We start from the raw sequence: 60,948 nt of genomic DNA, 5'->3' as shown, positions 1-60,948 counted from the left end.
GAGCAGTTACTGCCAGCCAGTGACTATCTATTTCATCAAATTAGTACATTTTATTTCAATCTTCTTGAATCCTGTTGATTTTTTCCTCTCTTTTTTAAAATCAATAACACAAAATCCCCCCCAGTAAAATATTGACCTTTCATATTGAAGATATACATTTTTTCCCAAAAAGACCTAATTTTTTGTGTTTTGGGGGAAAAAATCCATATCTTCAATACAAATTTACGAACGGTCATATCATTAGATTTCGAAAGTTTACTTCGAGGACTGTTGTATATCAATTTTTAATCATTTGCCATAAAATGTGTATAATATTGCAAATTTTAAAAGCACCTAATTTAGGCAAATTTTGGTGCTTTTTTAATGTCAGCATCCGTGTGGCAGTGGCGCATCCTTGTACAAAATGTTTTGAAGAACCCCGTCGGTCAAATTCAGCAGGTGATGTCTACTAGTGATGTCTACTAGGTAGGCCTACATGTAGGCCCTACCTGCCATGATGTTGACAAGTTGTCTTTTTCTGTCAATTGTTTTTCCCTCAAATTTAAATGTGATTTACACCACAGATCCTGGAAGTTTACACATATCATCACTATCATCATCTCGATCTTTCTCTTGCTTTAGCTTGCTGCAGATGGTTCCTTCCAATTCCAGTACAAATATTATCTGTAAAATAAACCAAAATATCAATTGAAAATGTTTAAATTTAATACATTTTTCTCACCAATATTAAATTGAACAACCTACTGAGCCCACAAAGTGCCATGGAAAGAAAAAAATATCTTGGGCCCGATTCAGTAGTTTTGGCCTCAAATTAGTAGTTTGTGCCCAGACTTAGTAACTAGGAGCCCTGAGTTACTAAGTTGGGGCCCTGTGTTACTAAGTTTGGGCCTTGAGTTACAAAGTCAGTGACCCAAATTACTAAGTCGGGCCCAAGTTTAATACTAAGTTACTATCACAGGGCCCTAACTTTCTATCTCCGGGCCCCAAATTGCTAAGTTAGAAAAAGAATGATTTTATGAAATTTTAATGCCTTATGATACTCAATTTATTATCCAGTAAAGTTGAAATAATATGACTATGTTGAAATTCGCACATTTGATTTTTGCATATAATATATACAGAGCTAAGTACAATTCAGCTGCAAGTAGGTAGCTGCAAGTGCAACTTGTGAAAACCTAGACAGGGATCAATGACTATGTATTCTGGACCTTCAATAGACCATTTAAAGTGAGGTATACATTAATTTACATTAGACCTTTGTGGCCTAATCATTTTTATTAACCAATAAAAAAGCCCGGGGGGTCACTCTCACACAAAAGTGCCTCCCACCCGCGTCCGAACACCTCTGAAATGCACCCTTAATGGCGAATTTTCACATAACCAAATTGCACCCCTTAATGGCGAAACACATGCAAAATCCTACCCTAAATGGCGTAGCACATGCAAAAACCATACCCTAAATGGCGTCAACTGAGAAATATCTAAACTGAGCTCAAAAAGAAACTGATAATTTTTTACAACGCGTGAATCACAAGGTCATATCTTAAAATACTGTCAATCAAAATGAACCAAAATTACACACAGGATTACTTTAATACTCTACTCAAAACACATGTCAGTAACCAAGCAGTTGTCCAACTGACACAACAGCAAAATGCACTGTCATGGGACAGCTTCCTGGACTTCCTCCATTTTCACAGCCCAACATTTGGCACCCAGCACAAAGCGGTGCTGCTTTCTGCTTTTCATACACTTTTTTCATGAAACAGGGCTGGGCTGTGAATGTGTTCCATGAAGCTGTTCCATGTCAGTGCATTTTGCTGTTGTGTCAGTTGGATAACTGCGTGGTTACTGACATGTATATTATATAGAGTATTGAAGTAAACCTGTGTGTAATTTTGGTAGAATTTGATAGACAGGATTTCAAGATATGACCTTGTGAAAAATGATAAGTTTCTTTTTGAGCTCAGTTTATATTGATACCCTAAGTGGCATAAACGGGGATATGAGCTAATTTGATATGTCTTTTTGATGTCCTAGATACTGAAGAAAACATGCACAAAAGTAACAAGAATCAATTAAAAAGTGGTGATTTTTATCAAATTAGGCCAAGTAAAATAAAATACAAGTTTCTCGTCCCCGCCCGCCTCCTTTTTGGCCGCCGCCTCCTTTTTTTACTATTTACTATTCAATAAAAAAATAAAAAAAATAAAAAATAAAAAAAATCGATTTTTTTTTTTTTTTTTTTTTTTAAATTTTTTAAAATAATTTGTTTAAAAAGTTTTTAACTGTTTTTCCTACCCTTCCCCAACTCTAACCCACCCCAAACCTTACTACATGTATACAAACCCACCCAAGCCCAACTAGCCAAACACCCTTGCCCCAACCCCCAAAAGGGAATTAGGGGTAAAATTGATTTCACCCCAAAATCGGACCTATATTTAGCTTTTAAACTTAGTAAATGCATGAATATATTAATAAAGTTTTAATTACTTTATTTAGCCTCATCTCATCAAAATGGCAATTTTTATGGCTAATTATAGGAAGGAGAAACCTTTCACATAATTTTGGAAATTAAAAAAAAAATTCTAAAATTCTAAAAATACCCAAAAAATACATTCAAGTGCAAAAGCTTTTTTCTTCTGGGTAAGAATTTTTTTCTTACGTGCAACAGCTTTTTTCTTGCAGGTTAGAAATTTGATTAATAGGCCCATGCATGCATTTTGCAGGGACTGCCTTTTGAGGAGAGCGAGAGCAATCACTCTCTACTGCTCTCCTTAAATCTGATATAGGAGAGTGATTTTTAGCTCTCCTTATTTGACCATTCTCTCCTTATAATTATATTGTAAATGCTCTAAACAGCTCTCCTTGAAGGCTCCAGAAGAGCTATTTCATGCTCTCCTGCAAATTCCAAAAGACAGTCCCTGATTTTGTATATGATGACCTATTTATCAAATTTCTAACGTGCAATAAAAAAGCTGTTGCATGTAAGAAAAAAATTCTTACCCAGAAGAAAAAAGCTTTTGCACTCGAATGTATTTTTTTGGTATTTTTAGTATTTAGGAAAAAATGTTACAAATCATTTGTTTTGTCATACATTGCATCAGTATACTCAAATAGCACAATATCGGTGATTAAATATACATTGAACAGCCATATTTGGCATGGCGGCCATCTTGGAAAAAATAGCAAAAAATTGAAAAATAGTAAATAGTAAAGCCCTGCCTCCTCCTTTTTTGAAAAAGTCCGGACGAGAAACTTGTTTCTTTTTTTACTTGGCCTTAGTGCAAAATCACTCAAACAATAATATTACTAACCCTAAACGTCTAAGGATTTGGCTGAAAAAGGACCCCTAAATGGCGATGCCTTTTGAAAAAGTACCCCTTTTTCAAAAAGACGTTGATGACGCTGTGTGGTGAAAAACATACCCTTTTAGACGTTTTTCTTGGACACGGGTGCGTAGCAAGTCAAGTAGCAAGTGACCACCCCGGGTAAAAAAAATTACTAAACTCATTGTACATACCAGATTTTTGATGTTTCAGTCAGGTTCACAGTTAAGTTGACTTCTCTATACACCATGATTTGAAGTCACAATGAACATCTCCTGAAAGTAGTTGCTGTAACTGTACAGTTCACTTCAAGTTGACATCACTGAAACCTAGTTGTGAAAATTCAAAAAATAAGATCTTAAAATGTGGCAACATTTTACAAGAACAAACATGTTTTTTAGGTTTCTGAAATTAGGCTGAACTCCCTGCTGCACTTACCATAATCATGATAATATGTAAAAGAATCCTACCCCAAAATTACATGGTCAGTTGGTCTCCACTCATGGATATACCAAAATCGCTGAAAAGGTACCCCAAAACCGTGGCACATCCCTGTATACCTTCAACCAGGAAGAATCTCCCTGCACTCATCAGCATAATGTAAAATACCATATATATGCTGATGATACCCAGATTTATTTGGTGGTAGATCCTACAATTCCTGGTGATGTAGTGTGTGCATTATGGAAGCTAGCCAGATGTGTTGCAGACATACAAACTTGGATGATTGAAAACAAGCTCAAACTAAATCAAGAAAAGACTGAATTTTTTCTGGCAGCATCTTCCCATCACTTTAAAAATATTGCCAATGTTAGCCTTATTCTTGATGGTGTGGAAATTTTTCCATCCACTTCTGTTCGTAACCTTGTGGTTGTCTTTGACCGTCAAATGTGTATGTCTGCTCACATCACCCAACTATGTAAATCAGTCAATGGGCTCATTAGAAACATCACCAAAAAGGGGAGGGGGGATAAAAAAATGTATTAGCTGTTCAGGCTTGTACAAGTGCTTGCTGCAAAATATCTGTTACCACCACATACACGCGTGACAACAACCATGTGTATAGGACCTTGTGGAAAATAATATGCGCTGGATCGACGGCTGGCAGTATATACGCTTAATTTATAAAAGGAAATTTGAAAGAAATAATAATCATTAGCATATAAATTTCTACCCATCTACATGCATATTATCTGTAACTAAGAATCAAATTTGCCAATTCATACAGTTATTGACTTATTGTAGTCATCTGTATTAATGTGCAATTTTCTTTAAAATATCTGAATTATATTTAATAAAATAGTGCCCAAAACATCCAAAATATTCTTACACTTAGGCCTACTGCTTGTAACTGCCTCAGCAAATTTGAAATGGCAGTTGGTGATCATGGGATCATGTGACGTACCCGGTATGCAAATTATAGCTCTTGACTGCCTATTTTGTCTTCCATACATGCCATATGACTGCCTATTTTGAATCTATTTAAGTTTGAGGGTCATTAAGGGGTAATAAAGGGGTCAAAGGTCAAGATTTTCAAAATGCTCCAATTAAGCTGAAATTTAAATGCAATCCTTATGACATTCTAAACATTTTAGAAATATTTTAAAATTCATTTAAGGTCATAAAGGGGTCAAAGGTCAAGTTTTTCAAAATGTTCCAATTGAGCTGAAATTTAAATGCAATGATCCTATGACATTTAAACATGTTAAAAATGTTTTTAAATTCATTTAAGGTCATTAAGGGGTCATAAAGGGGTCAAAGGTCAAGTTTTCAAAATGCTTCAATTTAGATGAAATTTAAATACAATGATCCTTATGACATTCTTAACATGTTTTAAATATTTTTAAATTCATTTAAAGTCATTAAGGGGCCATACAGAGGTCAAAGGTCAAGTTTTCAAAATGGCAGCTTTCCATGATCAATGTATTAAAATGGCAATTAATGAAACAGTCTTATTAAAATTAATCTTATCCAGCACAGTATTGCTGCTTGATCAGATCGTCACAATCATCCACCTAACTTACCTTGTGCCCTTGCAAAGGGCACAGTTGCTCTAGTTTAATACTTGTTTTCCCAGGCTCAACTACATGACTGCATAATTTACTGCAAGTGCAACTGCATTTTGTAAATGTCTTCGACTGCTTTCTATGGCAGTCGAATCATTTTAACTCTATGGTACGACTGCCTATTTAAGTAGTCATTTGTCTTCAACTGCATTTAAAGACGGCCTATGCAGTTTTGCATGGTAAAAAGGGTTGTTACAATATTTTGTGTTCTGAATGATTGTTGACATAACAGCTATGTAAAATTGTAAATGCATGTAACAGTAGAGATTTTTAGGGTAATTTTCTTTTTGTTCAACTTCTGGATTCAGGGACTTATTCGGGCGATATCAAATGTCCAATCCCGTTACACAAAATAAAATACACACAGATGGAAACTTGAAGATATATACGCTGTTAATACTCCGGCTTTAATATATGATGCTTCGTAGAAACAATGAAGATGGATGCAATATAAATATATTTATGATGACGATTGAATTGATGTTGACCAGTTGGAAGCTAAGATGGAAGATTTGATGTTTATCAGTCGAATGCTCGGATGGAAGTGAAAAATAAATTAACTAAGGGCAAGCTCACCAGAAAAACACTTGAAAACCAACTTAAGTACCATCTCTACAACAGCATAAATAATATCCCTAACAAAGCATTTACTTAATACAAATCTTAACAATACATAACCAGTTAAAGAGATAAAACTTTCTCATGAATAATTCATAAGTAGATCACCTACAATCTTAAGCTAGTTTTATAAGAAACATGTTAATTGGATAAGTGGCAATAAATTCCACCGCACTTAACTTATTGAGATAACAATACACACTCATATGAAAAGAATCACTTGAAATAACTTAAGTGTACTTAACTTAAAACTTCTAACAAAGGAAAGCAATAAACAATGAAGACATAAACATTTGAAGTCCTCATAAACTTGAGAAGCAAAGGATGCAGCGTGTTCATGAGGTAAATGACCTTTTCAAATTAAAGATAAACTATGATCTATTAAAATGATTTCAAAGACAATAATGATTACGATGGAAAATAACTTAACTTGATGATGATCATGATCGATTAATTACACAACAGATAGAAATATAATTTGATATGAAACCAAAAACCTTCATTAATTAAGAATGACACAATCAAAATAAACAAAATAATAAACATGGTAAATAATCATATTACCTTAAGTCCTAGTATTACAAAACACACCCTTATTATTAAAACCAACCATTCTGATGCCGGTTACATTCACCCCTGCTGCAGAGAAAATGACGTCCGCGGCATTTTAAATGAAATTTGGAAGATGATAATTTGAATGTTGCAAATTTCAACAAAAACATAATAATCAAATACATGTACATACTTAAGTGATGTAACTATCTCTTTACAATAAAGTGCATTATGACCTGCTAATTTGGTATGAAATCCAAAAGGTACACTTTGCTGTAATACAAAACAATGCAAAAGAATCAATAACCACACTTCAACTTTTATGACTTTCATGACCTCATCCAAATCTGACTTACAAATCAAAAGAAACTTTTCATGATAAACCAATCAACACTTTGGAAGATACAAAACTTCACAATGTATGAATGCAGTGACTCATTTTGAATTAAACATGATAAACAACACTAAAATTTGGAGTAAATAAAGGCCTACATCAATGACATGTAGAATATATTTTGATATTCTACTTTTAATTTAGTCATGTGAAAATGACACAGATCAAAAATAAACAAGTGAATAACTTTGCATGAATATACGATGGAAATCAAACAAGTTATAAGATGACAAAATAATTATGAACTTAATGAACTTAAGTTAAGATGGAGGATACATAATTAACTAATCATTAATATTCCTGATAATGAAATCAAGAACAAAATAGAACAACATGATTGATGGTTCTACACATACATGTAATTCTTTCATGTAGATGACAAATCAATAAAATCAATATCATGATGATGAATGAGACATGATATCATAAAATAATAAAAACATTTGGTGAGTAGCTATTTGGAAAAATGTGATGACATGTTGCGCAAATTAAGATCATCTTTTTCTGTGATCCTCATGCCAAAAACATAATTAATAAAATATAGGTTTAATTTATAAAACCAACACTACTCAAACAAAATATTGAACAAACTATGTCCCTAAATGTAAAACTTTTCAAAACAATCCTAGCAAACCATAATCTTTATGATATGATTAGGCCAAGTAAAAATAAAAACATGTTTCTCGTCCGGGTTTTTAAAAATTACGAGAATGAGGGGCTTTTATTTTCTATTTTTATTGGAAAACGACGCTAAATACCTGTATTTGGCACCATATTTCAGGTATTCGACATACAGATTGATCTCTGAGAAAAAGGAGTAGCCCTTTTTATTTTATTGTTTTGAGAGGTAGACCCTCTAGTGATCACAAAACTCTTCTTAAATGATGTATTATGCATTTACAAAGCCGTAAAATAAGTTTCAACTTCTGAAACATCTTTTTCAACAAGTTATAACTGAAAGTTTACAAAATAAAAAGAAATGTGAAAAATCTTCAAAAAAATGAGGAGGCGCGGACGAGAAACATGTTTTTTTTTACTCGGCCTTATTGAACACAATGTTTAAGTTTCATAACTTAGGTCATATCAAATGACATGTTTAAAGAAAAATAAATTATGAGATAAATTGGTTGGCAAATTACTCAAGATGGTATCATGATGGAAATGAAAAATACCTTTGTTTAAATAACTGATGCCAAACACAAATATTCAGATGATTTGATGATAATTTTGTATTGACAATTGCATGCAAATTGGATCACTTTTGGTAATGATCTAAAATATGCCAAAACACAAAATACCACAACAATAGGTTTAATTTGGAAACCTGTTCAAATCAATTAATAAAACATCACTTCATAATGAAAATCAATAAACATGTAAAACAACAGGAGAATATCAAAAACTCTGTTTTTAAGAGAAATTGGATATGAGCAGTTATTATGCTAAACTCAACTTAACTCCTTTGGCCTGCATAAAACATGGAGTGAAATAAAATAGTGAAGTAAACAATGGCTTCAAACTCAAAGCAATAACATGATTAATAAAATGCCACGACATACTCAGATTTTTTTTTTGGAGCAAAATAATAGAATCGCAAAAGAGGACCGCAACTCTTAATTCGAAAGAGGAACTAAGTTTGAATAAGTGCACGTCTTCAAACTTACTCTTTGCAAAACTATATAAACATGATTAACACTTCTAAAATAATGATTTAAGAATTTAAGTCATATACAAAGAAGACAACAAACTTAATGATGATCATAAAATAAAGCATTTAGAAAAAAAACATTATCTGAAAAACATAATATAAAGTTACTCAGATGGGGTGACATGACAGCTACTTTCAACTCTGCTGCGAGGAAATGGCGTCCTCGACATTTATATAATTATGACACTTTAAAACATGATGACAATAATGTTTGATGTAGATTTTAGCAACGTACACTTCATTATGATATTTTGCTAGAGTCACTCTTTGAAAGATATTATTCAGATGACAAAAATATGTAGATCGCACAATAATTTGAAATTTAAATGTTGTATGATAATGTCATTTGAAGTGTTTTTCAAAAGTCAGTTTACTTTTGTTGTTCTGCTGCTCGCTGATAATATACCTTCCATCTTCGATAACAGTTGTATAATGTAGTGGTGATGAGTTCTTGCTCTTTGCTGATATAGAAGAGATGACATAATTTATCAAGCAAATGTCCGTATTGTTCCATGTTAGTATGTTGATGATTGCAAAAGATCTTACTTGCGCTGGTACTTGTTGCCTGAGCGATTTCAGAGTTTGTGAGAGTTGGTTCAGATGGGTTATACAAACTGCGGTGCGAGGGGTGAGTGTTTATAACATTATATCCAGATGGCCGAAAAGAATGATACTTCCTAAGTACAGTCACAAATGATGGTATAATATCAGTAAGATGTCCATGGTGGTCAATTTCTAGAAGGTGTTGGCATAAACATAACAGTACTTCCAAAATATCTTGGGATGGAACACGACGGGAAATATCTTCCAGTTGACACAATATAAGAAAATTAAACTTGCTGTCTAGCAACTGGTCGCAACAATCATCAGTCTGTAAATTACTCAATTTCTCCCAAGCTTGAGACATAGCAAGTTTGTCATGTTCACTAACCAGGTGACTATCAAAACTTGCTGCATGGTTGATAGCTGTTGGATGGATCAGTTCAGAGTCAGAGTCACAACATGTATCAGATTCAGATGGTTCAGATGATGGATCTTCAGGAGGAATGTCATCATGGATAGAGTGTTCAGATGTTTGATCACTAGTGTCACACGGGAAGTCATCCGAGTTATACTCAAACATATCATCATCACTATCATTATCAGCATGCTCAGGTTCAAAGTCAGAGTCACTATGTTCACATTCAGGCTCAATTGCATGACTTTCATCAGTTGGATCAGTTTGCGTATGAGATTGATGCTGGACTCTATGGTTGAAGTATGGTCTGTCCATGGCATAGCTACTTCCAAGAACACATACGCCTCCAGGGCCGGTGACATGAATGGCTTCAGGAGTGCGTCCTGGAATAAGCACGATGTCAAATACAACCGCTTCACCGTCGCCCACACTTGCTTGCACTTTTGCTGGATTGTTCCTGGTGATTCCACGCCAATGCACGAACACATCTTCTCTGGTGTCATCGCGGGTGATGAATCCATATCCATTCTTGACGTTGAACCACTTAACGTGTCCTGATATCTGATGAGCAACATATGATGGAGATGAACGCTGTCTAAGGTGATGGAGATGACGAAGATGATTCACTTCTGTTTCCAAGGCTTCAAGCCGCGAGATAATATCAGTTATCATGATGCAGTCCAAGGGTCGTGGGTGCCCTGATCCAATTTGTTGAAGAAAAGTTATCGCCAATTTTTAGCCCCACGTTGGGCGCCAATGTAACAGTAGAGATTTTTAGGGTAATTTTCTTTTTGTTCAACTTCTGGATTCAGGGACTTATTCGGGCGATATCAAATGTCCAATCCCGTTACACAAAATAAAATACACACAGATGGAAACTTGAAGATATATACGCTGTTAATACTCCGGCTTTAATATATGATGCTTCGTAGAAACAATGAATGAAGATGGATGCAATATAAATATATTTATGATGACGATTGAATTGATGTTGACCAGTTGGAAGCTAAGATGGAAGATTTGATGTTTATCAGTCGAATGCTCGGATGGAAGTGAAAAATAAATTAACTAAGGGCAAGCTCACCAGAAAAACACTTGAAAACCAACTTAAGTACCATCTCTACAACAGCATAAATAATATCCCTAACAAAGCATTTACAAATACAAATCTTAACAATACATAACCAGTTAAAGAGATAAAACTTTCTCATGAATAATTCATAAGTAGATCACCTACAATCTTAAGCTAGTTTTATAAGAAACATGTTAATTGGATAAGTGGCAATAAATTCCACCGCACTTAACTTATTGAGATAACAATACACACTCATATGAAAAGAATCACTTGAAATAACTTAAGTGTACTTAACTTAAAACTTCTAACAAAGGAAAGCAATAAACAATGAAGACATAAACATTTGAAGTCCTCATAAACTTGAGAAGCAAAGGATGCAGCGTGTTCATGAGGTAAATGACCTTTTCAAATTAAAGATAAACTATGATCTATTAAAATGATTTCAAAGACAATAATGATTACGATGGAAAATAACTTAACTTGATGATGATCATGATCGATTAATTACACAACAGATAGAAATATAATTTGATATGAAACCAAAAACCTTCATTAATTAAGAATGACACAATCAAAATAAACAAAATAATAAACATGGTAAATAATCATATTACCTTAAGTCCTAGTATTACAAAACACACCCTTATTATTAAAACCAACCATTCTGATGCCGGTTACATGCATATACCACAAACCTCCCAAATCATTATTTCCCTTTCATTTGACAGGTAATCGTTTAAATTATCATGATTATGTTGCAATTCTAGGGCTATTGGCTACGTAAACATGTACCACTTGCTACCGGTACTGATAATTCTTTTAAAATCACCTGACCATGGGCATGGCATGGCCTGGTCCATGACTACTGAGTCTGAATTTGATGCAACTTTGAAATCTAAAGCTGCTTGCCTAGCCCGTTGCCTAGCATAATAATTATAACATCTGCATCTCGCATGCATCTATACATGTAATAATCAGACTTGTAGCCATGGGTACGGGTCCGGGTCCCAGACCATGAGTACGGGTACGGGTCCCAGCCCATGTGTACGGGTACGGGTACAGGTCCCAAGCCATGAGTACAGGTACGGGTACGGGTCCGAACCCAAAATAGGGTGCGAGTACGGAGCCATGAGTACGAGTATGGGTATGGAAATTGGGACTCACGTACGGGTACGGGTCCCAGTAGGCCTATGGGTACGGGTACGGGCCATGGGTACGGGTACTTGTATGGGTCCTATTATGGGTACTGGTATAAACAAAGCTATTGTTATTGGTGTAAACATTAATTTATTAGCAATACCTTGCTGTAAATACACTCTTTGATGTCATTTATGCCACAACAAATGAATAAAACTACATTCCGCACCAAATAAATTAGAGAAATTTATTACGTCATAATCATACAACATACATTTTAAGTTGCTATGTGTGCCTTGAGTTGCTGAGACATTTTTATTTGCTAAGAAGTACTAGTACTCTCATTTATAGAAAGTTGCAGTGGTTTTTAGGAATTAATCAAGTACAAAAAGAGATGTAATATTGATGGTCTTAGTGAATCTAACTTACCATGCTTACAGGTGGCATATTATGGGATGCAAAATTCATGCAAATGAAAAAAACTATGTCTTTGTAATTGTATGGACACACATACTGCACAATAGGCCTACTAATTTCAAGTTCAACATACATTTAGCAGTGATATAGCATTCAAGTTATTACATTGTATTTATCTCAAACATCAATTGGATCTCAAATTTGATACAAAATTAGTGGACTTTTAATTGTCAATTTTCCAAAGCTTTTCATGCACATCCACACATCCCTGGCACCAGATTATCCAATTATAGCTTAATATAATTATCATTAATTATATATACATCAGGATAATAATATCCAATATTTATTAATACTTTGCCTAAGCTCCTAGAAATCATAAATTTCTCAGTGTTTACAGGTAAAGGAACTCTCTATTCATGTGACCATGGATGCGACTCAGATGCACTATTCCAACACAGAATCTGTGATCCCAACTACATGGCGGAAAGTGTTCACTGCTCACACCAGTCACATTATCATGTAGTTTTTCATGTGTGCACTTGTGCGTGCATGTAGGGGAGTGTATTCCGATGGGGAATATTAAAATGATGAATAAAAGCTATGAACACGATAACTTGAAATTCACCATAAAAAACAATTTCTTGAAATGTTTTTCCATTTTGATGCTCAGAGTGTGAATGCAACATGTAACTTTTATGTATAGGTGGCATAAAGTGTGCACATCAGGCTGCTGGAGGCTGTCACAATGTAGATATCTACACTGTATGTAGCATAGTACACATTCTGTGTAGCCATGGGCCATATTTACCTTTTTCATGGCCCTGGGCCAGGCTAAAATTTAGGGCACTGGCTATCTGGCTTAATGTGTTACTCCCCACCCAACCCCATCCCATGTAACCTAGATTTGGTCATGTGTCATATGGTGGGACCTCTTCCAGATTTAACTTGTTGCATTTGCATAAAGTTTGGGCTCATTATACAGCTTGATTATTCTACTTTTCAAATATGTTTCACAATTTGAAATTTTAACGAGGATACATGTAAACCTGGAGGATAAGCGGTAGAGGATAAGTGGTAGAGGAGTATTTGCAATCTCTATGAGAAATGTTGTAGAAACATGATATCTTTTTGAATTTTAAATTTTATCATTGCCAAATTCTGTGCTATACATGCAAATCATATCTCAAATCGAAGCTTATTCATTCATTATTCATATTCAACTATTGATCTATTTCATGTTTACAAGTACTCACTGAGAACCACATGTCACAAGACTCACAATTTTTCCCTATACACTACACACAAATGCCAAGATTTTCAGTCACAACATGCGTTTTGGCTTTAAATTGTATCTTGAGAATTATACACCCTAACATAGGAAAAGTATACATTTTTGGAAAGCATTTTATCGAGGGAATCCAAATATGCAGTTAAAATTTTCAAAATGTAATCAATATTTGGTGCGTAAAGTTACGTACATTTTCACACCCTGTATCACCACTTTGGTCAATCATAGCATAGCAAAAGTATACATTTTATTAAAGCTCATAGTGTTGCCTACCACAAAATTAGATTTCATTGGAGGTATTCCATATCAGTAGCAAATGCAATAAATTATCAATTTTCTGGTAATTTTTTTTCTCTTCATGATATCACCCTATATATTTTCTTACACAGGTATAGGCCTACCAACATCAATTTTGCATTGTTGGATTCCTTGGAACATAAGCTTTCCAAAAATGTATAGTTTTGTTGATGTGAGATGTATAGTTTTAGACATGTATCAGTTTACATGTAAAGCCATATTATAACATTTGCTGAGGAAGACGCCCTCACGGAATTTTTAAAATTCCTTTTTTTACCGATTAAATTGTACTTTATTAAACCAATATACCCTGCAAAAATCAAGACTCTAGGTGCTGTAGTTTTGTCAAAATCCGAGATTTTGAATAAAACGCCGGAACGGCGCTTTATTATTACGATGGAATTATTAGTCTAACGCATACACAATGTTCATAACACACAGTACGTACACGGCGTGCGGGACGGTGATATACACAACAAAGGGTCGTACCACAACATGACCAAAGGAATGGTACGTATTGGCGACATGTGCGCTGGTAGTAAATTCCAATTTTCTTTGCTTTGCCGTACGTAGTTGTTCGGCTCAAAAATAAAAGGGATATATCTGACAGTAAAAGCTAACATTTTATGGCAAAAAGAAATGCTAATCTATTTTGTTTGAAAATGTTATAATATGGCTTTAAGTGAAAATGAGGACAAATGATCAAAATCAGTGCTTGTAACGCAAATGTGCCCCACCATATGACACATGACCATTTGTTTTGATTATGATCATATGTAGGACTCACAGTGCAGTGGGATTCATGAGTGGGAAGTGAGAGTAGATCTAGCTCTGACTCTCACTTTCCTGCATGCATTTAGCCATGTACTGTACTGTACTGTATCCATGGGTACGGCTACGGGTCCCGGGCCATGAGTACGGGTACCGTGGGTACGGGTCCCAGTCCATGAGTACGGGTCCGGGTCTGAAGCCACAGGTTAGTACCGTACTATTTCATATGGAAACAGTTCAGACACAGAACAGGATCATGTCAGAAATTAATATTTTGTTCTGGGTCTGATTATTCGGACTAGCCACGGGTATGGGTACGGGTCCGACCCGAAGCCAAAAGAAGGTGTGAGTACGGGTATGGAGCAGGATACCGGTACTGATAATTCTTTTAAGATGTATCGTGCGAGTCCGGACTCGGACTCGAGTCCACTTTTTGTTGGACTCTGACTTGGCTCGGACTCGGACACCAAAAGACTCAGCTCGGCTTGGACTCGGACTCGAAGCCGAGTCCAGTCCGAGTCCAGTCCAATTAAATCCATGTAAAATGTGAAATGATTATCTAAAAATGTCAAAATAGATCTCAAATTTGTTGACTTTACTTATTTGGTCATTTTACAAATTAATTGGGGCTGTCAAATCTGTGATCTGTCATATATCCTGCATATCCACCAAATTATTTAGATTTATCTGTCACTTAGTAGAATCATATTATTGTTATCATTAATGAAATAATTGATAAAATGCAAATTTTATTTTTATTTGGACTACATAAAAATATCTAAAAGTTCTTTCATGGAACTTTCCAATCCAATCTTGAGAGAAACATGCACACTGGACCATAATGTACATCTCAGCTCAGTAAATTGTAATACGGCTGTAGGTTGCACATTTGTGTGGGACAATTTTGAAAAGATGTTTAGAATTACAGGTGAATTTATGTTAGTATTATTATGACGATGATGCTAACGATGATGATAACGAGAATGATAAACGATGATGATGATGATGTTATTTTCTATAATATATATTTGAATACATTGCAATTCATTTACATGTATGCTGCATGCAGCCTACATGTAGTGACACTTCTCTAGTCCCTTGGTGCAAGTTCACTGTGCATTTACATGTAGTGTGCCACACACACACACAGATAGCCCCACATGACCGCTGTGAGTGCTGTCTGATACAGGTGGTCTAGACATGTAGTAGTTTTTGCCATCAGGAGTTACCTGTTCATGGGTATGGAACTTTGAAGGGGTGTGTGTACGGTTGGTTGGTTGAGTTGTGTTGAGTCTTTGATCTGTTTTAATGTGTAGGGTGGGGTGGGTGGTGTTTGGTGGGGTGCGTACGTGTTTGCGGGCAAACAAGGACACACACAAGATTTCAAACTGCTGCAAAAGACCACAAATGCATGCTAAATGGGCCAGAGCCAAAATTGTAGCTCTGTAAAGTTCTGTTTATTTTATGGATTCTTCATGTTCTTAATATAAACAAATAAGTTACAGACTACATTCACACATAAGAAAAATAGTCCAAAGAATCAACATGTTGCCACGGTAACACAAATTCATTGATGTGGCGGGACGGAATGATAAACTTCATGTATTTGTGAACACAGTACACTTGTTGAATTTTTATCAAAAGTACTGGAATAAAACATTTGTTTCTAACATTGGTATTAACTTCAACTATCCTTCTTTTGTTATGGAAGGAATTATAAAATGTACCCCCCTCTTTATAGTATGTTCATCAATTTTTTTAAATCATGTCAATGTGGCGGGACGGAATGTGGCGGGACAGAATTTTGTCCACCATATCAAAATCAAGAAATAAAGCAATTGATTCACTTTAAAACTGTCAAAATTGTCTTTTCTTTCACTTCCAATGAAAAATTATTGCAAAATATTGACTGAGAAAGAAATTTTTCATCCCTTCCTGAACTTACAAAAATCATCTCAAAATGTGGCGGGCCATGTTTTACACCATAGACCCTGAAAATAGAATTATTGCTGGCAACCTACCACAAAAGGCTTGAAATAGAAGAAGTTAAAATGGCTCTGAGTCTAGCAAAGTTGATGAATTAAATTTTTTTGTACTCAGGAATGTTTATTACCATAATAGTTGATATTTTGGAAAGGTTTGACTAAAAAACTTTTTTCGTCCCTTCCGAACGTAAAAAAATCACCTCAAAATGTGGCGGGACGGAATTTTACACATATTTTAATTTATTTCTTTATTTTTGCAAAGTCCGCTGACATTTTTTTAGTGCTGAAATTTAATATAATACCATAAACAAAAAAAACCTATATTTTTTTAATATATGTAGTAACATCAAATTTAACAATTCCGTCCCGCCACACCGAGAGGGCGCTAGGTGTGTATTTTATTGCTTGCATTCCGAAATTGACGGGCAAATTTTACTTTTTTTTTGCCGATTCATAATCTTTGGTTAGTAGCCTATTTTAACCAGAGGAGAAATTCACTCCTGTGACAATTTCTAAATTTTAGGTTGAGTGATGACCATTTTTGACTCAGGCCCAAATGCTTTTATAACGCTACACAAAATTTATTTGCCTGACCGAGGACCACACATGTAAAAACTACTGTCCGCAGGTGATGGCTAAAATTCCGTTTCGTATTATACACAAAACAAATCCGCCATTTTAGTCACAAAACACACATCCTCGGTTAGATAGCAAAACACAATGTCCTTGGTTGGCGACAAACACACACAGGGGTGGGTGTGTATAGGGAGAGCGGTGTGTGGTGTTGTGTACAAAACAATTATGTAGTGAGTAACTTATGGCCAATGACCTTCTTTTTCTACAATTTTATCATCAAAAACTTTGCAATTTTCTTTTTTTTTTTTCAGCAAATTTAGAAACAAAATGATATAAAATTTTGCTCCATTTTTGGGAAAAAATGACACAGTTTTTCAAAATGTTATACCAAATGACCCCCTTCTTTCAAAATTGTATACCCAAAATATCCCTTATACTAAGCAATGCCAGTAGGCAGACACATGACACATCATAAGTTGAATGACCTCCCCCCCTCACACACACCCAGACATGGACTTCGAGTCCGGACTCGGATCTTATGTTTGTTGGACTTGGACTTGGCTCGGCACCCCTCGGACACAAAAGGACTCGGACTTTGCTCGGACTCGGAAACAAATGGACTCGGCTCGGCTCGGACTCGGACAAGCTGGACTCAGGTACAAGTCTGACATGTCCGAGTGCTCAAGGGCATGGCATGGCCATGGCTTGTTCGAAAATTTCTAACTTTCGTATGAACAACCGATAGCTTGTGATACGAAAGTTAGAACGTGGAAATATACGTGCTCATGTAGCGCACCTTGTTTGGCACATGTACACGGTTGCCATCCAGGGCCCAATGTCATGCATATGAATAAAAACTTCTTCCTCAAGTTAATTATTGTCTCAAAAATATGAGGATATTGTTATTGACATAATAGTGACACATTCCTTCATCAATTCACCATGACGTTACTCACGAAAAACATCATTTTGTGTCAATTTTTCTCGAGTGATCGTCAGACATCACACAGTCCCCATTGTAAATAGGTGATCAACATTCAACACATGTAGTGCTGGGCTCACATGTTCAAGAACCGGAAGGGTATCACCATCAGTTTGCAATGACTAGTCAACCTTTGCAAATCGGGAGATTGATTGATTTGCCCAGCACTGGATGTTCTCAAATCTTTAATCACCGACGCAGTTGGCAGTTGTCAAAACAACTATGATCAAGCAAGGTTGCAGAATTAAGCGGACTCATTATATGGTCGAATTTGTACTTCAGCGCCTGTGTTTCCGGTTATAAAGCATACACTTCAGCTAAGATACGTAAATGTTAGCCAAGCTAAATTGAAGCCAAATGGGACAATCTAAAAAATTGTTTTGATGCGTTTTAAAACTGAAGACGCTACGATGACTGACCGTGTTATACCAGCAATCTCTATCTTCTATTCACACAGTAACCATCGTGTCGTCGTGGATAGTAGATAGATTTCTCGATCAAGCCATGGCTTGTTCGAGCATATTCTCTAACACGCAATGCTTTAGCACGAATGCGAGGGCATCCGTGAGCAAATTCGTGGCTAGTGTTTCTCGAGCAAGCCATGGCCTGCCCTGGTCCATGACTACTGAGTTTGAAGCTGCTTGCCTAGCCCGTTGCCTAGCATAATAATTATAACATCTGCATCTCGCATGCATCTGTACATGTATAGGCAGGGCTGTCAACTCTCACGCATTGGCCGTGAGTCTCACGCATTGGGTCACTTTCTCACGGTCTCACGCCAAGGTAGTATAATCTCACGCCAAGGTAGTAAAGCTCACGCAAAAAGCTGGAAAAAGAGTAAAATCTCGCGCATCGTCATGAATAATTTGTTCCCCCCCCCCCCCCCCCCCCGCTTTTCACATTCTCGAGCGCCGTGGCTCAAATAATCATGGTACAAAATGAACATTGGAGTCGGAAAATCCCGATACGTCTCTGTCTCACGCCAAGCAATTCCAAAAAGTTGACAGCCCTGGTATAGGCCCCGTGCAAACTTTATCCCGGGACTCTATCCTACAGGCTACAACACATGTATATATACATGTACATTTTGTATACACCATGATAAGTAACAAGTACTTTTAAGCTTACCTACATGTAGACGTCCTACCTGATTCAGTCTGAATGATAAGACCCGTAAATTGACGGGATCTTCCAGGGTCTATGGATTAACACGAACTTGCAGTTTCTGGACAGTTTCCACAGTCGTAGACGATAATAAATCGGACACACGGCCATTAAATCCCACCGTTTTTCTATGATGTCAGAACGACTTTTTCTCATGATCTCGGATGACGTCGCGATCGCGCGGCCTTTCTGTTAGCCTGTATCTGAAACGGGGTGAACACCCAGTTCGGCAAAATCGCCAAACGGGAAGTTCACCCCGTTTCCCAGAAAAAAAAAATTCCCAGAAAAAAAAATGTATCGCACAAAAAATATTTATCCCAGAAAAAATATTTATCCCAGAAAAAAATATTTATCCTACAGCTCAACTGATCATACTTTTCCTACATTCGACCTTGCATGATTTTTGAGTTGACACAGTCATGAAAATAACTATAGATACTTGACAGACCATTAGTAGCCCAGTTCTGAACCTTTTCATTGATCATTCATAACAATAGGTATCTGATGGATCAGTGAAGATAAGAAGAGATTATAATATATCCGTAACCTTGATATTATAGTACATCTCGAGGAAAAAGTGCAATGGACATGTTTTCATTTTATGTTTCAAATATCCCGCGCATGAAAATTGAGTATTTAACCCAAAATGGAAAATGGAACAATTTATTGGAAATCTGTTTTAACAGATTTTTTTGACATCTTTTTCTGCACTGTATTATACCTAAATTAAGAAATTTGATAAATATTCAAAGAAAATATAGGTCATCCAAAAATGTTGATTTTTACACATTTTGGGGCAAAAAAGGAAAAATTAGCAAAAATATCAAAATCTGTTTTAACAGTTTCATTCATCAAGTCATAACAAACGGCCTACATGCTTAATTTCTAAAAAAATATTGAAATTGTGAAAAATATAGGTATTTATTGATTTTCATGTTTTTTCTTGCAAATATGCTAATAATATGCAAATTATGAAATTGCAAAATAAAGTTTCTACATAGCATAGGCCTACATCTTTCAAGTGTGATGTTCAAAATGACAGACATCAAAAAGAGATTCGATGAAATGTAAAGGTGAAGTAACAATTTTGGCATGGACTGTCTGGTTAGGCAAAGTACGGTAAGTTGAGCTGTAGAAAAAATATTTATCCCAGAAAAAATAATTTTCCCAGAAAAAAAATATTTATCCCACAAAAAATAGTTTTCCCAGAAAAAAACATTTATCCCAGAAAAAATATTTATCCCAGAAAAATATTTATCTGAACAAAATTATCCCAGAAAAAAGCTTTTCCAGGAAAAAAAAAAATTATCACAGAAAAAATATTTATCCCAGAAACTTGCTTTTTTTTCTTTAATAAATGCGGCCTATAGCCCGGGCCTATAGGCATATCCGGACTTTTTACGTCACTAACACTATAAACATGAAAATGTTGACTGGTGGGGAAAAAAGACACATTACAAAGATATAAGCCACAAAAAAACTCCTGTGAAAAGCATGAAAATGCCTGGAGATAGAACCAAGCCAAAACAAACCCAGGAGATTTCCCGAAAACTTACATCCTCTGTTAAATTACAAAGATAATAACCACCAGTCAACTACTGTTCATGCAATCAAATCACACATCATGGAAGTTATTTTAAAATTAAAATACATGGAGATTGGAGATGATCTGTGTCCAGTAAAGAGAATGCACAAGGCAAGAAGCACAAAACATGAAGCGGATTCATTATTCATAAGAAAACAACATATAATTAATTGTACACAGAAGTTGTAAAAAAAACGACAAACCCCAACACACCCACTCCAAAAATTTGACAGATGTTCCAAAATGTTGGTAATTTGTCAAAAATTTGAAACAATAAAATAAGGGACTAAAAACAATGAGCCATTCATAATACCATGGTTATTTATTTATTTATTTATTTATTTATTTATTTATTTACTTTTTTTCTTTCTTTCTTTCTTTCTTTCTTTCTTTCTTTCTTTCTTTCTTTCTTTCTTTCTTTCCTTTCTTTGTTTTTTCCCTTTTTTCATTTCTTTCTTTTTTCTTTTCTTTTTCTTTATTTCTTTATTGCTTTCTTTCTTTCTTTAATTAATTAATTAATTAATTGTTTGTATTTATTAATTTATTTATTTTATTTATTATTTGTCTGTTTTATTCATTTAATCATGTATTTATTTATTTTCATATTTATTATTCATTAAGTTTCATTAATTAATTAATTAATTAATTAATTAATTAATTTATTATTTGTATTTATTTATTTTATTCATATTTTTCCTCTCCCGTGTAAACTTTAAAGTACGACGGTGCTCATACATTTCGTCAGCCTGCTACGCGAATTGCCTAATAGTACAAAATATGGTTCAAGCATACATTTAAACATATTTATTCACCAATCTTTGCACAGGAACAAATGATAATGATAATCCGAAATAATTAGGGTGATGACGTAACTGATGCATGCTTGAAACCACATTTTTGTTCTTTGTTCTCAAAATTACAAAAAATGACATAGGCAATAATGTCATGATATAGCGTAGAAGGCTGGCGATTTTTTTAATCCATGGCTTTTGTTTACTAAGTGCATAAGCAAATAACATTTATAGTTTTTAAAAAAAGATATGATAGATAGACGGATACTACGTTGCTCATGCTCAGGAACTCTATAATTTGCCTGCTTGTTTGTTTGGGATCACAAACTGTTTACGCTGACAGCAGTGTGACTCAGTATTTAGCCTGAGTCCCTCGGCCTCTCACTCGCCAAATATCTAATATGGCGGCTAAACATGCCGTAGTATTCAAGACTGGAGGATTTAGCCTAACTCAGTACTTTTGAGCGTCGTCTCTCATAGTTTAAGTTCTCTAGACCCCTATCGCAGTTTGAGACCCCTTTCGCAGTTTTAGAGCCCTATCGCAGTTTTAGAGCCCTATTCGGATGTTACACCCCTTCTGAGTTTTTACACGTATACTCCGATTATACCCACATTTTGAGCTGTAGACCCCTTTTAGGGTTTTGCACCCGTTTCTGAATTTGTATACACCGATTAGACGCACACCTTTCTCGGCCGGTTTTACATCCCGTTACTGCGTTTAGATCCCTTTCCGAGTTCTAGAGCCATTATGGAAATTGACACCCTTTCTGTGTTTAGATCCCTTTCTGAATTTTAGACACTTTTTTGGAATTTACATCCCTTTCTGTGTTTAGACCCCTTTCTGTGTTTAGATCCCTTTTCTTAGTTTAAATCCCTTTCTGTGTTTAGACCCCTTTCTAAGTTTTAGACTCCTTTTCTTCTTTTACATCCCTTTCTGTGTTTAGACCCCTTACTGAGTTTTAGATCCCTTTTCTTAGTTTAAATCCCTTTCTGTGTTTAGACCCCGTTCTAAGTTTTAGACCCCTTTTTTTCTTTTACATCACTTTCTGTTTTTAGCCCCCTTTCTGATTTATAGACCCCTTTTCTTATTTTACATCCCTTTCTGTGTTTAGACCCCTTTCTGAGTTTTAGACCCCTTTCTTAGTTTAAATCCCTGAGTTTTAGATCCCTTTTCTTAGTTTAAATCCCTTTCTATGTTTAGACCCTTTTCTAAGTTTTAGACCCATTTTCTTCTTTTACACCCCTTTCTGTTTTTAGCCCCCTTTCTGAGTTATAGACCCCTTTTCTTATTTTACATCCCTTTCTGTGTTTAGACCCCTTTCTGTTTTAGCCCCCTTTCCGAGTTATAGACCCCTTTTCTTAGTTTACATCCCTTTCTGTGTTTAGACCCCTTTCTGAGTTTTAGACCCCTTTTCTTATTTTACATCCTTTCTGTGTTTAGACCCCTTTCTGAGTTATAGACCACTTTTCTTCTTTTACACCCCTTTCTGTTTTTAGCCCCCTTTCTGAGTTATAGACCCCTTTTCTTATTTTACATCCCTTTCTCTGTTTAGACCCCTTTCTGTTTTTAGCCCCCTTTCCGAGTTATAGACCCCTTTTCTTAGTTTACATCCCTTTCTGTGTTTAGACCCCTTTCTGAGTTTTAGACCCCTTTTCTTATTTTACATCCTTTCTGTGTTTAGACCCCTTTCTGAGTTATAGACCACTTTTCTTCTTTTACACCCCTTTCTGTTTTTAGCCCCTTTCTGAGTTATAGACCCCTTTTCTTATTTTACATCCCTTTCTGTGTTTAGACCCTTTCTGTTTTTTAGCCCCTTTCCGAGTTATAGACCCTTTTCTTAGTTTACATCCCTTTCTGTGTTTAGACCCCTTTCTGAGTTTTAGACCCCTTTTCTTATTTTACATCCTTTCTGTGTTTAGACCCCTTTCTGAGTTATAGACCACTTTTCTTCTTTTACACCCCTTTCACCCCTTTTCTGAGTTATAGACACCTTTTCTTATTTTACACCCCTTTCTGTGTTTAGACCCCTTTCTGTTTTTAGCCCCCTTTCCGAGTTATAGACCCCTTTTCTTATTTTACATCCCTTTCTGTGTTTAGACCCCTTTCTAAGTTTTAGACCCCTTTCTTAGTTTAAATCCCTGAGTTTTAGATCCCTTTTCTTAGTTTAAATCCCTTTCTATGTTTAGACCCCTTTTCTAAGTTTTAGACCCATTTTCTTCTTTTACACCCCTTTCTGTTTTTAGCCCCCTTTCTGAGTTATAGCCCCTTTTCTTATTTTACATCCCTTTCTGTGTTTAGACCCCTTTCTGTTTTTAGCCCCTTTCCGAGTTATAGACCCCTTTTCTTAGTTTACATCCCTTTCTGTGTTTAGACCCCTTTCTGAGTTTTAGACCCCTTTTCTTATTTTACATCCTTTCTGTGTTTAGACCCCTTTCTGAGTTATAGACCACTTTTCTTCTTTTACACCCCTTTCTGTTTTTAGCCCCCTTTCTGAGTTATAGACCCCTTTTCTTATTTTACATCCCTTTCTGTGTTTAGACCCCTTTCTGTTTTTAGCCCCCCTTTCCGAGTTATAGACCCCTTTTCTTAGTTTACATCCCTTTCTGTGTTTAGACCCCTTTCTGAGTTTTAGACCCCTTTTCTTATTTTACATCCTTTCTGTGTTTAGACCCCTTTCTGAGTTATAGACCACTTTTCTTCTTTTACACCCCTTTCTGTTTTTAGCCCCTTTCTGAGTTATAGACCCCTTTTCTTATTTTACACCCCTTTCTGTGTTTAGACCCCTTTCTGTTTTTAGCCCCCTTTCCGAGTTATAGACCCCTTTTCTTAGTTTACATCCCTTTCTGTGTTTAGACCCCTTTCTGAGTTTTAGACCCCTTTTCTTATTTTACATCCTTTCTGTGTTTAGACCCCTTTCTGAGTTATAGACCACTTTTCTTCTTTTACACCCCTTTCTTTTTTTAGCCCCCTTTTCTGAGTTATAGACACCTTTTCTTATTTTACACCCCTTTCTGTGTTTAGACCCCTTTCTGTTTTTAGCCCCCTTTCCGAGTTATAGACCCCTTTTCTTAGTTTACTTCCCTTTCTGTGTTTAGACCCCTTTCTGAGTTTTAGACCCCTTTTCTTATTTTACATCCTTTCTGTGTTTAGACCCCTTTCCTAGTTATAGACCACTTTTCTTCTTTTACACCCCTTTCTGTTTTTAGCCCCCTTTCCGAGTTATAGACCCCTTTTCTTAGTTTACATCCCTTTCTGTGTTTAGACCCCTTTCTGAGTTTTAGACCCCTTTTCTTATTTTACATCCTTTCTGTGTTTAGACCCCTTTCTGAGTTATAGACCACTTTTCTTCTTTTACACCCTTTCTGTTTTTAGCCCCCTTTCTGAGTTATAGACACCTTTTCTTATTTTACACCCCTTTCTGTGTTTAGACCCCTTTCTGTTTTTAGCCCCCTTTCCGAGTTATAGACCCCTTTTCTTAGTTTACTTCCCTTTCTGTGTTTAGACCCCTTTCTGAGTTTTAGACCCCTTTTCTTATTTTACATCCTTTCTGTGTTTAGACCCCTTTCCTAGTTATAGACCACTTTTCTTCTTTTACACCCCTTTCTGTTTTTTTGGCCCCCTTTCTGAGTTATAGACCCCTTTTCTTATTTTACACCCCTTTCTGTGTTTAGACCCCTTTTTGAGTCTTAGACCCCTTTTTGGATTTTACACCCCTTTCTGAACTTTAGACCCCTTTTGGAGTTAACACCCCTTTCTGAGTTTTAGACCCCTTTCTGTGTATAGACCCCTTTCCGAGTTTTAGAGCCCTTTTTTGGATTTTACACCCCTTTCTGTGTTTAGACCCCTTTTTGGATTTTACACCCCTTTCTGAACTTTAGACCCCTTTTGGAGTTAACACCCCTTTCTGAGTTTTAGACCCCTTTCTGAGTTTTAGACCCCTTGCTGATGTGTATAGACCCCTTTCTGCGTTTTAGACCACTTTTGGAAGTTATCACCCCTTTCTGGGTTTAGACCCCTTTCTGAGTCTTAGACCCCTCTTTGGATTTTACACCCCTTTCTTAGTCTTATACCCTTTTTGACCCACGTGGCCGCCCATATATTACACTGCTCCATAGACAATGCGTTGTAATTTCGTTCTGGTGCACCAGAACGAAATTCAAATTTCATGATATCTTAGCTAAACGAATTAATCTGCAAGAGATATTTTGTACATAAACATTATGTAGCCAGAGGTTTCCAGCGATATAAAAATCTCAACTTTTTTTGAGAAAAGTGGGGGGATGAGGCTGTGGATCACGAAATGCCCCTTTAAAATAAACTTTAGACCATGTACTTTATGTGTGGAAACCCCCATGCTTTTATCATAAAGTGCACAATTGTATACCGAATTGGGATTTTAGCAGCTAAACTATATATAAGGTCGGTATGCACAAAAGATTAAGACCTGGTCTAAAGTTAGACCTGGTCTAAGTGGAATTTAGTCTCAGGTGAAAGGACATTTTCCTTTACATTTGCTTAGGTTAAAAATCTTTAGAATTTGCTAGCTACTGTGGGAAGGAAATTATAGTAAAGGACCATTCCTGATGGAACTAAATTCCACTAAGACAAGGTCTAACTTTAGACCCGGTCTAACTCTTTTGTGCATACGGACCTTAAGACTTTCATAGCACGCGATCGCTCTGCGCGCATTAATAAAACGTAGGCCTAATTCGGCCTAATGCTCAGCTATTAAAAAAAAAAAAAAAAAAAAAAGATCCGGAAGTGATGAATATGTAAATTATAGACTATTGCTTTAACATTTCTGATCGGGACTGATTTCATACTGCAGTTACTGTCCGTTTTCCTATACACAATACACAGTGCTCTCACCATTGACGCGCGACCTTTACAAAATGCTAGAAGTATATTGCATTTGCCTAGTTAACATCACTGTGTGAAAAATAACCGGCCAATATTTAAACTATTCTCCAAACTTCTAGCAAATATATTTCTCTAACATGACCTAAAATTACAGCTAGGTTAGATGTTCAGAAATAGTCGCACTTTCGTAGAATATGAGTGAGGGCAAAGCATAGCTAGCCAACTCCCCGTGTTAATTGAATGGAGATTTGACCGAAAATATTGAGCTATATTGGTAACGGACCGCTCCGTTCTGAAGGATGCCACAAAAAAACGGTACAAGCTACATTTAAACTATTCTATGAAATTCTAGAAAATATAGTTTTGTAACATGTCCTAAATTTTTAGCTAATTTAGGTGTTTGGAAATAGTCGCACTTTTGTGTTTTAGGAAGGATATGTAAACGACAGATAACACCAAAAATATGAAGAAATTATTTCCAAACCGTATTAAGTCAACAATCATTATGTTGCTCATTTTCAAGAATGCTGGTTAACAAAAAGCAGGCCATTGTCTCATTTCGTGAACAAAGGTCCACATACCATTGTTTCCTTGCGTTTCCTTTATAATCAGTTACCCAACTGAAGCTGTATTATAGTACATCATAGCGATACCGCACATATAAAACAGACACATGTGCACAACCAGAGAAGATCCGATTTAATCAGTTGAGCTGTTTCAATGAGTGTTATCTTGGTTTAATAGCTTTTAATGGGGTTGAAGTCCTGCAAAGGTCGAGATGAATTATACTGTAGACATGACTGCATCATGTATTAGAAATTAAAAAATTAAAAAAATTAACCGCTACGTGATGAAATAAAAATATAAAGAAAATAATGTAAACACTTCTAGAGTAGAAAGAGATGATGAATCGGGATGAGATGTTAAATGCTATCTTCAGTAGATAGCGACAAAAACAAAACAAAAATCAAATTATACCCGAAGACTTTCCTAGCACGCGCTTTCTCTGCGCATTAAAAAACGTCATTCGGCCTAATGCTGAACTATTACAAAAATGGTTTTAAAAAAAACCTAGAGAAACATGTAGATCCGGAACGTGATGAGTCTGTAAGATCGCTTTAAAATTTCTGATCGCGACTGATGTATTAGAAAGAAAAAATTAGCCGCTACCGTACGTGATGAAATAAAAATATAGAGAAAATAATGTAAAGCATGGCTTTTAGAGTAGAAAGAGATGATGAATCGGGATGAGATGCTAAATGCTACTATATCTTCAGTAGACAGCGACGAAAATATAACAATAATCAAAATAATATATACCCTAAATGCTGAGCTTTTAAAAAAATGAAAAATAGAGAAATTATGTAGATCCGGAAAGTGATGAGTCTGTAATATCGCTTCAAAATTTCTGATCGGGACTGATGTATTAGAAAGAAAATGCCGCTATGTGATGAAAAAATGCCGCTATTGTGTGATGAAAAAAAAAGGGGGACCCAGATGCGACACTGCCCCAGCACGCACCGTCTCCAAAGAGAGAGGGGGAAAAGAAGCAAAGCGAAAGGAAGAAAGAAAAAATGGAAAAAAAAGTAGTAGTATATAGAACGGAGAACAAAGTCAATCATTTATCGGTTTTGCAGACTTCGACTTGAAATTTAGTGCCGCATTCATGAGCTTTCATGACGATTTTGCATGGTCCAAAAATCAGTTCAATAGCCTATGTGACGGAAATGGAATTATTGCAAAAATACATTAAGGCTCCCGGGATTTAGGCCCTGTGACTGACACCGGGAAGAACTTTTCTTAATTTCATGTCTTTAAACCCCGGGGGAGGGGGCACACCCATATATTGACATGCGTCATGTGCCCATGCGGTATTTTTGACAAAGGCTACACCCAATGACCCCGTTTTTTCAGTAGCCTATCTTGAATTACCCCCTTTTTTTTGAACAATTAGGGGCTGTGCAATAATTATGAGGCCCCGGGGGGGGGGGGGAAAATTTCCAAACGGCTTGCCAAAAATCGCTTGCCCCCCCCCTCGGCCCGCCAAAAATCTCTTGCACCCCCTCTCGGCCCGCCAAAAAATCATTGCCCCCCCCCCTTGTAGGCCTACATGCCAAATTTTTGGAATCCCAATTTACAAACTTTAAATGGTCAATATAGGCCTACATGTTGCGAACGTAGCGAGCAGGAAAATTTGCTTAGGCCTATTAAAGCGTTTCCGTGCGGTTTTCCTAAGCCTTTTTAGAGCGTTTCATTTAAAAGGCGCCTCAAGAATGAGTGCCAAAATCGCTTGCCCCCCCCTCCGCGGCTGCCAAAAATTGCTCCCCACCCCTTTCGGCTAGCCAAAATATCTTCCCCCCCCCAATTCTACCTTCCCCAGGGCTCATAATTATTGCACAGCCCCTTAGTCCTCAAAATTAAAATCTCACCAATGAGTCTATTCAAGTTGTACTACTGTAAAATTGGGTAAAACGCTATTTTTGATTGTTGGCCTAATGATGTGAAATTTTGGGCACCCCATACATTCTTCACATTGCCAACACCGAACGAAATGACCCCCTTTTTTCTGATAGACCCCTAGTTCGTACGCTGCCGGGGCACAGGTAGGCCTATGTCACTTTCATGGGTCTCCTTTGAAAATAGCGCTCCTGGAGCACTGTGTGTTGACGATAACTCAATTGATCGGCCTATACGTCCAAAAACACTGAAAAACACATTGCAAAAACACCGATCTACCGCCCTCTGTTATTTTATTAGCCTAAGTATTACCAATGACTACATGTTTAATGTATTATGCGTACATGCATACTAATTCAAGTTTTATTTTACCCACATTACCCAAGGATCAGAGCAAGGATTTTAGGTCAAATTAAGGTCATTAATGTAAACATGATAGAAGTGCAAGTGTGAATGTGGATAATGTCATGAATGTGGTTTGTGGATATCATTGATAAATCACAGTGAACAAAGGCTCAAACCTGTGGCTGAAAACGTACCCGTTTTTAGGTAAGTGTGTACAACTGAGAAACTCGTTTTTCATTCAGTGAAATTTCAGAGAATTCGTGCAGGCGGCATGACAGCAAGAACATGAATTAAGATCATACATGATTCATCTCATGATCTATAGTAAGAATTCCAATTGAATGAATATGAACGCAGCTTTCAACTTAGATACAGACTTTAAGGTACATATTTCGAGGTGCATAACAGACACAAAATTTGTGTCATAACAAACACCAAATTGGTGTCGATGACCTGACATGCATGCATTCTTTTGTGATGGTCTTTCAATTTGTGCCGAGTGTCCTTGGCAGACTTGACTATGCTTCAGTGGTCATGAAAGGATTCAATAGATAACCTCTGCCCCACTAATCCCCAGCTATTGTCTGAAATTGCACCTCGGAAGATATATTATAACAACTCAGTCCCTCAAATGATAGTCATATAACGACCAAAAGATAAATGACTGACTATCATTGAGGACTGAGTTCCGCAGTCTACTTTCAACTGCTGTACTCGATCCAACCGCGATCGTATATCGCGTATTTCAAACTACAACGCGAGCGCACGACCTTGGATACAATGCTAACCAATCATGAGTGTGTTGGCATGGTTAGATTCGCTGTCGCGTTTATACTCACGCACAGTCGCACACGTGCACGCTGGCGTACATCGCACAGTGTACGCAAATGTTCGTCACGCTATTGAAAGCTGCGTTCATTCAATTGGAATTCCCACTATAGTTATTTGTACATCATATAAGTATAGTATACTCAGGCTAGCGACACTCCGGCACTTGTTGGAAGACATGAAGTACAGCAGACAGTTACATGTACAATGTGATTTTCTCATTTATAATTAGGATTACGTCATTGCCAGAATGCCAGAGCTTGTTTCATTTGTTCATTAGAATGATTGACAGCGGTGGGCGGAGCAAATACTCTAAAAATGTGATTCTCTAATAAATTATAGGTCACTAGGTCAATTCGGACCGTCTCTTCCTCAGATCTCTATGTAGGACTCTATGGTATCTTCTCATTACACGTACGTAGTAAGACTTGGCCGGCGATGACGCCTGTCTTCAACCGCTGTATAGCACGGTATAGGCAGTTTGCAGAGAGTGTCGCTTCTCTACCTTTATTTTCTCTGGTATACTTGTAGTATTTTAGATCTCGAGCTGCTGTTGACTTGAAATCACTTTCTTAAAAGCATGAAAAGATGACCTCCATCATGGGCTCCTGTTAGTACAAGGAACTTATACGATGTCCTCATTCACAAACTGATACTATCTGTCCATTACTATAAGACTGTTACCGCACGGCAACTGGTTGAAGGAATATTACACAGTCAAGAATAGGCTCCATCATTTTTTTTGTTCTGAACCCTCCCAGTCTCCCAAAACATCAAAACATCAAAAGCGTTGCACTTATACTTACTTAAGACTGTCCTTTTCATAAAGCGCAGAGAAAGTAAGGCCAACTGCCTAGAAATGGTCAAATTTTGGCAAGAAATATCTCTGTGTAATCCTATGTAAGTCCCATATCACATCGTTATCGGAGATCGAGGGTTTTTTTTTTCTGAAGTTTGGTTGGTACCCACCAGCGTCATGCATGTGACGTGACACGGCTAAAATAAGCGACCGGGAATCGGGGATCGTTAAAACGTCAACAAATTTCAAAACATAGAAAGCAGTAAACTTATTGGCGAGCGGTCCGAATTTTGAGCCATAAGTTTACGTGGTGAACTAGGCTCCTGTTTGGTTATTGTTTGTTTTTTTGTGAATCATTTTATTTTTATTTTGCCGTACCTTTTTTGAGTTTGACCGGTTCTTGATACATATTATGATATTAGAATTCTGTGGTTCTAGGTAGACTCGCTTGCCAGTCCTATATACGCCGTACCTATGTATATTGAGGACTGGCTTATGCCATTTTGGATGTCAATGGGAAATACACACTTAACGATTTGCGCGGTTAGAAACTTGAAAAAAATTTCATCAATGTATATAAAAGTGGTACCAACCGTATTGTGCTTGCTAATTTAAGACTCGGTTGAAACAAAATTAAGGATCAAAGCATTTTAGTGTCCAAAAGGCAAAATTATCGTCAAAGTTCTGCGAAATCGGCACCCTTGCTTATGAAGGGTTCAGAATTGAATCGGGAACGAAAATATCCGATCTTTGCGATCAAAAACACAAAATTACAACTTTAAACATAGGCCTACTATTGGCAAAAGACATTATTACCAAACAATACAGAATAGAAAATTTGACATCATTTTCTCAAAATATTGAAAAATTTGCTCACTAGACATCGAAAAATACGCAATCCAATTCCCGTTCAAGCGTGTGGGAAACTGAAAGTGCGATAATCGTGACTAGTTCTAGGCGAATTTGGCTGACTAGCAAATGTGTTAATTAAGGTTTGCCTGGCACACCTATACATATTCTGTCGGTCGGACATCCAGGCATGAACCGGCTGACAATAGCACTGGAGTGAAAACAACATTCGCATTCACTGGACTCTGCCTACTCTGGAGTGTATCACAATTAGCTATCACATTAATTATTGTGCCATGTTTGACTCTCTGCAAATAAAAATATGCGATAAGTTTTTTTCACGCCAATGCATGAATGGATGTGGCGTGGCCCCGACCGAGAAAATATGTCACTTGTCAGGATCAGGAGGAGCTGTCTCATCATACATATATACATGCATATATCTGGCTGTGTAAAAATGATACAAGTTTCTGCCCCTGCCCTGCCCTGGCCCCAGTTTCAAAATAGCCTGCCTAAAATGCTCCCCCCCCCATCCATGCAAAATGAGCTGTGTACTACAATTAGACCACTGCCACCTTGACCTGCCAAAAAACCTTGTGCCCCCCCTGAAGTTTCAATTATTGGAACTCCCTGGCCCCATGAATACATGTACATGTAGGTGCATTGAAAATCTCTTGCCACCTCCCCCCTTTCAACCTGCCTTTCCCCCTTGTTGCCCTACTAAAAATGGCAATCCCTCTTATTTGCACAGCCCCTGATGGAGTGTAGGTTTTAGTTTAGAATATAGTATTTTGCAAAGACCCTTAATTGCACTGCAGCTGCATGCCCATTTGGTGCTGTTTACCCTTTGTAACTCAAGTAACCGTTCGTTAAGTTACGAATACCCAATACTAGACGTAACTTTACGAAGGGTCCCTGTAGTAAATCCATTACTTACGAAGGGTACCGTTCGTAAGTAGGGACTGTAGGGTTAGTAAATGGAACTTACCTTACAACTTGTCGTAAGTTACAAATGATATCGATACTTACGAAGCTTCATATTAATGAAATGGACCCCTAATTGCCTAAATACGCAGATTTAGGGTTCCTCAACCGCAAGTCAATTTGTGCTGAAATTCGTTCCCACACAATGAAATATGTGTATTGCATAACAAATGAGATACCCTCCAAACTGTGGTCTATTGTTAGCAATACGCCTATTGCATTGTGGGAGGAATTTTGGCACCAATTGACTTCCGGAAGAGAAATCCTAAATCTGTGTATTGAATCGTCAATCATCATCATCATATAGATTGCACCTCATTTGCTGTCCAAGCTGCACAACATCACATTCTTTTATGATGTTCAGGCCTGTGCTAGAGGCCCGGTGGGTTCAGTTTGTATTTGAAGGTAGGACGTATGACCGTTCCAGGATTTGAAAATGACCCCTATTTCACAGGGAATCGAGGACATTTGTAGCAATTTTACCCCCTATTTTGCACGAAATCAAGGACAATTTGCCCCCAAATACCTCCCCTATTTTTATCATTTTGAGTACGCATTTTCATTTTACCCCCTTATCACAAGGAATCAAGGACATTTTTCCGAAATAAATACCCCTATTTTTACCATTTCAAGGACGCTTTTGAATTTCCTCCCCTATTTCACGGGAAATGAGGACAATTTTATCGGAAAAATACCCTGTCAATTTTGTGTGGAACTATTAAAAAACGGACAGAAAAATTCAAAAACGAAAACTGTAGTGGTAAAACAAGGACAAAAGTCCTAGAAATACACCCTACATGTATTTTTCATTTCAAGGACAATTTTGCTCCAAAACACCCCTTATTTGGACAATCACAAACAATTTTGTCCTCGAAAATTCCGCGGACATTTCTTGAAAAGTACCCCTAATTGGAACCATCATGCGTACACATTGTCAGTGAAGACTGAACCCACCGGGGCTAGAGGTCTCGCAAAATTAGTATCGGTCCAGTAGTACCTCTCTGTCTGTCTATTCTATACAGGGTTCACAAGATTGACTCAAGAACTCTATCTTTGAATTTGCACACGATAGTTGCGCATTCGATCCTAGAGTAGGCTGCTATCGTTTTTTGTAGACCAGCGTTGACATTTTTTGCAATGACTGATATTTCTTTGCTGATGTTTAAATTTGGATGAAAGCCGGATGAAAATGAAAACAAGGGGAACCTGTACAAAGTAATGGGAGTGTAAATATACATATTTTGTAAGATCTTGATGTGATCTGTTCACTGAGGTACATTTCATTAAGTACATGTATCGACCCATTACACCTGGTTGCTCTAGATAGCAATTTAGTACATCAGTACAGAAAATTGAAATCAAATTAACTTCGAAGACTGTTAAATATCAAATTTTTAATAATTTGCCATTAAATTTTTATTATCGCGAATTTCAAAAAGCAAAATAATTTGATATCAGAAGGGCATTCCTCGTATTCAGAATACAATTTGATATGTCTGATTGTGTGTGCTCATGTCCCACAAAATATACTGTGCAAACGTTGAATTCCCTGAAGGTGGTACTACACCCCCTGATACATTTTGTGACTAATTTTGCATTTTTCTCAGAAAATAACTACACACTGGTAACAAAAAGTTATGTATAGGGCAAGGAATCCAATTACTTCACTGAAATTTCAGTGATTCATGACAAGTGGTTCATTTAAGGTTACACAAAGAGACGTATAAAAAACGTATAAAAGACGTATAAAGTTGTTCTCTAAAACAGAGTTTTCTCAGTAATCAAATATCGCAGCGAGTGAAATGTTGGTGCATTGGATGTAGCTTAACATTTTTGTGTGTGTTATATACAAATTATTAGAATAAATTTTAAAATCCTTCGTTTAAAGCATTTTTACCCACCATGTTCACAAGATCAAAACACGTTCCATGAGGTTTTTTTCAAATGTGCGCTCCGTATAAATCCACACCGAGCGATGTTTTCTTCTTTTTCGTATTGTATTACAAATCGTTCAAAGAAATAATGTTGCCATGGGGAAGAACCAAATACAGTACCAATTAAATTTTAAAAGCCCGTTTTGGGGGAAAATTTTGGAGAATTTGCTTGAGAAAAAGCTGGTTTGTGAAATTATCGATATCTTGATTACGAGACGTTAATTTAGACATCTGAATACCTACAGACTCAGTACACCGGTCGATCTTACCGTTTCCGATGTTGATTAAGATACTTCTTGCATCGATCCCGAGATGCGGAAAAACCAATAGTCATTTTGTCCCACATAAATGAATAAATAACAAAAACCCCGATCCCCGGTGGACTCACCCAAAAGGTGACGTCACACCATATGATAAATCCCTTATCCTCCTTGGTCTCCGACTGACACAGACGTGCCTATCGATTGTTCATAGCACTGTGTATCAATTTCTCGACCAAAGCGAGATATACTGGTTGTAGTTTCACACCTTAGGTAAAACCAAACCGGTATTGTTCGGCTGAGGATAGTTTTGACGGCATTTTCTGGCGAAAAAGTGACAAAAACGATCCAAAACTTAGCTACATATCGTGCCTCCGTTTGTATCACGGGACACGAGCAATTCAAAATGGCCGCTTTCGTTGACGCCATTCATTTTGTTTCCCACGTAAAACAACCATTGCAGCCTGTAAGTTACAATAGATGTTTGTACATACACATTGTATTTCATGTACGGTAGGTTATTGTTGCTATGTTAGGGTGATTACTCTATCGTTATGTCTTCATTACCGTCCAATAAAGACGAGTTAATCAGATATTCATACGGTGGGGATTGGTAGGGACCCGTCTGACATTTTAGTAATAAAGTTAGCCAGTCCTTACTTTACCACTAACTTTAGCGACCAGCCTCCGTGCTCAGGTTTGCTTACTGGGCTTGAGTCGCGTGTTGGGGGGTAGTGCCCCCTCCCTTTCTCCTCGCTTCGCCTCGGCCCTGTCGGGCTTGCCCTTCCCTGGTGACGGAGCGGGACCCACACCCGCTCTGTTTCACCCACAGGGAGTGCTCACGATCTTCTAGATGTCTTTCTTTTGCTTAGGACTCTCCGAGTTCCAGCTTGACGATTGGGATAGGCTCCGTCATCGCCATAAGACGAAGAAGAAATCTACCAAGGGCACTGGTAAGGTCGTCACGGTGGATTCTGCTGTGACAGCCCCTATGGGTCATGGCAGGTCTGCTTAAGGGGCTCCGGTCCCCGGACAAGCAGGCGGTTCTTCGGGACTGCTAAGCGCGTCCAAAGGCTCAGCAGCCAGCGAAAGCACTGACTATACGTCGGAGCAAAGTAGCAGGCAGCAGAGCGGTAACCACCAGCGAAAACCCTAGCGGGTTTTGCAGCAGGAGGATACCAGTCGTCACGGTAGATTCTGCTGTGACAGCCCCTATGGGTCATGGCAGGTCTGCTTAAGGGGCTCCGGTCCCGGACAAGCAGGCGGTTCCTTCGGGACTGCTAAGCGGCGTCCAAAGGCTCAGCAGCCAGCGAAAGCACTGACTATACGTCGGAGCAAAGTAGCAGGCAGCAGAGCGGTAACCACCAGCGAAAACCCTAGCGGGTTTTGTAGCAGGAGGATACCAGTCCTCTAGCGAAAATCCTCACGGGTTTTTAGCAGGAGGACACCCGTCTGTTGCAGGCATATCTACGGGCTCAAACAGCCACAGTAGTAGCCAGCGACGGGCAGCATGCAAGGGTACCCCGGGCTTGCCTGGGTTGAACCCTAGCATGCATGGGTTCAGCAGAGACGATACCGCGGCTAACGCTGTGGGTGTAGTCTTAGCAGAACCAACTGGGGTTGTCACGGCAGCGTTCCATGGCGGGACCGCCGAGTGATACCCTGGGCCCTAGAATAGCTGCTGGCTGTCCACAGGGACTGGCTGGCGATTATTCAGGGGTTGGGCTCGCAGTCTCTCACGGGACAGCGACCCAGGTGCATTCGGTGGCAGCTACAAAGACGAGCTACGGCTTGACTTCAGTGGTAGCCGCTATGCACCCGCCCATAGCTGCCGTGAGTGGTCCGCCACACACAGCGACCTTGGGCGAAGCTCTAGAGGGTACAATAAGTAGCTTGAACAGCCTAGCTGATCAACAACCCACTTATGTCCTCGAGAGCCAGCGGAGCGGGGGTGATCCATTACCGTCAATGGGTCAATTACCCTCTCTTGATCGATCACTGTCAAATCAACACGGCATAGCTCCATTGATTGACGCTGCCTATTCAGGTGGCGAGGTGATTGATCGGGGTATCACGCTCAGCTACCCGTGGTACTAGGCAAGCTCCTCTAGCCAAGGGACAGCCGGTATAGCGGGGTACCCATACACACGGCTTGCTCCCCTTGCGGGGAACGCAGTGAGGCATGGGTACAGTGGTACACAGCCGGAGCCCTCACGGGCACCTACGCTGGAACCACGCATACAGCGGTACACAACCGGGAACCCTCACGGTACCCATGCTAGTACCAGCGCCGGTACCACGCCAGCACACAGCTTGATCCCCAAACAGGGAGCGCAGTGTGGCGAGGGTACAGCGGTCCACAGTTGGGAACCCTCACGGTACCCACGCTGATACCGCACCGGTGCCGCAGCACCCGCTTTAGTCGCCACAGTCTCTGTGGCAACAAGGGGGAGGCGGTGCTGGTACTGCAGTACCATGGGGTTACCCTGGTGGCGGATCCTTTCAGGGTCAGCTGCCGGCTGGGTATGCCCGTGGTACCCGCCGCAGGGTGTTTCTTCCACGGCCCAGCACCGTGGCAAGTGTCGCCTAGCGATGGCCACGCAGTACCAACATCAGCTGTTGACCAGGCCAGCCGGCATGGGGCTAACCCAGATCGTGATCAGGGTAGGCCCCGGGCTGCTAGCGCTAGGACGACGGCTGCGAGAGCATGCGGACCCAGTGGTGCCATGGCGGATACCTCAGGGTCTTGCGGGAGTACTCCCTCTTCTGCTGGCAGGTAGTCGGCGAGCCACACAGTGGTTATGCCTTCTTACCCGCTTTCAGATGCCGTCCTCAGGTAGCGTCATCATCGGAGCATGATACGGATACTGTGGGCGAGGGAAAGGAGTCGGAAGCTGAGTCCGCAGTGACATCACTACAATCTCCTTCCCCGCTGCCCCGCGAGGGAGCAACAGCACTGATCTTCCTCCGGACACCCCTAAGGGGGAGTCCATGGAGGAGGACCAGGGATCCTTTCAGTAGGATGCTCAGCTGCTGCTTCCTCACAGGGGACGCCTGCACTCTCATTCGGCAAACCTCACGGGTAGATATCGTGGGGCTGGCGAGCTCAGTAGAGCTATGACGCCGCGTGCTTGCACGCTTCCTCTTGGTGTAGCGCGGGGGGACCACGGGACCTACCTGAGGGGATCCGAGAGGGACCCAGATGTCGTCAAGCGTAGCACGCTCAGACAACATCTGAGCTCTTCCGCGAGGTGAGCCGATTAGCGGTGCTAACAGCTAGCCTCAACGAGAGCTCCATGGGCCTAGCCCATAGGGTGTCCACTCAGCGCCGGGGAGGGGCCTGCCACTCCAATCGCTCAACGCGATGGAAAGGCAGGGTCCTTTTTCTCTTTGGATGCTTCTGCGCCACGGTGGAGGACCGTGCAAAGAAGCTACCAACGGGAGCACTCTGAAGAGGTCGGAAACTGCCCTTACCATGGGTAGGAGCTCTGACTTCAGCAGGCCGTGCACCACCAACAGTACCCGAGCCCACTACCTCTGCAGCACCCATTTCTGGGAGCGCAAGGGTAGCACAGGAACAGCTGGCAAGCCCCGAAGAAGAGCAAGCGCTCTTCCAAGGGAAGCTAGGCAGAGCATTCCTGGGGGCTCAGCGGTTTTTCCACAGGGGATCTCCCAGTGGATCGACCGCTTATGGCTTTCACCCAGAGGTGGGAAACCATCTCTTTGAGCGCCTGGGTATGGTCAGTGGTGAGTGGGGGTTACAGACTGGCAACCCAGTCTCCCCACATTCGTCTGCACATTTCAGAGGTCCACAGTAGTGCCGTCAGACGGCCCCCAGCGTCGGGCACTACTGACAGGGATCACACAGCTTCTCACGAAGCGGGCGATTGTCCCGGTCACCCCCGTTCTACGGGTGATCTTGGAGCCATTGGCTCCAAGGAAGACGGCGACGGGAGCCCCATCCGAACCGCAGGCTGTTGAACACGTTCTTCAGGCCCAAGAGGTTCAGAATGGGGACTCTCGCCTCGGTGCTAGCCTGCCCCATCAGGGGCATGGGAACAGCATCGCTAGATCTCTCGGACGCCTATCTGCATATGCCAATCGCCTCTCAAGATCGGAGGCATCTGCGCTTCTAGGTACAGGATCAAAATTACCAGTTTTGATACCGCCATCCGCCTGTCCATCTCTCCCAGGGTGTTTAACACTCTTGGTCAGAGCGGTGGCAGCCTACCTGAAGCACAGGGGTGTCAACATCAGTTGCTACCTGGACGTTTGGCTCATATACTGGACGCACTCCACTGAAGACTACGGGTCTCATGGGGTTGATAGTCCGTAGGGTGCGGGACCCTGGATTTTTGATCAGCTCAAAAAGTCCAGCGTGGTCCCGACGCATGAACACCACTATTTGTAGGGGCCCAGATCACCCTCACGGAGGGGTTCGCGGTGCTCTCACCCGAGCGGGTGACGAACATGGTGCGGTGTGCCTGACTCTTGGCCGAGTCTCGGGCAAAACCCGCTGTGGCATGGATGAAGGTGGTAGGCCTAATGGCCAGTATGGTAGACCTCGTACTGTACTGCCGTTTCTACGTTAGGGCTTACCCAACTACACCTTCTAGCCTGCTTGCAGGCCCAGTCGTCACCAATATCCTCGCGGTTCCGTTGTCGAGATCGCGCGAGAGGAACTCTGGTGGTGGACCCATCAGCCCAATTTGACCCAGGGTGTCAGGTTTCCTGCACCCCGGTATGTCACGTAGTGACGACCATAGCGCCAAAGCGGGGCTGGGGGTCCACATCCACGGAGACTCCGCCTCGGGCCTATGGGGGCCATAGAGACAGAGTTTCACATCAACCTCCCTCGCTTACGAGGAGGTGATCGTGGAATCACATACCGTTGTCCTGACGGATAACACAACCGTGGTAGCCTACCCCAACAGACAAGGGGACTCCGGGCCACCACGATTGAGCCTGCATGCACGACACCTGATAGGGTGGTGCAAGTTCAGGCAGATTACGATGAGAGCGATACACATCGCTGGCGTCACCAGCATCCTCGCGCACAATCTGTCACGAGGAAGGGTGTCGGGACCAGCAGAATGGTCCCTTGCTCCGCAGGTCGCTCAGGCGATCTTCAAGGGATGTACCACCCTCGAAAGATCTGTTCGCATCTCATCGCAATCATCCACTGCCGGTGTACTGCTCAAGGGTCGCGGACCCCAAGCATTCACCGTGGACGCTCTGTCCATAGACTGGGAGGATGACAGCTTATGCAGTCCCTCCGATCTCACTACTCATGAGGGTGGTGGCCAAGATCGGGTGGGAAGACTGCATTGTCATTCTGCTAGCGGCAAGGCCGCTGGCACTCCCCGAGGTACCAGATCTACTCCGGATGCCCGGAGCGGAGGTACCCAGTCTATCACTAGAGCACCTGCAGTTAGCTGCATGGCCCTTACCAGGGAACACGCAGCGGAGGGATACTTTTCATCAGAAGCTGTTTTTCTCATCGCCGGGCTAGACGGAAGTCTACCCTCCGTGACGTATAGCCAGAGTCTGGCTCCATACTACGCTTGGTGCAATGAGACAAATAGCTCTCCCGCTAGAGCCTCTGTGCTGCTAGTTCCGGAGTTTCTGACAGAAAAGTTCCAAGCAAGACTTCAGCGGGCCACTGGGGCCAGCTATAAGTCAGCTGTCCTCTCCATTCACCGAGGTTTCGAGGCGGTCGACTATCATAGCCGATGGTTACCTTATTAGTCTACGCCTCGACGGTATGTTCAACGAGTGTCTACCAAAAAGGAAAGTGATCCTCCTAAGGGATCCCAACACAGTCTTAGATTACTTTAAGGGTCACCCTTTTGACCTTCCGTCAAAAGCGACGCTTAAATACGTAACTCTCAAGATGGCTTTCCGGTTTGGCGTTGGCTTCGGGACGGCGGTGCTGAGTTGCACACGGTCTCGAGGTTAGCTTCCGTGTTCACAAACACTGGAGCGACACTGTTTGGCGCTCTGTTCTCGTGACTACTGAACGGCGCGGTGCATACCGACATTCGCCCCTCTCCAATCCCCAGGGTTGGGCAAGGTTCGGCTGAAGCCGAAGATAGGCTGGGGTGTCCGATAAGGCGCTGCAGCACTATTTCTTCCGAACACAAGCCTTGCGAGGGACTCACGACCGCATTCATCACCCTTACAGAGTTTTCGGTCCAGCCGCTGTCGCAATGGCTGGTCCAGGTGTTGGTGGGGTCCGGGGATCGCGAAGGTTTCGCGTCCCACGACCCACTCGACACGAAGCTATCTCATCATCTTGGGTATACCGTTCGGTTGTCCCTTGAGGAGATCTAGTAGGCGGTGTCCCGGAAGCCACCTTCGCCCTTCTCTACGATACTTCCGTTACGTTAGTAATCAGAGACGGGCGGAGGTTTACCGGGACATTGTTCGGGCGATCATAATACGGTGGTGTACGGGTACCAGGTTGTCAGACTATACAGAATACTCAGCATGGTAAGAACCAGTGTCGCTATTCTTAACCACCAAACTTATTAAGTAAGGAGGTTTATGTCTGTGATCGCGTGGTCTTTTTTGTTTCCCGACCGTTGGGGAAAATATTTTCTGACCTCGCGAAAACCATCGTTACCGCTCCCGATCCCTGATCAGATGCTGACCAATCTTGTACCTCCATCCGTCGGTTACTTGCTAGATCGATCTTTCAGATGTTGATGCAAGAAGTATCTTAATCAACATCGGAAACGGTAAGATCGACCGGTGTACTGAGTCTAGTCCCAAACAGAAATGTTTGGTAGACTCATAACCGGTGCGATCTTACCTTTCCGATGTTGATTATCCCGACCCCGCCACCCCTACAAGTTTGGTCCGAGTAGGGGATCCCAAGTCGGATAAGGGGCGATCATATGGTGTGCGTCACCTTTTGGGTGAGTCCAGCGGGGGATCGGGTTTTGTTTTGTTATTTATTCATTTGTGGGGGACAAAATGACTATTGGTTTTTCCGCATCTCGGGATCGATGCAAGAAGTATCTTAATCAACATCGGAAAGGTAAGATCGCACCGGTTATGAGTCTACCAAACATTTCTGTTTGGGACTATTATTTCTCAACATTCTGCCAATTGCTATTCCATTTGATTTTCACTCCAAATTGAAGCTAGTTTTGCAAAACGAGGTTTCCTCCATCAGTTCGTTCAAAATTTCAGCGCCGACATGCGTGTTTATTCTAAGAGCCATAATGCGGACGCGATTGTAATCATATGTAATTGCATCCAATTATAGTTATATCATCCGCTTTGAGAACAGTCAATTTGTGTAAGTTGATCTGTGGCGAGTGGATAGAGCGTTGGACTGGGAATCTAATATGAACTATTTTTGTGGGTTCGAGTCTCCGTGTGGCTGAATTTTCTTTCTTTTTTTCTCTTTTCTCATTTTTACTTCCTTTCTTTCCTCTTTTCTTTCTCCCATTCTTTTATCATTTCTTTTTTTTCATTTCTTTCATTTCTTTCTTTCTTTCTTTTTCGTTCATTTTCTTTTCTCTCTTTCTTTCTCTTTTCACTATTTCTTTATTCTTTCTTGCTCCTTTCTTTTTAGTTTTATTTGATTGATTCGCTGAGTGCAGTGAATCGTGATTGATTGTTTTTCACTTTGTAGGCCTGCTAAGTCTGTCTTGTTGATTTTCATCCCAAATTCGATTTACAAATAGGCCTAATTGCTTTTTGATATTGTTGTTGTTGCCTACCCTTACATTGTAATCAGGGGAATAGCAGCATTGATTTCATCAAAGATATCAAGGCTATAAATTCAAAATCAACACATTTTCCAGGGCGTAGCTTGACGAAGTGCCCCCAATCAATTTTAAAATTTATAAAATCCTTGTGAAAATTGCGAAAATGGCTTGTGCCACCCCCGGCATCCGAGCTCCGGCACGAGCCAAGTTTCATAGCCTTTTCATGTCTTGACCGTGGATCGATATTCTATTGTAAGTAGGCTCTACGTCCCGATGCACGCTTGTTCATTTTCTGCATGGCTGTTTCTGTTATGAACTTACGCCCTCTGAAATCAAGCGCATGAAAACTCTCGGCTAACCTTAAATACATTGTATACGGTATGTTAAAAAATGAGGCACATTCTAGCGGTACCTCTTTTCTTATCATAAATAACGTATCGCTTGTCTTGAGTCACTGAAATTCCAGTGTAGAGCTAGTGACTGGATTCCTTGCCCATAACCTTTTGGTCCCCACACATGTATATGGTGCTTATGTTATCATCCAAATGGTGGCCTTGTTTATTTGTTTGTTTGGCTGCCTGGTTGTCTGGGCGGAAGCAAATTCATAAATCCACTCTGCAGCTCAAACACAGTAACCAATCAACTTCAAACTTGGTATGGGGATAGGATGTGGTAGCCTGATGTGCTGTATAGTTTTGTGTAATGTTATTTGCATATTTATGAATATTAATGAGCCTATTTGCATATTTTGCCTAAATTGACATGAATCCACTCTGCAGCTGAAACGCAACCGATCAACTTCATTATTATGTTTTCAGGGTTATTAGGAGTTAAGAAAACCTAATAATGATAATATTGGATGGCTTATTTCGCATGATACCATAACATATATCGGATTCGTCATACAAATATCGAACTCGCCGTTGGCTCGTCCGATATTTTTACGACTCATCCGATATGTTATGGTATCATGCTCAGCCATCCAATATTATATCAAACTTGGTTTTGTGATTGGATATGGTGGCCTGGTGTGCTGTATAGTTTTGTGTCATGTTACTTGCATACTTATGAATATTAATGAGCTTATTTGCATATATTGCCTACATTTTCATAATCCAGTCCAGAGCAGCTTTTAAACACAATAACCGATCTACTTTTAACCCCGGGCTCTAACTTGGTATTGTGATAGAATATAGTGGCCTAATGTGCTGTATAGTTTTGTGGCATGTTATTTGCATATTTATGAATATTAAAGGAGGATTTCGTGATCCTAGCATCCTCTTTTTATGACATTTTTCAGTACATATGCACGAAAAAAGCTTATTCCCAAAATTTCAGTTGATTCCGATTTTATGCTTATGCGAGTTATGCATGATTATGTGTATTACACTGCTCCATAGACAATGCGTTGTAATTTTGTTCTGGTGCACCAGAACGAAATTCAAATTTCATGATATCTTTGCAAAACGAAGTAATCTGCAAGAAATATTTTGTACAGAGGTTTCCAGTGATATAAAAATCTCAACTTTTTTTGAGAAAAGTGGGGGGATGAGGCTGTGGATCACGAAATGCCCCTTTAATGAGCTAATTTGCATATTGCATATTACTTTTATTTTTAAAAACCTTTGTTATTTACACTTACACACCTTTGTGTGGGGCCACCTTAATTACGAACTGCGTACGGTATTAATTCTAGTGTTACCAGTGTGTTATGTTATTATTTTTTTTGAGAAAAATGCAAAAATAGTCACAAATTTATCAAGGGGTGTAATACCACCTTAAAATGAGCTTTCACCTGATACAAAAAATCTGCATTTTGATAGGGTAAAGTGTGGGGATGACTGGAGAAAGGGGATGAGGCTGTCAATCAGGTCACACGTCACACCCCTTTATTGTTGGAACCCTCATCTGATTTTAAATTTTAACAAAACCATCAAAATGAAAGTTTTCAAAACATTAAATAGCCTTTAAAATTAATTTTCACAAATATGTATTTTTCCCTCCACAGATAATTTATTCAAGAACATTAAGTCGTCAAACCAAGAACTCCAACATTAAATTGTTATGGCATGTAGGACAGCCCTGGGAATCCTGACCAGGCGGCTGTCATCAAACTACCTTCGCAACAACAGTAGCGCCCTCGCAGTCCAAACCTGTAAGTGTACAGTGGCAGTACGTCACAGCTCAACCCGTAGAGAAGATTGGGACAGCTTTGGCTCATGGGATGAACGTATCTATGAACCCATATTGCTGGAACAAAGCATCAAACATGGCATCCCAATCCCAAAAGTTTCCCTGGAGAATGTAGGAACAGCTTCACTACAAGGACGCAGGTCTGTTAATGAAGATCGTATAATCATCCAGGAGTTACAACCCAATCTGTTATTGTTTGGGTTGTTTGATGGACATGCAGGAGCCTTAGCAGCTGATTTTACAGTGGAGCATTTGTGCGATCTTATTCAGACTGAGATCAAAGGTGAACATGATTTGCAGAAAGTGTTATCCAAAGCTTTTGTGGAGGTCAACAATATGTTAGCTTGGCATGTTGCAGAGTTAAAAGGTAGGTATTCTGGTATAAAAGGGAGATGAAATCAATGATTTGTAGAAAGTGTTATCCAAAGCTTTTGTGGAGGTCAATAAGATGTTAGCTTGGCATGTTGCTGAGTTGAAAGGTAGGTATTCTGGTATAAAAGGAGATGAAATCAATGATTTGCAGAAAGTGTTATCCAAAGCTTTTGTGGAGGTCAATAAGATGTTAGCTTGGCATGTTGCAGAGTTGAAAGGTAACTATTCTGGTATAAAAGGGAGATCAAATCAAACTGGCATTAATGTCTGTGTTGAGCAATGAGAGTAACAGGCCCTAACAAAGGTGGTATGAGTCTCCTTCATCAGGACCCCCAGGGTTGTACATTGTAGCTAGAGAATTTTTAGTGCTGGTGGTATTTGAGGGAATTTTTCATGAAATTGACATTTTATTGAAATTGCCTAAATTTGGCCAAATTCTATGGATTTTGCAGTTTTTGACACTTTAGTGCTGGGTGCACATCTTAAATTGGTGGGATCTAAATCTGAGTACCAGGCTCCGCCACCGTCCACAGTAGCTACATCCCTGCCCCCTGGCTGCATAATAAACTGTTGGTTATATTACATGTACAGGTGTCTATGGAGGTATGTATCCTATCCCTCTGACACTTTAGCCCCCCCCCCCTCCCCTCCATGTAGCCTCTCTGCTCTCCGTATTGATTTTTTGGCTAACAAATGGCAATTTACAGGAATGAATAAATCTTGTGATGTGTAAGAATAATGATATAGCATTGATGTGTGTGCTATTATGCCGTTTCCCCCTCCCCTCATGTAGCCCCTCAGTCTAGTCTAGTTGCCCACTGTTCTGGTGCTATAAACCCGTGGGATGTGAGCATGTTGTAATGGGATGGATGTTAAGAGTATCAAGAATACGATACTCCCCTCCTTCCTCCAATTAGCAGTTTCAAACTGGGAGGGGTCTGGATAGCAGGTAGCAAATAGCTGACTGAATGTGCAGAGATGTGCTTCTAAGAAAAACATTATTACCACAGAGGAGTAAGATAAGACAGAGCGCGTACCACCAGTCAAAGTCCCCGTGTATTGTATGCTACCAGTTCTCGCATATTCATGAGGGCCGATTGTTCGATCGTGCCGTGACTAACCATCACGTCAGCGCTGCGTGCCGTGTATACGCGATAGAGCGTTGCGTGCTTTTCGCGATTACGCGATAGACCGTGAAAATACGCGGTAATTGCCTAGCAGTCTCGCCTGGCGCATTTCATGGAACAATCGGCCCTCATTATCAGATGAGGCGGAGACTTTGACTGGTGGTACGCGCTCTGTCTTATCTTACTCCTCTGTGATTATTACCAACTGCACTACCAAGGGCAATGACGGATACATGTACACTTGATGGAAAATGTGTCAAAAGAATTAGATCTAGTGATGCTTGATTTTGTGTCACAAACCGGTGGTATCCCCCTGATAATTCTGCCACTGACCCAATTTATTTTTTTTATTTTTCCTTATTATACCCAGACCCTAAAATAGCAAACACAGGTACAACAGCCACCGTATGTTTACTACGCAATGGAAATGAGCTTGTTGTGGCTAATGTTGGCGATAGCAGAGCATTGGTGTGTCGTAAAGCGAAGGCAGTGAGATTATCTTGCGATCATGAGCCGGAGTATAACACACAAGAGAAAGCTAGGATTAAAAGATGTGGTGGAATTATTAGGTGAGTTTAGAAATTGTGAAATCTGTTTTTTTAATTGCTCATTGAGATATTTCATTTGATTTATATTTATGAAGAATGTGCAAATCAATGTTTTTTGTACATTTTCATTTGTCTTTGTCGAAAACCTTGTTACTGAGATGTCAGTTTAGAAAAACATGCCAAAACAAAGAAGAAACTAAATAAAACATACAAGAAAAACTAGTTTTAAAACAAGTAGTTTACTGGGGACCTCTTGCATCAGAGTCAAAGACTGTAACCGCTGGATCACGCTGCTATCCCGATATCCGTACAGAAAAATTAAAACCTAATGGAATCCTATTTCCCATCCAACCAGGACAGAAAATGTTTCAGAGACTGGACCCCCTAAAAACAACCATGCTAGTTTGAAATTACTTGGTACTCTAGGTTGGTAAACATGAGCAGGAGTTAGTCTTTCCCAAGAGATGGCTTTTTCAGGGAGCTGAGCTTTCAGAACCCTGGGGACTGCCATTTTCAGAGCAACAAGATGATGCGCCTTACATGTATATACACTAGAAGAACTGTCAGAGAGGTGGCATTTGCCAGAGTTCCGAAAGTTCAGCCCTCTGAAAAGGACTTCTACAGGGAAAAATGAAATCCTGTACTCAACCATGCTAGTTATATGCATGTCTTGAGTTATTAAGATACATACCTATACTTTTCATAAATTCCAGTATGACCTGCCAGGGTGCCTAACATTTTCTCTTTTGTTATATTTTTAGTTGGAATAGTCTTGGAAAGCCTTTGGTAAATGGTGTACTGACGATGACTCGGAGTATCGGTGACTTGCCACTCAAAAAATTTGGAGTCACTGCTGAACCTGAAACAAGATCTTTAGAGGTAAGACTATTCAAGTATTTCGTCTACCAACCAACCTCTATCCCGAGGAAATGACCTGGGCTGGGCATGTAATTTTTGGACAAATTACATTTAACCCTCTCCACATGGGTGTCGACTGCACATGACAAGTATCAAATTTTCTTGAAATAATCGAACATTTTATAATTGTTCATTTACATGACCATATATGGAATCGGCATGAAAAATACATTAGAATGAGTACAAACAAGCCTAGTATTGGTTCAGTGATTCTTGAGACTTGCAACTTTTTATATTGAAGCCTATGATTAGCATGCAGAGCATTCAGTGCATTCCCGACCCTTGGGGATCCCTATAGGCATTATATGCCCCCACTATCTTGGACCTTGGACTAACAAACAAAAGTTTCCACGGTGACCTTTTCGTCATACATACGGTTAAGAGGTCATAGGTCAAGACAGGTAACAATTTCAAATTGCTCCCATTGAGCTCAAACTTGGTGGGTGGGTGGACCTTGGACTAACAAACAAAAGTTTCCACGGTGACCTTTTCATCATACCTACGGTTAAGAGGTCATAGGTCAAGAAAGGTAACAATTTCAAATTGCTCCCATTGAGCTCAAACTTGGTGGGTGGGTGGACCTTGGACTAACAAACAAAAGTTTCCACGGTGACCTTTTTGTCAGAACCTACGGGTAAGAGGTCATAGGTCAAGAAAGGTTAAAATTTCAAATTGCCCCTATGGAGCTCAAACTTGGTGGGTGGGTGGACCTTGGACGACTAACAAACAAAAGTTTCCATGGTGACCTTTTCGCCAGACATACGGTTAAGAGGTCATAGGTCAAGAAAGGTAACAATTTCAAATTGCTCCCATTGAGCTCAAACTTGGGTCAAAAAACAAAAATTTCAAATTGCTCATGGTGCTCAAACTTGGTCGGTGGGTGTAATTAACTATGGCCAAGGAAGCCCAGGTGTGTGTTTGTTAGGTCATCCATGGTCAACGATTTTGAGATCTGCAAAAGCCAATAACTATGACAGCCGAGAACCGCGAAATACGGGTAACCACCTAGTTTATTATAAGAGACAAATTTGTGAACACAATTTAAAATTTTGCAAATCTATGTCAATCGCAAAATTTGTATGCATGCAAACATTTCATGTTATAGTATTGTGATCAAATTAACCTATTCAGTCTAATCTATCAATGATTATTCTCATTGTACAGATCAAACACACAAAAGATGGCTTTTTAGTCATGGTAACGGACGGCGTCCATTTTGTGATGAACGACCAAGAAATCTGCGACTCTGTAATAAGCTGCCACTCTCCGCAAGAGGCTGCTGATTTTGTCGTAGACCACGCACTACAGTTTGGAAGTGACGACAATGTGAGTGCCATAGTGATACCGTTAGGCCAGTGGGGGCGTTTTACCAATCCAAATATGATGATAAGCCTTAGGTGGCACAGAGTGGAACCTTGAAATTGTAAAAGTGGAACTGTTTGCATTTAAGAGCAAGAGAAGTAATTCAAAATCTGCAATGCACGAAAAATTACATGAGCTAAAGTTAACAGCAATCTCCTTTGTAACCTTAATGTAACTGGTTAACCTGATGAATACTACTTGCTGATTGGCTACAAGAAGGCTATAATATGATTTATTGCTGAGACAAGAATACCAAAAGAGATCGGAAGCATAGCCTGAGCCCATTCATCGCTGTGTGCAACGTTCAGTTAGGTCATTGTAAAGGTTGTGACAGTCTAATTGGACTACTCATGCGCATTAGGTACAATTAGTTATTGAAGCAGAAATGGATTGGCGATCGGTCAAGTGAAGCATAACAATGCCTAACCGGACGTTGCACACAGCGATGAATGTGCTCAGGCTATGTTTCCAATCTCATTTGCATCACAACCAAGCTGAAGACTGACGGTTTCAGTCGAAAGATGTGTGTGCCACTTTTGATAACAATAATAGAAGTTTGAATTGGGAGTGGCTGCTTGTGGGTTTGAAGTGGCTCCTGGTTTGGCATGAAATCCCTGTAAAGTAAGCTATTCCAGTTGAAATCCATACACCCCTTAATTTCCCACACAGGGTGTATAGATGTCAAATGGAGTCACTCATTCAGCTAACCTCATTAACACGCTACATGTGGAAGATTAAGGTCATGTCATCATATAGGGGGTCTATAGATATCAATTGGAATAGCCATAATCTGCCATATGTGCCCATCCACCACAAACTGGTCGTAAAGTCGGCATTTTCCATTTTGAGATACAATCAAAAACAGCAAATGGATTTCAATGTAAAATATATAGGAATTTGACCTTTGATGAACCGTAACTTCACTTCCAGATGTCTGATGAAGCTTATTGAGGTGTCATTTTAAAGCTAAAAGTGCATTCTTTCACAATCTGTAATAAACAGAAAATGACCTAGAGCCGACTTTACTACCACTTCGTGGTGGATGGTCACATATGTTACAGAGATTAACTAATGAAAACAAGATGACCTTAAAGCTTAATTTATACTTGATCGCCAAGGGATTGCGATGTACCGCTTTTGGAAAGCGATTGCCAATCGCAGAATTTTGTGATACATCACCCGTCGCTTTTGCATTTATACTTATCAGCGATTGTAGACTACAATTATAATATTCTAAATACCACAAAATCCATTTTTAGACCATCCATTGCTGTCAATAATAATTATTACCTTCAATTTATTCATCACCGAAAGTTAATAATCAAGAAAATGCTTAAAATGTGTAAAGTGTAATCGCTCTGAAGTTCAGATTTCTTCAACTTGCAAAAGCGATGTTCAGTGTTTTTGCCGCAGAGATTTGTATCGATTGATCGGCTTGACGCTCTGAAAACAGAAGTAAACACTTAGCATGGGTGATAATTGCTTTTCTGCAAAACTGATCGAGTATAAATTCAGCTTTATAGTCATGATAATATTCAAACCGCAATTAGTCATTTTTGTGAATGGAGTACCAACCGGGAATTAACAAAAATATGTAACAATGTTTCTCTCTCACTCCAAATCTCGAAAATAACTGTACTGCAAAATGATCTCCTGTACAATACTTAGTACTACACTTACGAGTGCTCAATATGTACCTATTTGCGACAACACTGCTTCTATATTATTATATATAATACAGCATAAAGGTGCATATTATTAAACTTAAAGAGTGATCGTTATTTACGACAGGGGGGGTAATGGGCGTTTTGATGGGGAATCCGAAATTTTTTGGGGTCTTGAGGGGGAACGCGAATTTTTTGTTGAACCAGGAGGGGGGGAATGTTAAGTTTTAAATGGAGACATTCGGGAAAAGAAGGGGGGATCCGGAAATTTTGAGCGGACGCAAGGGGGGAACGCGAATTTTTTTGTCGATATTTTTTCCAAAACGCCCATTACCCCCCTGCCGTAAATAACAATCGGTCCCTTATTATGTGAAGGTCATATCGGATTAAATTACAACCCTGGCAGCTGATTCCTGCAGAGGTACATAGATTCACTATGGAATACAGAAGTCTTTGATGTAAGGGTGCATATTACTCATACCGAAAAAGAGGTGCCTACACTCATGCTACTAAGTACTATTGATTCACACATTACAAAGGCGTAGTAAATAGAGCTTTAAAGAGTTAACGTAACAGCACATCTGGATTTATTCATAGAGTGTTACACAAGCTCAGCATTTTATGGCATAACATAATCCATAATGATAATAAAAGTGTCCAACGCGCCAAGATCCTGACCATCTAAAAGAACATTGTGATATGTAAGGACAAGGTTACATGCCCAAATGTATAAACATTTATTAATTGTTAAGTTGGTATTTAGGTCCTGCACAACCTGCCAGTTGACCAGGCCAACAAATTTGGACCTTTAAGGAGAAGGGTATGCCAATCAGCTGGCATGATTGATCAAGTCATGTTACAAATAGTGTAATATATTGTGAATAAAAAGATTTATACATGTTCGTAGAACACTGAACATTTCTGCTGTCCCATGGCAAAAGGGCATAACTTACATATAGGGTATTGATCTTTTTGAGATACTAAAGTAATGTACAAAAACAGTCGATTGCTCCCATGGACTTGTACATGTAAACCAATTTCGGAAGGGTTAGATTTATGGTTCAGAAATTAAAATTGGGGTATATGTTAAATATTTTGTGTGTAGAATTTTGGATATCATGTTCCTGGACCCACATGTGGTCGTAACTCAATTTTAATGCCTTTTTGCCATGGGAGAGCAGATTTGTAATCAACAACAAATGAGAATATAAAACTAGATGATCTTCAATTAATCATTTGACCTGCAGCAATACAGATTTACACTACCGATAGTGGAGCATGGTATTTGGATCCCAATGAGTAGTGTTGGCCTGTTTTAAATTCTCATTTGGCATAATGTATATATTCATTATATTGTAAATGTTATGAAGCTAAAATTGTATCGTTCCGAAGAACAACAATATTTTTCTGAAATTTATTATGTGTGGATGCTGGTTGTGATGGTTATTCTAGATGTAGGTATATAGGGTACAGCTACATGTTTGAATAATACTTGCATGGTTTATGGAGTGTCAAGTAAGGCATCAGTGAAAGTGTGCTAGGGGCTGCCCCACTCAAATCTGGTATAGAATTTACAAAATAAATTATACAGTGGAATTGATAATTGTGTCCTAACATCAGTTAGTCCCATTCTGGCAGCAGTCTTCAATATACTAGAACCCACAGGGTTAGGCCACACTGGGATCTGCTGCAGCCAGAGTGGGGCCAATTGGAAAATATCTATCAGATTTGAGTGGGGCAGCCCAAGCTAGTAGAGCGAGACCGGTTTATCGACTGCTTAGTGCCAGAAGTGGGTAACTGGGTGGCTAACTGCAGTAGCTGCCCTGTGAACATTTGGCAATTTACAAACAGGATAAAGTGTATGCAATACACCCACCAGAACAGCAGTGGCGGCGCCAGGAATTGGTTTTTGGGGGGGCAAAGTGAATTTCAGGGGGGGGCAAAATTGGCAAATAAATGGCAGTCATGTTGGAGGACATTTCTAAGATAGCTTAAGATGATAGAGGGACAGGTCTCTAGATCGATTCCACAACCATTCGTACATATCACCTGTTTTATTATAATCATGCAAATTGCCCCGTGGTTACCTAATGGAGGAGAGAATTGTATTTAAATGAGCATGACTCTGTCATGAGTGATGTAGCTATTGTACTCATATTACACATGGTAGCTATTGTACTGACGGTGACCCACTGGTACTGATCAGTCATTCTGTTCTCATAAGGCCTTATGCATTTGGTATAGCCCAATATGAATCACTCGCGTTAATCTGTCTTAAGAAGTGGAGTATGTAAGAGCTATGATAGATTTCAAACATGTAGAGGAAGCAGAAATAATGTGCCAAATATCTTTCTCGTATTCATCTCATTCTGAAATATTCCATATGGAATTGAAAAGAAGTACTTTTACATTGACTTTTATCAGATCAGCATCAAGAAAGTACTTTGCTTTGTATATCAGATGAGCTATTCCAATTTAAAATCTATAAAACCCTTACGGAAGACATGTACTTAATCTCCCACACAGGGAGTGTAGATTTCAAATCGAATCAACCATTCAGGTAATCTCATTTGAAATTCACACTCCCTGTGTGGAAGATTAAGGACATGTCTTCCATTTGGGGTGTATGGATTCAAACTGGAATCGCCCAATTGATGAGGTTTTAACATAAATGGTCAAAAATCTTAAATATCGACCGCCACCCTAGCTACGCCACTGACCCTGTCTTAGCTGCACTATGTGTGGTGTTTACTATCCGTATGTTGGGACAACCAATTTGGGACCCTGGGTTTAAGACCAACATCCATATATTTTCTTGTGAAACAAAAAAATTAGGTACCGGTATGCAATCAGTCTGTATGTGATTTCAGAGTTTCAGAAATCATTTTAAACCCCCTCACTGTATAGAGAATGACAGGCAGTACAAATCAAACCCAGGACCTACATATTCCTAGACTGATACTTCAATAACCAATAAGATGTATCATGCAGTTCTAATTGTATTATGATGTGAAAAAAACCTTATTTAATCATTGTGTTCATTATAATTTTGATATTATGCATCAATTTTTAGCGATATTGTTACCCAATCCTAGACCCAATTCTGAAATTTGACATGCTCATATACCAATGGCCAGCGTTCAATTAACCTGGTTCAGCAGAGCAAAAAGCTCCCCAATTTGGACATGAGCCGAAAATTTCAACATGTCCATGTATAGCAATTTTATACAATGTGAACATGGATGCTAGTATCATAAAGAACATCACCTAAATAATGTTTTTGCTACACATATTTTTCAAAGTAAATTGAACCCTGTGTGGCAATAATCTCTCCCTTTAACAACCCTAACACCCTACATATCTTTTTGGAAATTAAAAGAAAGAAGGAAGGAATTTAAGATAAAGAAAGATATGCCACTAGTGGCATTTATAGTCATTTCAAAAGCATGTACCATTCATTTATTCCTATTTCACATGTATCAGATCTTGATTATAAATCTATCTCTCCACTATTATTACTGTTTTACTATTTACAGGCTGTCCCAAAAGTCTCTTTACCAGTTTGAAGAATCATATCTCTCGACAAGTATTATGGTAAGAGAAACCCAAATACATAGTTGCGGGTTCGAAACCCTGGCGGTGCCTAGTACGCTCTCATGGAAAAATTGAGTTAGCTTGAAATTTCCCTGGACAAGGAAGTTGCTGCTAATTGTCTTGTTGTAACCAGTACAAAACTTGGGGAGCCGATCCTGGTTGAAAGGTTATTTGTGGAATGTCTAGGGTGTGCACTCTTGAAACAGCAAAGTCCCTGAATTGTTACTAAATGATTTGTGGAATGATGTGAGGCCGTAGTGGTCAGCAACAACCTGTAAAGTGTGCTGGGCTTGTGGATCAACGTCTAGGTGTTGTGCCTGTACATAGCTCACTATAAATCACTTTTTTTTTTTTTGCAAGAGCAAACTTGTACAATTATTCTCACATTTGACATCATTTTCTTTTTCATTTAAGGGGGTCCTACACCCCTCGATAAATTTGTGTCTATTTTTGCATTTTTCTCAAAAACTAATAACAGAGTGGTAACAAAAGTTATGTATATTATAGGGGCAAGGAATCCACTTACTACACTGGAATTTCAGTGACCCAAGACAAGTGGTTCGTTATTTATGATAAAAAATTAGGTACCGCTAGGATGTACCTCATTTCCGATCATATATACTGAACCGCTTGTCTTGAGTCACTGAAATTTCAGTGTAGTAATTGGGATCCTTGCCCCAATAATCTACATAACTTTTGTTACCAGTGTGTTATTATTTTTTGAGAAAAATCCAAAAATAGTCACAAATTTACCACAGGGGTGTAGTTAGTACCCCCTTAAAGCATTAATACCATTTATAAACCACCCAAATATTGGGTGTTTCAATACTTCATTTGCAGCTCCATTGCCCTTTTTAAGCCAAGGATATCCAAGTCAAGAACAAGATGGTTAGCAACTTTAAATATTTGATTTCACGCTGTATTTTGTTTCTTCATATTTTACATTTAACTTTGACCAAAAACTGGTCTAGTTAGATGTCAAAACAATTGTACAAGTTTCTTCATATTGCTCGTAATGTAATGCGTTCAAGAGATGTAGCATTTAGAAATGGTAAAGGAACTTTTGGGACACCCTGTACATCCGACTTTGTAGTGTTTGCATTTAAAATGCAACTTTGCTTTGTATGAAATATATTATGTATTTAATAACATTATTTACTGGAAAGTTTATTCTTATAGAACTTGTGTTTAGAATGTTAAATATAAATTAAAGAAACACTAGTATTTTGTCTTATTGTTTACTTTGATGCAATCCTGGTGATTGGGTATGAACTTAGAGGAATGTGACCCAATATATTTGGAAAATGGAAATTCTTTAAAATTGATATATAACATAAAATGTCATCCTTTCCAAGCAGGGCCGCCGCTAGAGGGGTAGGGGGTCCCCAATACACAATTTTATCATCAAAATTCTCTGTTGTCGTGGCGAAAACCTAATCCGCACTTAGATTGTAACGTCCACCAATTATCTGTGCAGCTCCACAAATTCCATTGCGGGCAAGACGTTTTTGATAACCAAACAACTAATTACCGATATTAATGTTTGCACAGTATTTTTGTGGGAGCTGAGAGTACACCAGACATTAATATCGAATTGCATTCTGAATACAAGGAATGTCTTTCTAGTATCAAATAATTTTGAAATTCGCAATATAATACAAATTTTGTGACAAATTATTTAAATTTGATATTTGTAAAATTTTTGATATGCAACAATTCTCGAAGTAAACTTTATAATGATACGTACTTATAGTATGTAGCTGGGATGCAAAGCCGACGATCAATTGAAAATTTTGACCTTTCATATTGAAGATATACATTTTTCCCCAAAAAGACCTAATTTTTTTTGGCGATTTTGGTAAAAAATCCATATCTTCAATACGAAAGGTCATCCCAGCTGTATACATTTTAAGTACATATCATTAGATTTAGTAAGTTTAATTTAAGGACTGTTAAATATCAATTTTTAATCATTTGCCATAAAATGTGCCTTATATATCGCAAATTTCAAAAAATCAAAATTATTTGACATCAGGACATTCTTCGTATTCAGAATGCAATTTGATGTCTGATGTGCTCTCGTGTCCCACAAAAATACTGATCAAACGTTGCAACCAGAGCCCTTAAGTTTCTGATCTTACTTTAGAAATGTGGATATCTTGAGCTATCACTATTCCTACATACCTGAAATCTCTCAAAACTTAGCATTCGAATTCTCAGGGCAATTCAAAGAGGTTACAGGTACCAGCATGTCATAGGATGCAAGCACTTTTACAGTTTCAAATGAATCAACACAATGTGCCATTTCATGAATCTAGTAACCTGCCTATGGACACGTTGTCACGGTCGAGTAGCAGGAACATGGGCATTCATCACGATGTTCATTTCTTTGACATTCTAACTATTGGATAGAACTTGCTTATGAGTATGACTGGCATGTTTTCCATTAATATTGACATCTGAGGTACCGTATAGAGTAGAATATAACTTAAGTAATTCAGGGTCAAAGTTTACACAGGGGTCAACTCAAAATTGTTCCGATTTTGTTAACACTATTGCAAAATATTCCCCATATTACAAGGATTCAGAATTATATAGTTTGACCTACCTACGACAATTCAGTCTGGACTGAGTTATTGGCAAAAAGGTTTTAAAGGTTGGAATTTGGGCTCCAATGCTCCATAGGGGTCAAACACCAAAAAGTTCCCAAATTTTGACGAAATAGTTCGCACTATTAAACAACAATGTTTCATTATCATGGTAACACGCCAAAAGGAGTTACTGCCCATCGAGTCCAATTGAGGTTGACACATTTTCTCGCATTACCTAGATAACAAAAGGTCGTGCATAGTGAAAACTATTCTTTTTCTGAATTATTATAACCAGAAAACATATTGAGACTAATTTTATCAAAATCTGATTAACTTTATGTGTCTGACCCCTGTGGAGCCCAAAATTCAACCTTTCACCTTTTCGCTAATAACTCAAGACTGATTTGTCGTAGGTAGGTCAAACTATATACTTTCTGAATCCTGGGGACCTGAGAAATATTTTGGCCAATTTTGAGTTTTGACCCCTGTATAACCTTTGACTTCATATTTCTTTTATTGCTCAAGAGTGGGCACTTGTAATTTTTCACCTCTCAGCATGTTAGGCATCCAACTTCAAACAAGAAAATGTCAGTTATACGCATCTTTACACTAAAGAGAGAAGAACAACAAAAGGCGTCTACTCGACTAAACTGTGGGACTATAATTCTGTCATCATAAAACCTACTGAATCTTCCAAATGGGACTTTTGACCTATTCCCAAACACATTTTCTACAAAAAAAGATTTCCTCGCATATATACCTTTCATCGTTTACTACCCATATCAGTAATGAATTGCTTTGTTATAAACTTGTGTATTTTTACATTTTCATGCATGGTTTTCAACCAAAAGATATGACCCACAAAAATACATAAGCTTTCTATATAAACAAATCACTCTGTTACAGATACTGGTAATAAAAGATGGTTGCAGACTGCAAAGACAACATAAATATCATAGACAACCATAGACAGTTTTTACATGGAGCTTGATTTTATTGACAAACAGCAGAAATGCACTAGCAGCTGGTTGCACATGTTGTATGGTTATAGTTCATTAATCATTTCACACTTGAATCATCACCTTCAGGAGATCATTTGTGGGTCACGATCCATGTGATACTGAACATACTGTAGTGTAACACTACAATGTGTAAACCAATAATGTTCTTTAGTGTTTTTGCTGTGCAAGATGCGTCCAACGGTCCAGTGAAATACTGCTTGCTTGGTTTTGTCATGATTAATTTCGTTCAAAGACGACATATCGGTGTGAGTATGTATAGTTTCTAGAGGATTGACATAATTTATACTGCTGAGCACTACGGAAACCAACTCCAGCAGCGATAGGTTCTGTGACTTGCAGGTTGCTGATGTTGCCAAAGTCCTGTAATAATAAAAACAACAGAGAGAAACACATTCAATATTACTGGCTCAAAAAACAGGCTATTCCAGTAGACATATAAGACATGACTGCAATCTCCCAGTTACAGGGAGTGTGAATATCAATTGGGGTTACCTGAATGCGGGCCTGAATGGATGACTACCTTTGAAATCTTTACCTTCACCCCCTCCCCCGATGTGGAAGCATAAGGTCATGTCTTCTTGGGGTGTGGATTTCAACTGCAATAGACCACTATGATCATCATGAATATAGTAATTTATTTTGGGTTACATAACCCTGTAACATCTGGTGAACAGAACTGTTATTATGATAGGATGGCAGTCTTCAATATGGGTAAAACCCAGCAAATTCAAAAGACTACCCATTTTGTGCAGCGCCATCCTATTCTGTCCGCCATATCTCGAAAAGGCAAATCCTCTCAACCTGGGGTACATTTCACTAACAGTAACATAATTATGACGCATGGTAAGTCATTTATCTGGAGCCTAGTATATTCAAAACAATCCTTTGGTGCAGGACAAAAAGTGTAGCCTGGTGCTGCAATTTTCATTCTCAACAGGCTAGTTAGGCAAGTAACTGTAATAGCCATGCAGCCCATTGATTTTCACCTTTGTTTGCATAAACCGAGCCATGTTAATCGGTTTTTTGTCCCTTGGATTCTTTGAAAAACTCTGATAGGGCAAAAGAGTGGTAACTTACCAAGACCTTCAACATTTCCTTTGTGTCTGGATCCACCTCAATGATATCCTGCTCAATGGCGGATACCTCGGGTACGTAGTTATCTCTTCTTTCTCTCTCCTCCTCCTGCAATTTGATGGAGATACCTCGCACAGCTCCCTTCTGAATACGCTTCATCAAATGTGTCACAAATCTGTAGGAGAAAAGAATACAATTTACAAAGTGATTACTCTGATGCATAGTTTCTTACAAATGTACTGTTGACCCTTTGAACAAATTTGCCATTTTGCATCCAAATAAAGTCTTCCCTGCAAAAACATGCACAAAAGTGCATTTTTGTTTTTCAAGCTTTTCTAGCAGTGATTTTGCAAAGCGTAAGCAGTAATTAATCATGTGTATGAAAGGCGTATGTGGCTACGCCTTTACACCCTTTTGGGATCGACCCTCATTTTGAGATGACTGTGCAAAGGCCAGTAAAGACTGACCCAATGTCTTCACCATCAATCCATGGCATTACCTATTTGTTGATTTGTGTGTGTCATATTAAATGTTGTCCAGTCTGGGGTCCGGTAGACATAGGGAGCAATAATCAGCTGGCCTGAAAATGATTAGTTTGATTAATTTTCATATCAAATGCATACGAACACTTACCCAGCAATCTTGTTGCGGAGCTTCTTGCTAGGGATGATGGCTATCTCCTCACATATTCTTTTATTGATGTGGAAATCCAAGGTAAGTCGGGTGTAGTATTTCTCAATGATCACCCTTGCAGCCTTCTTGACCGTCTTTGTCCTGACACGCCCCTGAACACAAAAACAGAAAGTTTATATATTTAGTATCAATTAGCAGTCACCCGTCTTTCGTGGTCACTGTCTATTGCGGAACTGATATTTTATATTCTTTTTAATGTACTGGTCAGGTGTAATTGTCAGGTGCAATTGCAGTGTTTGGCTTAATATTTTTACACCCCATTTTTAAAATTATGGTGTAATTTCACCTGGTGCAGCACAATTTGAAGTGAAGTCTCAGAATAATCAAACTAAATTTACAATTTTGTATAACACTTGGGGCAAAATATTTTGCAGAGACACTGATTACCTGAGTAATTTATTAGACCAGGCCAAAATTGCTATCCTCTACCTTCCTGCCAGTGTTCGATTTACCACCTGCACGCCTGCACATATGCAGGTGACTTTGATTCTGTGCAGGTAACTTTTCAAATGTACCTGCACAAGTGCATGTAGAATTTTAAATTACACAGTTGGAATCAGAAACATACAATGTGCCTCTAAATCAAGAAGTAAATAGAAATATTCCGAAGTGACACCAATTTTTTTCACAGCACAAACTATATGGTTAAATTGTGTGCAGCTTACTTTCACTTTGTGCAGGTAGATTTTCTATGTTACCTGCACAAATGCAAGTAACGTTTTTCCGGTAAATCGAACACTGCTTCCTGCTTAACTTTCAAATGGGCAATTCTTTGAAATCCATGAAGACTTGACCTTAATCTTTCACACAGGGAAATTGAGTTATCTACTGAATTGGTCACCATGGGGGACTGTGTTTGAAATCTACACCCCCAGTTTGAAAGATTAAGGTCACCAAATCCCCTCAATTTCACCCCCCCCCCCCCCGGCCAAGTACTGCCAACTGTGTAAGCGGGGAAGGTTTGCTGCAGGGGCGACAGACATATCATACAGATTTGTCACCCTTTGCAAGGCCAAGGGTGCAGAATTTGTCACATCATTAATTTTGGACAGTTAA

At 39.2% G+C, this 60,948-nt stretch overlaps 2 protein-coding genes and 1 long non-coding RNA gene across 4 annotated transcripts in view; 1 reads left to right on the top strand and 2 right to left on the bottom strand.

Moving 5' to 3' along the window:
* Positions 1-378: 378 nt before the first annotated feature.
* Positions 379-19,510, bottom strand: LOC140171434 (uncharacterized). The gene is made up of 3 exons (XR_011861598.1): positions 19,285-19,510; positions 3,524-3,658; positions 379-663 (listed from the first exon to the last, which is right to left on the bottom strand). It is a non-coding gene; the product is annotated as an uncharacterized lncRNA (long non-coding RNA).
* A 9,930-nt stretch (positions 19,511-29,440) lies between these two features.
* On the top strand, positions 29,441-51,054 carry LOC140171433 (protein phosphatase Mn(2+)-dependent 1K-like). Of its 2 annotated transcripts, XM_072194692.1 has the most exons (6): positions 29,441-29,563; positions 44,743-45,254; positions 45,478-45,517; positions 46,797-46,995; positions 47,736-47,853; positions 49,057-51,054. In XM_072194692.1, the coding sequence occupies exons 2-6, from the start codon at positions 44,799-44,801 to the stop codon at positions 49,309-49,311; spliced, it is 1,068 nt and encodes a 355-aa protein (XP_072050793.1). In that variant the 5' UTR covers positions 29,441-29,563; positions 44,743-44,798; the 3' UTR covers positions 49,312-51,054. The 2 variants fall into 2 exon arrangements, with proteins under 2 accessions (XP_072050793.1, XP_072050792.1); XM_072194691.1 differs by lacking the exon at positions 45,478-45,517 and having other exon boundaries at positions 44,743-45,294; positions 49,057-51,053.
* Positions 51,055-58,076: 7,022 nt separating this feature from the next.
* The window catches only part of LOC140171431 (small ribosomal subunit protein eS17-like), a 4,082-nt gene continuing 1,210 nt past the window's right edge, over positions 58,077-60,948 (bottom strand). Inside the window, exons 2-4 of the mRNA XM_072194690.1 lie at positions 59,833-59,984; positions 59,203-59,374; positions 58,077-58,485 (exon numbers count right to left, since the gene is read on the bottom strand). Of these exons, the coding sequence (XP_072050791.1) occupies positions 58,342-58,485; positions 59,203-59,374; positions 59,833-59,984 (468 nt within the window). The 3' untranslated portion in view covers positions 58,077-58,341. The remainder of the gene's footprint in view (positions 58,486-59,202; positions 59,375-59,832; positions 59,985-60,948) is intronic.

Source organism: Amphiura filiformis, chromosome 15, assembly GCF_039555335.1.
Source record: "Amphiura filiformis chromosome 15, Afil_fr2py, whole genome shotgun sequence".
NCBI lineage: Eukaryota > Metazoa > Echinodermata > Ophiuroidea > Amphilepidida > Amphiuridae > Amphiura > Amphiura filiformis.
The sequence above is the reverse complement of the archived record's forward strand: the minus strand, read 5'-3'. Positions and strand labels throughout refer to the sequence as shown.

Bases quoted from the DNA above. Each gene is read 5' to 3' on its own strand.
- LOC140171433 (XM_072194692.1), top strand. From the start codon at position 44,799: ATGGCATGTAGGACAGCCCTGGGAATCCTGACCAGGCGGCTGTCATCA. The intron at 45,255-45,477 runs GTCAACAATATG...GCTTTTGTGGAG, and splicing joins TATCCAAAGCTTTTGTGGAG to GTCAATAAGATGTTAGCTTG. The intron at 45,518-46,796 runs GTAACTATTCTG...TATTATACCCAG, and splicing joins GCATGTTGCAGAGTTGAAAG to ACCCTAAAATAGCAAACACA.